Source organism: Gavia stellata, chromosome 14, assembly GCF_030936135.1.
Source record: "Gavia stellata isolate bGavSte3 chromosome 14, bGavSte3.hap2, whole genome shotgun sequence".
In the NCBI taxonomy this organism is placed as follows: Eukaryota; Metazoa; Chordata; class Aves; order Gaviiformes; family Gaviidae; genus Gavia; species Gavia stellata.
The window spans coordinates 7,634,667-7,695,614 of record NC_082607.1 but is presented as its reverse complement, the minus strand read 5'-3'; the positions used below and the strand labels follow the sequence as shown (position 1 = coordinate 7,695,614).

The 60,948-nt window shown below is 49.0% G+C and overlaps 1 protein-coding gene across 1 annotated transcript; it reads right to left on the bottom strand.

Moving 5' to 3' along the window:
* Positions 1 to 3,017: 3,017 nt before the first annotated feature.
* Positions 3,018 to 59,188, bottom strand: ATP11C (ATPase phospholipid transporting 11C). Its single transcript, XM_059824610.1, has 29 exons — positions 59,162 to 59,188; positions 40,004 to 40,123; positions 38,063 to 38,152; positions 33,902 to 33,982; positions 32,772 to 32,879; positions 32,024 to 32,152; positions 29,367 to 29,470; positions 28,620 to 28,670; positions 27,436 to 27,500; positions 26,758 to 26,839; positions 26,231 to 26,381; positions 25,387 to 25,584; positions 24,283 to 24,444; positions 23,917 to 24,074; positions 22,937 to 23,008; positions 21,925 to 21,998; positions 21,100 to 21,203; positions 20,320 to 20,501; positions 19,476 to 19,739; positions 18,954 to 19,128; positions 18,181 to 18,283; positions 16,890 to 17,035; positions 16,451 to 16,510; positions 15,253 to 15,380; positions 12,570 to 12,705; positions 10,660 to 10,725; positions 9,693 to 9,796; positions 8,127 to 8,280; positions 3,018 to 3,487 (listed from the first exon to the last, which is right to left on the bottom strand). The coding sequence occupies exons 1-29, from the start codon at positions 59,186 to 59,188 to the stop codon at positions 3,371 to 3,373; spliced, it is 3,411 nt and encodes a 1,136-aa protein (XP_059680593.1). The 3' UTR covers positions 3,018 to 3,370.
* Positions 59,189 to 60,948: the final 1,760 nt, after the last annotated feature.

The following is a 60,948-nucleotide window of genomic DNA, read 5'->3' as shown; positions in this document are numbered from 1 at the left end:
ATAAAAGGTAACATTCACATTCAATTTCCTTTATATAAAGCAACATAAATGTATAAAATTGCATTTAAGTGAAAAAAAAGTAAGGTTGCAGTCCTTTTTTTTTTTTTGCAAGAAGCTGAAAATGTATCTTCTCATTGCCTGTATATAATTTACACCTTCTATACACTACATGGTTTTTAAAAAAAATCCATAGCTGGGAAACTGGATAAATGGTGCAGTATTAGGTAACTGTTTCAACTGTTTCAACTGTGTGTATACAAATTCAATTTTAAGCTTTTACACAATTCCAAGTAGTTTATAATAATCTCATAACGATCAGGATTAGTTTTTGCAAAGTAGCTTTGACTACACCAAGTTCTGCCATTATCACGTAAGAGTTTTAGAGGGAATCTTAATTACTTTTCTCATCTTTCAGTGTCACTAGCCAGTGATTAAACTTCAGCGAATTATTATGAAAAAACCCCAGCCTTTTTTCCTTCAAGTTTTTCCACCGATAAGCCTGTACTGACCTTTCAGCTCACTAATGAGCACTGTCACAGCGCAACGTGTGTTTCGGTACATGGACACCAATCACAGCACCGCTGTCGGATTACTGCCGCTTCAGCATCCTGCTGCCTTACACATTAGTTAGTCACCACTTTTTCTTCCCTACTCTAACCCCAAAAGGGGTCTCCCGTTCCCCCCCGATTTCACAAGTCATCCACAGCAATAGGAATTTCGCTTCTGCCGTTGCTGAATGATGAGGATCAGCTCTTCCGCTGAGCCGGGGCAGCCCGGCTCTCCTGGCATCCCCAGCACTACACCCGTGCGCTAGCCGAAGATCCAAGCCCAAGAAAACCTGCGTTTTCCCAAAAGAGCTGCTGTTCAAGACATTTCACATTAATTCCAAACCACCTCAGGTTTGGACGCAGCGCTATTGCAATGGCTTGCTCCACCCTGAGACAGGACACTTGGAAATGGGAAGAGAAAGATTTGGTTCTCAGAAGGCTCCATCTTAAAACAGGCTGCAGAAATTAGCCCGTTTAATTGGCTTTATTCAGACAGTTCACACATCGCACACAGATGGCAAGCTTCGCTCTGTTCCCGCTAACGGCACCAGCAAAACCTCCAGCTGAATTTTACGGGAACAGACTTTGACCCTAGGAATAGAGTACGACACGAAACAAACCGAGAAGCAAGGTGTCAGGCTTGGGACCATTCGGGCTTGGAATGGTTTTGAATCACAGGAATTAGGCATTTCAGTGCCCGCATTTTAAAGGTTATGTAAACACAAGTCAGCAACTGTAGATTTAAGGAGAAAGGTTAGATTTGGCATATAGAGTGTATCTTCATTGTATTCACCGCGTACTTGATCTGTAGGCACCGCATTTTAGCAAAAAAAGTTGAGAAGGGGGCAAGGTCTGCAAGTTGAATTCTAGGTCTGTGAAATGAGCTAGGAAAAGGAATAAAAGAAGAAGGAAAAAAAAAAGCTTTGCCCACGGGACACATGCTGGAAGTGCAGCTCCTTACTTGCATGCAGCAAGGAGTCGAGCCGCGGTCGCGAACACGGTGCTAAGGAACACCACTTGCGTTGAGGCCAGTGCAGCGTGTATAATACAGTGGTCCTGTCCATACGTCCCCTCCCATGCTGGCTGATGTAAGAGCAGCCACCGGCCATAGGGACCGTGCACACCCCTTTCCCACTCAGGTAAGGCCCGCTGCAACGTCCTTGTGATGCACGCCAGAATTTGCATGCAGCTGATCCGCGTTCTGCTTCCACCAGAGTCGAGGACGGACCTCAGGGATGGCAGCCAGAGAGCAAGACTCGATTCTTCCGAAAATTAATAGTCTGCGGTTCAGCGAAATTTGATGAATGGAATGTTCCATCTAGTCCCAAATTGTTTCTTTGCATGGAAGTGACACAAAGCCTGAGAGAGCGGGAGCCAAACCCAGTCACAGCGTAGAGCTTGTTACTTCCGAAAGGGACTCGGATGCTTCTCACAGCAGTTCCTCTGCATCGCTCTGCGGAGCGCCAGGGCCGGGGCCGTCGGCACGAGGGGGGACCCTCACACCAAGTGGCGGTGGCACAAAGGGTACTCCGTCACCACTTATGACTCAATGTAACAAAAAAGCTGCTTTTTCCACATATGAAGTAGCAGAGAATTAAAAAAAAAAAAAAATAATTAAAAAAATCGAGCGTCGGGCATCTCACCTCTGCTGCGCACAACCTAGACAGAAAAGTTCCCACGACCATGGTACAGGTAGATTTCAAAGGAACATGCCAATTTAAAAACCAAATAAAGTGTAAAATGAAATCAGGTTCATGTATTCATTTTATTTTTAAACCGGCTTCTTTTTTCTTAGTGCAAATAACTCAAGATGCAGTTTTAGATGCCTGCAGGTTTACAGGCACGCCCTGTGTCCCTGGGAACATCCAAGGACCGCACGGTCACTCAGGCCTTTAAAGTGTTCGAAGCAACTGCGCAGCGCAGTAACGCAAGCACAACCACAGCAGCCGGGGCAAAACGGCTGAAAGTCTGGCACAGCCCAACTTTTGAGATTCTTTCCTCCCCACGAAAGCTTCCTTCCACCACGAACAGCCACAAGAAGAGGAAAAACGACCTTTTCTTCACCCTCCATCAGGAATAAACCCATCAGCAAACTGGCTGCGGGAGGATGCTCAGGCGCTTCCCAGCGCCGCAGGTCACCGCACGGACACCGCCGCTGCATATGGACCGCAGACCGCTTCCAGCCATACCCAGAGGATGGAGATGTGCCTGAACCCTTTGCACCATCGGCGAAGACTTCTCCTGAATTTTCAAGTATTTCTGCCGCGTGCATCTGGCAACCCACGGCTGGGAAGGGGCAGCCCCCCCCGCCGAGGGGTCGCAGCCCCAGCACCAGGCGAGATGCTCGCAGGGCTGCATCCAGCTTCTGCGTGAGAGGAGCAGGCTTGTCCCCCGGCGCCTTCGGGGAGCCGGAGGGGGCTGTTACTGGGTTTAAAGTCTGCGCTGCTACTTTGGTCAGGCAGAGCAAGAGACTTCAGCAGCTCTCTGCTGCTCTGGGACAGATCTGCAGCGGGCAGAGGAAGCCCCCGTGTGAAATGGGGCTGGCATTGCTCTCGCACTTTGATTCATGCTGTTTTGTTTTGGGTTAATTTCTAAGGATGCTTTCTCAGCCTCCAATGACATAGAATTTGGCAGAATTTTCTTTTTCGGGGGGTGGGGAAGCCACAAGCCCAAAGACAGTCGGGTACCGTGGGGCCAGTGCCCTGGCTCCTGCTTTATCAGCGTGGCTGCTTACTGTACTTGGTAATATTAAGAGAACTATCAGGTTAAAACCATGTTTTTTTCCTACAGCATGACAATATGCAGTGTTTGAATGGAGCACTTTAAAGTATCCTGAGAGGACATCTTTCTGCCAGATTAGTAACAGCATCTTCAGTCTTCACATAACCATTCTCTATACGTTTGTATGAGACTAACATAGGCAGATCAAAGGGGCCAGTCTGCAAAAATCAGAAGGAAAACGCACGTGTATTGCAATTGTTACATTCCCGAACTCATAAACCTTTTGCTGTGTTATTTTTAGAAAAAAAATACTTAAAATTTTATAGGAGAAGAAGAATGATTAGACCATAATAAAAGTGCCAGCTTTCATTCACAACCAAATAACAGGATGGTAAATCAATTTGCGCAATCTGCAAAACGCCGTATGAAGTCTGAAAGTGGCATCTGCCTCGCTGCCCAGTGCGGCTCCCAGTCCAGCTGCCTCCCACACCAGTCTGCACCAGTATACGGTAGTGGAGAGCACCACCTAACGACTGCGGGGAAGGAACGGCCGCTCGGCTCGTCAGCAATGCCCGGGCACGCAGAAACCCGGATTTATGCCAGATACATTTGGAGCTCTGGCAAGCCTGGCTGCTGGACCTGCCTTTCCAATTAAACCGATCTCTTTAGAAGCAGGTGTGGGTCTGCAGAAAATTTACAGTTTTATGTATGCAGCAGACACCACACAGCTATGTGACATCTCAGCTAAAAGCGGAATTGTGAATTCAGTTGGGCACTTTTACTTTTTTATTCTGCTATAGGCTTACTGTGATGTTTAAAATCAAGTAAACTTGTACTAGGATGCTCTCTGTGTGTGTATACACATACAGACACGGAGACATGCCTGCTGTACTGTATGTTGACATACACAGACAAGTACATATGTTTAGTTTCAATCTATGCAGATAAATTAAAATGTACTTATTTCTATCTGACAGAACAGCATGCACCCTAGAGAAAGGGATTTTGGTAGAGTTCAGATGCAATACTGGAATCATTTTAATAGCTGAGATTTGAATACTTCACTGTAAATACATCAGTTTGAGCTTTTATAACCACTGTTAGCACAATTCACTGATTGTACTCTCAGACTAAGTTGTCTGTTTAATATTAAAGCATCAGTTACATTGAAAGATTTGTTTACATGCTGTGAAATATTTCAGTTTGAGCTGCAAAATATTTCGGTTTCAGAAGATCCGTGCGCATATGGGATTCTGAAAAGGCTGGATAGGACAATGTCCCCAAATTAAAATGCATCCCAAGCATTGCATCTCCATTCCACAAGGACAGGCGCCCCACACCGATAGTCAAGAGGATTACAAGAACCATGGTTTAATTGATTTGAGGAGTTACATTTGGTTAATCGATGCCTTTTAAAAACCATCCCAACTCCTTTGGACAGGGTACCTGTTACAACACATTAGACTCATCTGAGAATGTTCTTAAAAGAAGTGGTCTGACAGAAGGTCTGGCCGACAGTGAATCAGGTACCTTCCTGCTGCTCTGCAACAGCGAGGCAAAAAAGACTTACAGCACAGGCGACGCTCGTCCCTGCCTAACGGTCGAGCAATAAAAAGACACACATCTTCTACAGCTAAGTCACATCGTAAGGGACGCAGCAATACACGCTCCCTAAATACCACGGCGGTTAACACTGCCTGGGTTTTGCAGCGCAAGAGGCACGGAGGGTATTCAGAAACTAGCCCTGCTTGCTGAAACAGTTAACTTCAGGCTTGCAGGTTTATGCTCCAGGTGCTTTCCAGGGAGGAAGAAACCATCCTTGATCACCACCTAACCGGTGTCTTTAAAATAGCGAGCAACCCGGGAGATCTGCAGTGAAACCAAAGGCTAGGGACGTGTATTCAAGGCACTTCGCTGTGGGGCAGCCCCACCATCCCCGTGGTCAGCAAGGCCGAGACTATCCCTCCCCGTGGTCAGCAAGACCGAGACTATCCCTCGTCGCGAGGGTTGAGTGCAGCGGCTTATTCGCTTGTACAAAGAACAACGGTAGCACTAACAAGTGGGATGGACTGGGCAAGACGGGCACTTGGGGAGCTCCTCCTAGATCAAACAAGCCTGAGCTGTTGGCCAAGTCATCATGAGAATGATCAAAATTGAGTCCACTTTGTCCCACGCTTTAGAGAAGTCAGTATCTAGCCCACAAACACACAAAACTACAGTGGGGAAGGAGAGCGTAACGGGCATTGGCCGCGTCCACCTCGCTCGGACAGCCCAAGCACGACCAGCTCGCCCACCTGAGGTGCGGCAGGAGACCAAAGGGAAAGAGAAAGACAAAATATTTAAGTAAAAGATTTAAATTAAAGCAAAAGGGGCAGGGGGAAAAGCAGGGTTTTGCTGGGTGAGCAAATCGAAACATGGGTTTTCAGGAGTTAGGCGTTAGAAGGAGGAAAAAAGCAGTAGAGCAAGCAACACATAGTGAGTCAGAAAGGAAATCACCTTATTCACTCCAAGAAAAGCTGTGATTGCTGGAAGTTTGAGAAAGCATGAAGATAGTGGATGTTCCTGAGGAAGGAAGGCGCTTCGTTACCTAGTTCACAACAGCACAAAAGACAGAAAATTGCAGTACAAGAAAGAGAAAAGCAGAAACCAAGGAAAACACAAATGCGCCTTGCAGTTAAAAAAAAAAAAAAACCCAAAACATTTCTACACAGAAAATTGAATAAAGACTGAGCAGAGCCAATGCGTTGTATTATAGGGAACTCGGGGTGAAACCCGGTCCCGTTGAGGTCAAGGGCAAATGCCCATCGACCTGGCCTCAGTCCATCCTCCCCTTCCAGAGGGACCCTCAGCTGTCAAGTTGGGGGTTCAGGCACCTAAATAACATCCCTAATCTTGTTTTTCACTTAATGCTCCCCTTGGGAAACTGATGTTTATTTTTTTCCAATATTAAGGTCAGGATCCTCAAAAGGGTCTTGTTTTGAAATCATCTACCTGGCCTTAGCTACCTTGAAAAATTAGGTGACTGACTTCAGTGTCTGACTGCTGACACAGTCATCCAGAGCTGGTATCTGCTTCAGGCGTTTTAGAAAGCTCTTACTCAAAATGTACATTTAAATATGGCTCAGCCCGTGCTTAGTTAGGTATGCACATACAGAAAGACTTTTTCAGTCGATGATTACTTTGCTTTGTTAAACGATTTCACAAGAGCCTTATTTTAAAGGTGCATAAAGCACTCTTGAAAGCAAGTATTGCATGAGGGAACGGATCTTCTGGCCATCAGCTGAAGGCAAAAATGGGTCCACTCTCAGGTGAGTTGAGCTGGGGCTTGGTCACCCCCAGGTCACTCTTCCAGGACAGTGACCTATGTCCGCAGCTGAGAGCGACTCGCTCCCAGCCTATTCAATATGGGTGTCAAGCTAGAAACTATTAAATCATACTTAATTGGAAGAAATTACATGAAGCCTCAAAGAATTCAACCATACTACTTTTACCATCTCTATTGCTTTCAAGTTTAATGGTTTTGGGGATTTTTTGTCTTGCATGTTTTACTTCACTGATACTGTGCCAAACTTGTCCTTCAAATGTTATGGGAGAGGAAAACCTTTACTACTTCATTGGATATATATTTTTATTTAAATCGAGACAATCATAATTTTTAAATAAACCGAAGACAAGTTAACCCAGCTGAGAAAAGCGCACCGAAACCTCATGGGATATAAAAGCTTCAAAAGCAGAGAAGCCTGAACCTCAGTATTCGGAAGGTCAGCCCATGGTTTCCCGGGACACGGTCAGGCCAGCTGGGCACCGCTCTGCCGGAACCACGGTGCTGGTCCGCGGCACGGCTGGCGGGCAGAAGCCACCTCTGTGCGCTGCCACCTATGCACATGGCCAAATCCTGCAGCTGTGCCGCCGGGGAGAGCGATGGCCAAACGCACACTGCCAGCATCTGCTGGGTGGCGGTGGCGGGGTGACGCCGCGCCGGTAGCGCTGGCGCCTGTCCCTTTGGCTGTGCCCTACCGCTGCCTAAGGAGGTGCAAACCCGATGGCAAGAGGCCAGGGCTGGGCAATACGCCGCGTACTGACCCGAGGCAGGACTTGCTGATGTTGCAGGGGGAAAGAGAGGGGCTGCAGGAGGGAGGGGAGGCGCAGGCAGAGGCATGGCCGGGGTGAGCAGGGGCTGCCGGGGGGACGGTGCTGTGGGGATGTTCGGCACCTCCGGGCAAGCAGAGAGCAAGGGGCGGGGGGTGTCTCAGCATGGTGCGGGTCGTGAGGCCGGCAGTGCTGGCATTCACCATTTGCCGGAGTGATGGAGAAAACTTTTAGGAGATGGCTTACGCTTCTAAAACAAGCCCTCCTCCTCAGCAGCGGAGGAAAGCTGTTAAGAAACCAGAGCGCTTTCAAGGAGAGCTAGACACTGCTGGCTAATGCCATGGTACGAGCCCTTATCAAGTGGGGTGGACAGATGTGACAAGACCTGACCCTGTTCCCCCTGCACCGGTACCTGAGGACATACCCGAGGGGAAGATCATGGGTGTGTTCTTTGACATAAAAACAAGTAGCTTTTTTGTTAGGACACAATATGGTGGGTTTGATGATCAGTTCAGGTTGGAAAGAGATGGCCAGTTTCCATCCGGTGAAAGCAACTAAGGAAAGACCTGGATTGAGTCTCCCCTTGCTACAGATTAGGCAGTATTTTTAGATGAGCTTCTTGAAACTTCTGGTACGTGAAAGAGCAAGGCGAGACTCTAGAAAGCCTTCCTCGAGATGCAAGTGGTACACGGTACTGTTACGGGTTCATCTGGTGTTTAAGAGAGGTCTTCCTAAAAATACTGTGTGATATATCATCTTGTTCCTTACCTGATGATTCTTCTCTTTTATATTTTTTAAAACTATTAGAAGAATTTCTGGGAAAAGGCTGATAAAGATCAGGAGAATTATTGCCAGCCACGTGGAAACAGAAGTCAGCATATGGGCAAATACAAAATACATTCTTTGCTGCTTCAAGAAAGGCCTGAAAAAGAAAGGATACAAATAAATCCTGGTTAACACAAATTCCCCAAGAAGGTCAGCATCAAAGGCAGATTCAGATCAAACTATTAGCAGTAACACCTCCCTTTCAGATGGAGATGGATACAGCCTGCGCAGAAACACACTGTCCATCCTTCTCCCAACACATCTCCTGCCTTCAGCTGCGCTACTTCTGGAGGACTGTCCTGTCACCTTACACGATGTATCTTCCCTCTTCCACATCTGTTTCGTTTCAGGGTGGGGAGGGGTTTGAATTTTGCTACTATCACCAGTTTTGCTGCTATCACTGAAAGGTAAGTTATTCACCTTATCAAAAACCAGATAATTTTATTTCAACTTTGGACTTTGCTATAGCTTCTGGTTTGCTTTTGATGGTGGAAAACCAGAGTCTCTCGGTCCCAATAGGTTATTTGCCTCTTCCTCCCTCCCTTGATGATGGAGGAGGAGCGACAGATGCTTGTGAAAAATGCCTCATAAACAACTGATGACCAGGATCCCAAAGCAGTTGTTGCTCAAAAATATTGAGCTATGCAAGTTAAACACACCAGTAGAAAACTCACACATTTTAGCACACAGATCCAGCTAGATCGCACATCTGAATCTGTTGGTTAGGAACGATGAAGAGTCAAACAAAGCCCATGACCCCCAATTAAAATATTTAAATCCGTTCCATATCTTTATTAGCAGGCTGCTGAGTCAAGGATCTAGCCAATAATCCATGGCACTAGCCCATGGGAAAGCAAAGGTGTAAAATGGGAGATGCTGTCTACTGTGAACGTCAACATGAACGTTGACTCCAGCATGGGAAATAGAAAAATAGTAATATTTGTAATGTACTATTGCTTGCCTGCTTTTGCAACAAAGTAAGTCTAAAATCCTGTTTGCACTCAAACCAATGAGAATTTCTTCTCCTATTTGGATCCAGGATTTCAGCAGCAGGATCTGTGTCTTCTCCTGCTTATTTCTCCCTCTTAAGCTGCCCCAGAGTGCCGGGTCCTCTTGCTCTGCACCTGCCTCATCTTTTCTTTCCTTCTATATCACTCGGTTTCTTCCCACCATTGATTTTTCCCTTCTTTCCCATCCACATGCACAAACAGATCCTGAAATATTTACCCCAGAACCTCCCAATGAAGACAAGGGCCTCAGCCCCAGAAACAGCCCGTGGGCAGAAAAGCAAACCACCTCTTGCCAAAGCCGAGCACCTGGATGGCGACCAGGGCGTTATCTGCTTTCAAGCTATCCCTTTGGTAGAGAAAGGAGCATGGTTGCACACACCCTGCCCCCCGTAAATCTCTGGATAGCCCAACCGAGGGGATTCTGTAGCCACATCCCCCGCAAAGCCAGTACTGGGCATTCCCCTAAGAAAGCACCATGGAAAGAAGAAAAGGTACTTGCCAAATGACTCCTCCCCAAAAGAACGAGAAAAACACATAGAAGGCAAGGGAGCCCCAAATCACAAAGTGGTTCATCCATGTCCAGAATCGGGTATCTAATGCTAGCTGTGTGAATTAAAAAAAAAAAAAAGAGACAGAACAGGCATTAGATGCAGAGTGTATTTGATTGCATTTATACAAAGTTCCAGGCTGCTTTCACAGGAAGGTTGAAGGTTCTCCAAACGGTTACCTCTCTGCATATGCGCACCAGGGAAAATATTTTCAGTAGCTACAGATTGGCACAACGTCAACAGGGAAACAGCGACTTTCTAATTGTAACTGATAGTTTTTAATAGAATAAATTGATGCAACCTCTGATGCTACAAGAAAGAAACATCTAAAGGTCACGGGGACTCTAATTGCCTCCTGCCACCACCTGCTGTCCTGAACCGAACATAAAAAGACCTTTTGTAAGGTCTTGCGCAAACTGTTCATTCTGGAAAGCTCCATGAAACAAAGCAGATTTGCTATTATTATTTGTCAGACGTGCTTCTGTGATCCCTCTGGTGCTTAGCGGTGTCTGAAACAAGGTGGACAAACGCAAGTTGTCTTATTGTTTCTCTCTGCTTGCTGGAACTCAACGCCAAAGGGTGAAAGTATGGGATAAAGTCAACCGTAATCAACTGGAGTCCTCAGAAGAGGGCAAAAAATAGGAAAATGGTTTAACCAAAACATAAACACTTATAGAGCAGCACAGTCCAGAAATACAGACCACAGACTACACAAAGGACAGTGCTCAAGAAGCTACTCAGCAAGTTCTGCCTGCATGGAAGAAGAGATTTAAGTGTAGGGGGGACATATTCATAGAAACTTCATCTTCAACACATTTACCGCACAGACTTACCCACGATCTCACCCCACAGCACAGACGCATGCATTGGAAAACGACTGCAAAAATAAGTGCCTGAATAAGTAAGGAAGATCCTAACCTTCAGAGTGACGGTGAACACCAGCACGGTGAAAACTATCGTCCCAAAGGTCCAATTCCCAAAAACCTGAAAAACACATTACATTGCCACAGGCATCTTGGTCCATCTCCTTGGAGAGGCACAGAAACGACGATGAGGACAGGGGTGCAAGCAGGGACTGGAAGGGAAGGAATGGGATGGAGCGACTGCTACGGGGGACTGATGCTCGGAGAGGCACCGGGTGCCCCGCACGACTCGCCACCCGCTACGCTACCCTGTGCCATGCAGTGCCACACGGACGGGTGACCCAGAGTTGGGATGGTGACAGGTACAACCTCCTACTAACAGCAATGTCGATCGAGGATACAAGTCATTGGACCACCTGTATTGCATGGTTTCTTGGTAATTTACTCAGTTTCTGCTTTCTTGCAACACTTCTGCTCATCGTCTCGTTTTAGTCCCATTTGCAGAATGCACCAATGGGTGTTTTTCCATCTGGTTTGGTTTGCAGATACTAGTGACTACGCACGACAAAGAAAAGCAGATACTGTATATAAATCCAAATGATGGCAATGAATGGGAGGGATGCTTACCAAAGGCTGTCAAGATCTGAATGCATACATTAAAACAGAAAGTGAAATGTAAAAGTTTTCAAAAAATGCAAAAAAATTAAAGTCAGTAGGAGCGAAAAAGGAGTCAATCAAACATACATGGATATTATGAACAATTGCTGGTAGCAGTTCTTACAGGCATAAAGTGTTTACAAAACAGGACGTAACCACAGATCTTATTTTAGTGCCACATAGACTTGACCTCTCAAGGCATTTGCAGAACATATCAGTGCTTTATGTTTCATTCAAATACAACCAGAATGGCTATAAATCTAGAAAAGCACTGAATCTACAATACAGGGGCTTGACTACTTACACCTGGCGCCATAAATGTCGGCATTGATGCAACATATGCATATACATACACAAATTTCATCAGCTTTTCTCCAAGTGTTAGCTGCTAAAAAAAGCTAAGGTATTTTCAAGGGTCACAAGTGATGGTGTAAAGAAGTTTTCCATCAGCTGATATCTGTGTTGTGTACCCCCTTGGGGAAAGGGTCCTGAGACAGCCCAGGCCACCACAGCTGGCAGCCACACAGAGCTAATACTTTGCTCTGTACTCAGTTAATCAGCAAAAAGAAAAAGAAGGGGGGAAAAACAAAAAAAGCAATCTTCTTTTTTCCCCCCGTCTGTGCAAGTTAGCCCGGAGCAGCTCCCACACCTCGCTCACGTGGCAATGCAAGCGCTTGTCCCAACACCAGAGGCACGAGCAAGCAGACAGCAGGGAGAAGAACAGCCTGCTCGTTCTGACAGCGGTGCTAACTTATGCTGGCTTCGAAGCGGTAGCAAAACCCCAGCACCAGCCTTCCCCCACTGCGAAGGGAGGAGGGCGGCTGCAATCACACCCTGGAGCAGGCGCAGCACACAAGCAGCCCTGTACCATGTCTGCGCTGACAAGCGGCATCTTATCGAGGCGGGTTAATTCAGTTGCTCGTCACCAGCCAAACACGTGCCAAATTTCACGCGGCACGCTGGTGGGAAGGACGGCCACTGCTCCTGCCCTGGGCCAACGCCTGGGACCATGCAGAAAAGTGGAAGAGCGCTGTGCAAAGCTTGCTGGGTTGGAATAAAGCTGTGTGTAAGGCTAGTTATTTTACCTAGTGAGTATAACCAGCTCAGCCCTGTTTCCATGGCAATCTGGAAAACGTTTCATTTCAAGCATTTGCTGCAAAATCACACCATAAGCAAGGCTACACCGTCGGACAAGACTCAAGACACACCGCACAGATTAAGCGTGTAGATATTCCCTGCCAGGCATATAAAAGAGGCAGGGCACAAAAGAAACGCTCATCTTTCTCTTCCTTTTTTTGGTGGTGTTACCTTTCCGTTATCTTCCAACGATGAATTTTGAAAAAGAAAATAAACCCCAAAGAAAAACACGAGTCCTTCAAAGGCGCCCAGAAAGGTCCAGTACAGGAACGGCCTCCACTGCAGCATTGCATTATCTGAAACCTTCCTGCCAAGAGACGGAGTAACAAGAATCACCATCACATTTAGGATGTGCTGCAAAGCCCCTTGCAGCCAGGTGATCAGCGGGCTTTGGAGCAAGCCCTCGCTGTAGGAGACAAGGAGGTAAAATACGTATCTGCCAGCATACAGGACGTAAACATTTGCCATATGCAGCTGCTGGTCATGAGAAATCCTAAGAGGTTCAGCATATTAATTTGTTTCGTCCTTCTCCTCTAGGTAACTTGGATTAAAATCCAAGCCAGCCCAAAGCAAACAGCTGTGACGCTGTCCTGAGCCTCTCCCGCAGCCCCTGCGCTGCCCTCGCTATCTGACATGAACTGCTGAATCTTAAAACCAGGACAATGCTAAAGAGCAGTCGTATGGGACGCAGCGGATCCGTGGTGTGCTTCCCCCTTTTTGCTGAATGCACAAACTCCCTCTTTGAACAAAGCTCTGCAAGTCCCATTCCTGGAAGAGGTGTTTTTCTGCACAGGCTGAAAATAACCTCCTAAATCGTATGGTGGGTGTTTTTAACACGGGGGTTGTAGCAGGAGGCTCTTGGCTGAATATAGGATGAGATCTGGCACGGAGGCAGTGGCAGCAAACGGATGCGCTATGGGCAGAGCTCTGCATGGGCTGCAGGCAAAGCCTGGGGAGAGGAGAGCAGCCATCAGGGCAGCAAAACAAAGTTTCCTGCGTCGTTACCCTTTCAGATGACCTTTAAAATTTTAAGATTTATGAGGGATGAAAGCATGTTTATGGCAAAACCAAAAATCCCCATTCTTTTCTCATTTTTCTTCCTAGCTGTTAAAGCAATACATCCATTTTCAAGAAGAAGTACCTTGCAAACCGGTGTGGTTCTGGGCTCCTACAACTGCAGTTTCTAAACCAAAACCCTACCGATTCCTATGCACGATGTTGCAGTGACAACGCTCTAACGTACTGCAATTTGGGTATGAGCAAGGAGCATGGATAAACCAGACTGTAAGTGGGTTTTCTTGCAAGGAGAGAAAATACAACCAACTTCCTCATTGCAAGCTCTGTTTTGCATACACATTTATGTCCTGCAGCATTCATCGTAAACAGGCTTTTTACAGCGCCTCAGACTACAGATCTGCACTGCAGCAGGTCAGCACTTCATACAGCAGCGGCGCAGCAGTCGTTCTGCATTCAGCAGCACATGCACAGTCATGAATATTCAAAGTAAAGCTATCTGCCTGCACAATTAATCTCTTTTCCCTCAATGGACAGACCCCAGAGATCAGAGAGCCCACCAGGCGAACGCACAGGGGCCTGCTGTTATTGGGCTATGCCACAAAATATTCAATTACCAATTTATTTAACAGTATGTGCAGTGGCATCTTGCCATACGAGTGGAGGAACACGGAGATCTAATCAATCATGGATCTGAGTACTTATTTCAAAAGCACCCAAGCCCCCTTCCTAGCCCTACCGCCCTTATTGCGTTTGCTGATTTTTCTATACCTAAAGCAACTTGCACGCAGTATCTTTAGGTACCTGCTAATCCCCTTTGCTGCCCCTGCAAAGGCATCACTCTCGGCTGGAGCACGGTTTGCCGCACACAGCTCCTCAATGGCTGCGTTGTATGAAGGCGACAGGGCTTGCGCAGGGCACTGGCCAGAGCAGCCCCGACCCGGTCTCTCTCCACAGCGGTGGGCTCGGCGCTGAGCTTACTGCCAGGCAAGGGAATTAGCAACAGCGATGCACGAACAGGGGCTTCCCCAAAAAAGCGTCTTCCTTAGTCCTTGCTGAAGGGCTGCGCCCAGGTACGTGCGCACGGGCAGGGGCGGCGGGAAGGTGGGAAGCATCTCTGTTTCCGTGGGAGGTTGAAGCCCCCCTCAGTTGCAACCAAAAAAAGAGAGAAAGCAACCAGCAAAGCAGAGAAAGGCATTCTCTTAAACTGGGCTTGCCATGGGCAACGTGGCAGAAAACTCGGAGCGCATGGATCGAAGAGCAGAGCTCCCCAGTAACAGGCTCTGATATGGAGATTTGACCTGCGGAGGGGAAGCCTGGGGGAGGATATTCATTTAGACCAGCTGAGAAACTACCTGCCTGCGCTGGGCTTCAGGAACATTCGTCTTTCCGAAAATGAATGGATCTTTTTTTTTTTTTTTCCTCCTGAAAGCTAGATCTCCCCTCCATCCATTACACGCTCTTTCATGTGCTTGGCTCATGCTGCCTAGCTCAAAGCTAACATGAATGAATGGTCTGGCCACACTCGCAGCTTGAATTTTCTTATGATGAAGAATTCCACCTACGGTTTATTTTTCTATAAAGACACAGCAGTGCGATTTGCTAGACCAGATACTGTTAGAGAGCATAAATAAGTAGAAATAGGCAGTAAATAGGGCATTGCTCAGCCCTAATGCAGCAGCAGCAGAGCCGGCCGGGACAGAAACAGCCTTTTCTGCTGTTCACGGTGACCCCATCACTGACACGGGACAGAGACACCTGCTTACACTGCTGCACCAACAAAACTTAAACCACGGATAACCAAGTTGTGCGGAGGCTTAACCAGTCCAGTGCTACTTACATATACAGCTGAGGATCTGAGGTCAGCGTGTCGATGTTGATATGCTGCTCCAGGAGGCTGTATGCCAGGATAGGTAGTGATGTGAAGCAGATGTTGTACATGGTAAGATAAGCAGCATCGTACAGTGGCTTAAAAGAGGAAGAAAGGGTAAAATGAGACAGAAATTCCACTTTAAAAGTCTCCCCACAAAGAGATTAAAAGTTTCCAGCGCCTGCCTCCGTATATACCCTACAGATTCATCCCTTTGTCATAGCCACACAGTTTCGTTTGACAGGGGGTCACGCTCCGTGCGATGCCGGGGGGCCAAGGCACCTGCAGGCTGCGTGGCTGGGACCCCGCTCCCATCGCTGAGAAGTTTTGTAACTGGCTAGTCTCATCTCCAGCTCATTCTCCAGGAAAACATGGTTAAACAGCCCTTATCACAGCTTTTCTGTAGCTGCTCTTGCACTGCTGTTTCTATTAACATACTTGATGTCACCTGTGACTCTAAAGGCTAGACTGTTTCAGAGGAACTATGGCTGCTTCTTTTTTTTTTTTTAAATAAAAAAAACCCACACAAGCGGCTCTGCCGAGACAAGTAGAGAATTATCTCCTATCGCTTACTCTTCCTTACCGTTACTTTTGAGCCCAAATAGACACAAAAGCCCCTAAGCTGACACAAAAGCCAAAGTTCTTGTCTTCAAGCACGTGAGCCCACCCACCACACGGATCTGTCCGCCTGATGCTCACTTGGACTAAGCAAGTCTCTGATGACACTCATCACGTGTCTTTTTTTAAAGGCTGTCATAAAAGAACGAACTGTTCTTCCTTTTGAGAGACACCTTTAATACAGGGAAATGCAGCAGAGGAGAAAAGATCAGGAAGTCTTTGAAAACTTTTTCTATTAAGAGAAGTAGAAGTAGCAAAATCAGGTGCTGACAAACCAGCTAAACCCCTCTCTCGTTGTTTTAGGAAGGTGTTCATCTGTGTTTATGGGTGGTGGATGGGAAAAGAAAGAAAGCAGATTTCTTTCTTTTCAGTTATGGGTCTCAAAAACATTATGCTGCGGATAGGGTGCTGAGCAACAAAGTCAGTTCCTTCTGTCCTCTAAAGTGAGGTGAGGAAGGGACAGGATGCCAAAAGCCAGGTCACTGCTAGGAAGCCTCACTGTGCCTCTTGCTTTTTATCCTGGCTTTATAGACTTGTTACTGGAAGTTACCTGCTGTGAGAATCCACAGAAGAACTGGTATAAAAACTGCGGTAAAATGAAGCAAAGGTTCTAAGGAAAAAAAGACAAACGGTTAGCAGGGAAGTGCTTGACTTCTCAATCTAAATCCAAATAATTTTTCCTATCATCAGACATTAGTGTCTGATATTACAGTATCAGACAAGTTAGGGCGCTGTTTTCTACCAAGCGCAAAACTAATCCAATGAGCAGTTAGTATCTGCAGAAGACACTGGAAGAAAGTCACGCTCCCACTCCCCTGTAAGCACTGCTTTCAATTGACAGGCACATGGCAGAGACACAGCCTGTTCTAGGGAAGGAAAACAGAGCTACAGAATAACCTATACGTTTTTTTTCCCTGTGTACTATTTTTTTCTATTGTCAAAGAAACCCATAGTATAAACAAAGAAATACACTGCACACGCATCCTTACCTTATAGAAGAAATACTGTACAAGGTGTGCTATTCTCACGTAATATAAATGCCCATGTGCTAGTAGCAATTTTCTTAAATGTTTAAACTTTGGCACAGCGTAGTCGCTGTTTCTGGAAGCCTGCCGTCCTTCTTTGCCTTTTATACCTGGAGACAGAAGTGTGGCAAGGGGTTAATCCCTAAGGGACTGGAATCCGGACCGATGCTATGGCAAGGGGTTAATCCCTAAGGGACTGGCATCTGGACCGATGCTACCCACTAGGTTTGTTCACATCACTCAGTGTCTCAAGGCATGACAAAGGCCATATTTCCCTCTTGAGTGCCCCAGGAGGGCAAAAAACTAACGTGCTGCAAGACTCGGCGTGATTTTGGCTCCACAACACTCAGACCTGCCTCTGGAGTTTTTAAGCTATATTTAGGTCGCTGTCTGAGTTCCTATGTACGAGAGTGTGGTGAAGAGTATCTAAGCAAACCTGATGAAAGATAAGGAATTGGTTTTCCCACGGGCTTGCCCGCATCTCACACAGCCTAGTTATTTCATTGCAGACGCTCAGCCTCCTGAGACATCCCCGCAGAGCTGAGCTCAAGAAAGACAGTTTTGTTCACTCAAAAGCCACATCCAAACAAACTGCCCTGGGACCCCATTCATTAGAGGGCACCGTGGCATTTCCAACAGCCCCAAATAAAGAGGCTGGCTTTTCTCTTCCATCAACCCTTCTTTAGCGGTATTAAAATAATCTCCAGTATTTCCTGTATCTCTGACACCAATCTGCAGAAAGGGGGATAGTTTCCAGTCCGATGTCAGTCGTATGGACAGGGCAGACACAACATAACTGAGCATCATCCCCTGGGAAACATGCGCAGGTCCCCAGTGTTGAGTTACTAGCAGCTGTGATCAGATAGCCCTAATAAAGTCTGATATTTTCATTGCACTGCCTTTGCAACAACTGCCAGTAATCACTCATCAGTGTGCTACTTGTGCCTTTTTTTTTTTCCGACCAGCAAGCAATCTTTGCCACCTTAAATTTGGCCATAGGGCTTTTGAACACAATCTGCAGTTTATCACTGATAAAGAGAGCGGTACTATCAAAGGTGAGCAGTATATGATGACCCCAAGCATTTATCTGGAGTCAAACCCTGGCTCCAAAGAAAGCAACAGCGGACTTTCCGCATTTTTCAGTGGGATCAGTTTAGCCGTGCGCGATGAGAAATACTGACTGCGCCTTGACAGTGAGCGCCAGCAACAGCAGACAGGTCGTAGGTGTCAGATGGGCGTTATCAGGGGGTCTTACCTATTCCAACGTGCGCTTCCAAGATCATACTAACATCATTCGCACCATCCCCGATGGAGAGTGTTATGGGGCTCCCTTTTGTGTTCTTCACCATTCGCACAATCTAAAAGATTTAAAAAAGGGACAGCAGCAGAAACCAAGAATTCAGTAAAAATCTGCCCCACTTGCAAGAGCCCCCCCAGGACAAGTAGCCGGGATTTTACAGTAGCAAAATAACACCTGGAGAGTTCAGATCAATAAAACCCTTTGTTATTTCCTTCGCCGTCACCAACCAGAGCAAAAGCCAAGATCCAACCGCACCGGGCTGAAGGACAGTATTTCAAAACACCCTATATCAAAACGCCCTTCCCTTCTGCCAAACCCCGCTCTCCCAAAGGCAGGACCCCTCAGGCATTTCGGGGGGCAGAAAACCCTCCCAGAAACCCTCCCACGGGGCAGAAACACGCCGCTTATCAGCCTTGTGATACCATCAGCTGGCGTGAGGAAGTCACGGACTCCACTTGACAAATTGGAAAGGAAGAAAGAACAAATGGGGGTTTTGTTTATTTCTAATTGGCTTGGGCTTGTGGCTTCCTGAAGGCATATTAAACAAAGTTTTTACATTCATATTTGAAAGACTGGTGTGTTTCCATCACACTCTGAAGCTCAGACGAGGCTTACACACAGCCTGGAGAAGCCCTAGCTGATTAAGACGATCAGGTCAAGTCCCAGCTGATGGATTTAAGTGCATCACATCATCTAATGACAAGCTTCAGTTGGTTAAAAGTAAATACCTGTGCTTTCTGCAAGGGAGCCATCCGGCAGCAGAGCACTGCGGTACACTTCAAGCAGATTTGTAGAAATATATTTTTGTAATTACTAGAACTGGAGTCCTGAGAAGGGTTGAGTATCAGAGACAGCGTCGAGCCATCTATAATCAGGCCGTATTCTTGACTCAATGTCCAGCTTCTGTAACGCAACGAGGAACACGTTTGAAATAAAATCACATTTTAAGAAGTCAATCTAGCCGCTTGTATCATCTTAGTGCAAAAGAAATTGCTTTTGTATTAATCATCTTCTCGTCCCTTTTTGGGGGCTTAGCAATCTTAAAAAGCTTGGGTTTAATGTGCGCTCTTCACTAAGGGAACTGTGTAATTAAGTTCAAAACCAGCTAATACTAGAGATGACGAGCAAAGCGGAGGAGCCAGCCGCAGCGTGTGCAAGCAGCGAGATCCCAGGGCCACAACATGGTCCTGTTTCTCCATGAAGTTTGTGTCTGCATCCCAAGTGCACGTGGGCTGGGTCCTCTTGCTTACCTCTTCAGGCCTCCCCGGTTTTTGGGAACATCCTGAATCAGCTTTTTATGGTACTCCATCAGCAGCTCATGGAGCCGATCCTCCTTTCTTTCGCTCTCCCCCACCGTTTTCGCCGTCAGCTCCAGCAGCTCGGTGCTGGTCTGGAAGAGCCTGCAGGCGTAGCAGGTGGATTTGGCAGTTTCCATCTTATCTCCCGTCAGCACCCAAACCTTCATGCCGGCTGCGTGCAGAGCTTCGATCGTCTCTGCCGACTGCTCCTGCAGCCTGCAAGCAGAAGCAAAACATCACTCCTCAGGTTGGTCCACACTTAATCCATATAACCCTTATTTTGCAGGTAGGAAATAGCAGCTCAAGAGATGTTAATTGATTTTCCCCGTGCTGGAGAGATCACTGCCACTGGAATAAGGATTAGAAGTCAGCAATTCCAAATTCTTATTTGCAGCCAAAAAAAAAATAAAATCACTGCGTTATACATATATATACACTGCATATATGCGAGACCTAAGAGTCAAGAGTAAGAGATTAATTTACACATGCAGTTACTATAACTGCACATGAAAATGAATTTGTTTTGATGTGCAAATTAATGCTACGTGCTTAATTCACCCTCTAGAAGCGCGAGTACTTCTGTAGTTTCATTAATAAATCCTAATTCCTACTACACCAGCCGATTTTAGCAACTAGGGCACTGTGTAATGGGTTGTGCCATGGAGTAGTTAATTGCCCTGGACACTTCCAGCATCTGCCTGGCTGCTCGGTTCCACCACGGTAAGTTCTACCACGATGCAACATCAGGGAGAAACTGCAGGTACCGCTGCGTCGGTGGTGGTGGTCACCTCTTTACCTGTCTTCTACGGCAGTAGCCCCAATCAAGTGCATGTCTGCTTCTGTGTCTTCAAAAACCTTCGCCATTTTTTCCTCCCTGTCCTGCAGAGCCATCTTAGCTTCATTAAGCTGTCTGTCAATTTTGTCGTACTCCTTCTGAGTTAGTTCTTTGAATGCCACGCAAAGCGTTCGGTAGCCATCCTGGTAGGGGGAGGGAAAGAAAAAATAAAGTGGACAAGTGCCCTAAAACCAGATTTTCTACAGCTCCTCGCTTTAGGGTTAGCGCTTTTCTCCACCATCAGTACTGACCCTGACGGCAATGACAATTTGTAGGCTTGAGTCAAAAGACCAATTTCTCTGCGTTTATACAATAACTTCTTCCCACCAGAGTAACCGTGGTTATGCTCATTACGTGCATGGGATATGGCAGACAGAAACTAAGGGTGAAGGACCAGAGCCGAGAATGTGTATCCAGCCGGGACAGCAGGGACCGGGCGTCCCCACGACAGGGACCAGGCATTTCTCCCACCGGAGAAAACAGCCTGCTATTGTTACTTCTATTTTTAACCTGCCTGGGAGATGCTCGGACACAAGCGTGATGGAGACCATATAAGTATATCAAAAGTCAAATAAACATTGGAAGCCAAAGAAGCAGAAAAGGAAAGAAGCCTGGCTTCAAAACAATGTGAAGTGACACTCAGATTTTCAACACTTCCCTCCAAAGCAAGGTCACATCCCTATTTTTGGAATAAGGCTTTTCTGACCCCAGGAGCCAGCCAAATTCCATCCGCGTGCTCACCATAGCGTTGCGGTCCACATGGACTTTCGTTTGTTGGATTTCTTCTTGCTGCACCCTTGGGAAAATAGAGGAGTCTGCTCCTTTACAGAAGAGAAGCAACTTTCCTAAAAGCAAATTATAAATAGTTTACAGCTTTCACAAGCCATAGAAAGACTTAACAGATTCAATGGCCAGCAAACGATGCAGAGGGAGAAAATCTGGCAGGACTCAAGAAGGAACTGCTAGAAGCCCGGCTGCCTACCAAAAGTGGCCTCGCGCTAACCTGGGCAAAACCTCGTTTGACCTCAGCTGGGGTATGGGGTGTCCCTACCTGCCTCTGAGCAAGCTGTCCGCAACAGGCTGGACAAAGCAGTTCGTTTTTTCCTATTTAGAAATCCTGGCAACCTTTTGGAGGAGAGTAAAACCAGCATCCCGCACTTTACGGGACTGATATTTGAGAAGGATGGTGACCTCTGAATTTCTGTCTGCTATCCCCATGAAAACCCATCCCGCTCAGGGGAAGGTCTCAGATCTCCCTCTGTAGTGGTACCTCCAGGCTGCAACAGGGCAAGCAGGGAGCTCTCCGTGGGTCACTGTCTCCATCCCTGTCCCCTCCTCTTATGTGCTACTGGCCCCAAACCGCTTCGATGGAGAAAATTAACTCTATCTCAGCCAGACCCAGTACAGAATTTAATTAGACCAGATTAGAAAACCTAACAGCTTAGCCTCTCGGGGTTACAGCGCATGGCATTATGCACACTCAGTACAGGAATAAAGAGGATGTGGTTTATATTTGTGTACATGTGCACACATGTATGGGAGTCCAGAAATGCGTTTTAACTGTACCCGTGGTGGTTCTCACAATGACACTCATACGACGACGGACAGGATCAAAGTTCAACACATGGAGAAGTTGGTACCTTAAAAAAAAAAAAAAAAAATAGGGCTTAGACTTAGTAAAAGAAAAATAACTATTTAAGACAGAAAATCACTAACAATGAGCTGCAGAAATCAATACACCCTACAAGCGGCAGCACCCACTGCACAATGTACTTTTTACACGCACAAGAAAATGGGAGTAAAAAAAACCTCCAGTGCTGCTTTGAGCATGGGGCTGAGGGTGTGGGTGCATGCACGAGACCTCCCACCAGACAGCAAAGCTTTGGGTTACAGCTTGTGACTGTGCTCCCCTCCCTTGCCCACGGGTGCACCGACCCCCGGGCTGGGCAGCGGCTCGGCAGGCAGCGGGGCACCACGTGCCGCCGGCAGCAACGTCGGCTCTGGCATTTAAATAAGAAGTTTCCCCACAAGCGGAGTAAGAAGTGAAACTTGCTCGTGAAGGCAAGTTCTCGGGGAGCGCTGGGATTAGATCAGTGATTCTCAGATGTCCCATGAGCTGTTAGCACAGTGTAAAATCTAATTATTTTCAGCCTGGGAGGGGAAAAAAGTTCCAGGGAAGGGAGCCATATCGCACAGTTTAGGCTTAGAGTATCCCACTACGAGGCCCAGCCACCGTCCATAAGGTCAGCAACCACCCCGTGAATCCCGGGAGCCATCTGCACAGCCAGGCATGGATGAAGGATACATGCAAGGGACCGCGTGCGCTCAAGGGACCTGAATTTAGACGTCACTAAAACCACCAGCAGATTTTTGCAAGCAAGCCTTCCAGCCTGCACCTTGCTGTGCCACGCTTGGTAAAAAGGGCAGGAGTTTTCAGGCAGGTCAGCCCGGTCCGACAGCCCTCGCGGAACGGCTTTGACCTTGCCGGGTTGGCCACGTTGACCAAACTCAATTAAGCTGGGCAGGAGCCGGCGCAGCACTAAGGGCCCCGTTCCTCGGCAGCCCCCGCAGCACTTACATTTCAGTTTCGTTCTTTTGGTTTCGTATTTTCATGAAATCGTTTTCAAGTCCTAGAAAAGTGAAACCATACCTGTCAATAAACAAAAGGACAGAACAACATTGAAAACACCCATTGGCACACATCATACATTAACAACGTTCTCGTTTCACCTTCTGTACTGCAGAGGAGAGCAAAGAAGTTAGCAAGCCCGAGCTAAAAAGCTTGGCTGGATGCTTGCTTGCTCCACGCAGAGCCTGCTATGATGTTCTGGCACTGCTCCCATGACCTGGAGAGCTGGGCACCGCAGCGCACAGATGCTGAGAGCCTCTGGACACGGTCCCCTGGGTCTCCGGCAGATTTACAAGCCATGAATAAGTATAGACAGCTTCAGCAGCTCAATAGCATAGAGTCATAGAATGGTTTGGGTTGGAGGGGATCTTAAAAGATCATCTAGTCCAACCTCCACGCCATCGGCAGGGATACGTTCCACTAGATGAGATTGCTCAAAGCCCCGTCCAGCCTGGCCCTGAGCATCTTCAGCAGGATTCAAGTGTGGGTTTGATAAAAGTAACCCAACCTATTATTTTGCCACTGCATTCCAAGGAAGAGATTTGGCTGCAATACGCACACAGTAACTGGTCTCCATTCCTTGGGGATTAAAACGCATGGCCATGGGGGCTCCAGGAAAGGAGCCTCTGCCCCAGCCGGGCACTGCAGCGCCCTGGGGTTGCTCTCAGCAGTGAATGCAAACGACAGCCTCCTGAGAAGCTGCTCAGGGAAGACCCTTTGCAGAGCATCCCCTTTTACAGAGAGCTCATTTAAACCCACAGGCTCATGTGGCTTCACAGGGCTGGGGGACAGGCCCAGCACTGGTATCACAACGTGCTTCTTCACCTGCAGTCTTCACCAGGGAAAGGGGTCTCCCACCTTCAGATAACCCTCACCTCCCTCCCACCAGGAGAGAGAGAATTAAAATCCCAACATCTTCGTATTCTTACTTTTCCGCGCCTTTCACCAAAGCAATTTCGTCTGGGGAAGAGGAGATATAGGTGTATTTGCGTCCTGGATGTCCTATCAGCCCATCCACCTGGTCTGCTTCATTGATCTGAACGGTGTGGCACAGGCAAAGGGCTCGCAGGAACAGCTCCTCACGGCTCTAGGCAGGAACGAGGGAGGGCTCGTTACCAGCTTAATGCCGTGCACCGAGCCCACCACCGAGCCCACCTCGCAGCACTTGGTTGTGATTTTTGCATATGCATATTTTAAAACAAAAAACCCAACACCCGCTCCCAGCTTCTGCTGTATTTACCCAGCCAGGAGCTGACCACAAAACCCTAACACTCATCCACACGCAGATTTCTCACCTTCTCTGCTTTGCCATAATATTTTAGGGGTCCGTCGGTCTGAGAGAAGCCGTCCACCTCTGAAATGCAGTCTTTGTACTTGTGTCCGTCTATGCAGCACTCGATGAACTCCATGCTGTTCTCTGTCAGGGTCCCGGTTTTGTCCGTGAAGACATACTCCACCTAGAAGCAAGCAGGCAGGCTGCCTCGCTGCACCCCCAGCCCCATGCACCGGGGAAGGAGCCCCTCAAAACCGAAAAGGCTGAGGTATTGTAGTGCATCTGTGGCAATGCTGATGAGTTCTTTGCTGCTATCCTAACCTGGACCCCCAAAAAGACGCAGGTGCCCCACAGGAGTTACACCACTGTGTACTTTTACTACTTTGCTCCTCAGAGCAGCTCCTTTGTTCTTCAGTGGTTTTGCACGGGTGGCAGGAGGCAGCTCCTGAAGACTTAAAATCTGTTTCCAGGCTCTTCGTTCTCCCGTATTCCTCTTTATTGGGTCCCTTGCTATAGGTCCTAATGCTTATATAGCTGCTGCTGCAGCTCTGCTGCTGCCTCCTTTGGGGGACCTTCAGTTTGGTGCTGTATTTAAATTAGATAATTGCTACTCCAAATTGATTTTTTTTTTTTTTCCAAGCAAAATAAAAAGCAGGAGGTACTATTCATACCCCACACCCTGTCTCTCCTGGCGCAGATAAGAAAGGGAAGCCTGAGCTGTCTAGTTGCCCCAGCAAAGCCAGCAGCAGCGTGGCTGCATGTGCACTGCGTGCCCGGAGAGATGACTGGGCAGACATTTTCATTACTCCTCAAAGAGACAGAGAATTTTTTAATTTTTAATTGAAGCAGCGAAAGCAAACCACCCTGACATGCAGAGCGCTGTGCCTGATATTCCCCAATATGGAAACAATTGGCATGACCCAATTCCTGCTCTTCCACGCACTATTTATAACCTCAACTGTTCCACAGAGTGAGTAGAATCACATTAAATGGAAAGTGCCACCAGACCGGCTGAAGCTCTGCCCTGAGGGGACCGCGAGGGCCTGCCACAACAAGGGTTCCTATCAGGGAGGACGTTTTGGTCCACGTTTTCATCCGAGCAGATGCAAACAGAGCGTGTTCTGACCTGCCCGAGCTCTTCATTCAGGTCCGAAGTGTTCACCAGTGCCCCCTCTTTTATTTCTTCGTCGTACATCTCCTTGTCCCAAGAGATGAAGAAAGAACCCAAGAACTTCTGCATCTCTACTGTAACGTACATGGAGACCGGGATAATAAAATTGAAGAGGACCATAAATGACAAGAAATCCGTGAACATCCGCAAGACCTGCAATGGAAAGAGGAGAAGATGATGCAGTCTGTGCCCGTCAGGCGTCACTCAGGGGCAGTTCACAGCAACACCTCTGGGGTTTTAGACAGCTTTTTTTCTGAGGTTAAATAGAAAAAAACAATCTGAAAATGAATACAGCTAAGATACAGGGCCAAATTCCATTTTCCCTTGATGCAGAAGATCTCACTGTCTTCTGCAGATCTACAAGGCTCTAATACAGGAGTACATCTCACGGCTTCATAGTGACCAAAATGATGTTTTATTCAAGTATATTCTTCTTAAGAATATACTGCTACAGGCTCATTCTGATCTCAACTAACCAGAAACAAGAAGCCATTTAAGTTTACCTACTAAAAGCTGAAAGATAGATCAAGTTCAGATAAGGATCCGGGTTAAATCGGCTGCTGCATTTATATAACACATAATATTTATTTATGCTTTGCCCCACTCCACGCAAGCGTCGCCGTGCACAAGCACGAGAGAGGCAGGAAAGAAACGCAAACAGCAGGAGAGCCCGAAGGAAACGACAGCACTTCCAGCGAGCAAACAGGACTCGCAGGGCTGGCAGAAGACATTATCCGATTAAATAAAACTGTCAGAATAAATAAAGCTGGAGGAGACACTGAAATACAAATCCACTTACCTTGAACGTCTCTCTCTCTTTTTTAGTCTTTTCGTTGTACCAAGGCTCATCATTAAATGGATTACTCTGCCAGACATATTTCAGAGTCGTGCACACAGTGGCCTTGCTCAATAGGATGCACAAATACACTATCAAGAAAGCGTTGATAGATCTGAAAAATAGGTTTCTTGTTTAAATTCTTGCAGCTATTTTTATATAGAAAAATCATGCAAATAAGCAGGAACAAGACTTCCTTACTTTTAAGAAGGGAATTACAGAACAAGTGCTTTTGACAGTGCTGATATTCAGGGTCAGTTCATATATTTTAACATTTCTTAATTTTGTTTTTAAAGAAAAAAAGCTACTAAATGATGCAGCTTCTTGAAAGATATGCTTAATCAAATATACAGATTTTCTATGCAATCAGAGAGCATCTGAAACAAAAGGCAGCAGATTAGGGGATTATTTCTGTAGAAGTCATCCATTAAAAAGAAAAAACAAACCCCACAACAGCTTTTAATGATTTTTTGCTGACTATAAATACTCACTTTTCTACAGCAGACCGTTTCTGAGATTTCCCTTGGTAGTTCAAAGCCATTTTCGTTTCCATTCCAGTATAGACTGCAACTCCTACAGGGTATTAAAGCAGGGCTCATAAGGGACTCGCAGCCCCGGAGGGTCCCAGCTTGCACTTAGCCATAAGGGGCATCGGTGTTTACAAGAAACTCGAATCCCAGTTGAAGAAAGAGGCATTACCCAAGGACTGTTCAGCTACAGAAACCTCCGAGGCTGCTAAGTAGTGTAACTGCATATATCCCAGAGCACTGAGCAGGAGCCTATGGATCACGTACAGTCAGAAAATACATCAGTCTTCCCTAACAGCCCTCACCCTCAATCACTAGTGGCTGGGACCGTGATCCTAGCACGCATTTTCAGCAAAGGATTTAGGAACAACTCCCTGCTCTTTGTATCTCGAGCAAAAAGAAAAGCTTGCTCAGGTGTATTAACACAACCTGCACAGCTTGGCAGCACTGCAGATACAACCAGTATCTCCTAATTTCACCCTGTCAACCTTGCAATCAGCTTGCATACTGAAAGCAAATGTAAAGCTCTGGCAGACAGGCAGTGGAGAAGTATCATCCCCCTCCAGATTTAGTGATGAGCATCTACATTTGTCATTATTTATCAGAACTATTTAAATAAATCAATAAATATAAACTGTTCACCATAAATCTTCTTGGTATTTTTGAGGGTAGCACCTTTCAGCAACAGGTTTTCAGGACCCAAAGACCTAAACGTAAAAGAAGTTACAACATTACATCACTCAAAGAACATTCAAACTGCTTTATAATTTAGACCCAGAGGCAGATTATAAAGTTAAACAGGTCTCCTTTAGATCTGATTACTTGATTTGTATGTTAAATTGGGCATTGCTTGAGTTTGTTTTTCTCCTTACATACTTGTATTTCCATTTCATCTTACGCAGACTATTTTTGGTGCTCAAAGTTCCAAATTTAATAGGGGATTATCAGTAAGGCTTTTGAGGAATAAGTGCAAAATATTCAGATCTAATATGTTCTAGTACTTACATAAAGCCCTGATTTTAAAAGCATTGAAAATCTGTCCATTCCAGCACAGTCGATCAATGACACCATCAAAGCCGAAGGCTTATTTTGCTCCCATTCATGTTTTAATTTCTCTTCAAAAACCCCACCCATGACCCTCCATTGCTTCTATGGTGCAGGTAGATCCACCACAGCACGAAACACAGCCGGCAACACTCCGGTGACAGCCGTCTGGTTTTGATGACTTATAAATGTTATTTGCTTATTTTTTCCCTGAAACACTCTGATGTTTAAATTTCTGCTTTCCTTTGAATAACCATATTTTGCAATTGCCTGGTAAATTTGTTTGTCCCCATCAGCAGGGGAGGATGTGTGGATGTGGCATTGTGGGATGTGGCTTGATGGGCATGGTGCTGTGTGGTATGGGTGGGTTTTTTGGTGTGGGTTGTGGTGTGCTTTGTGGTTTGTGGGTGGTTTTGGTTTTTTGTGGGTGTGTGTGGGTGGGTTTTTTTGGGTTTGTTTTTTTTGTTTGTTTGTTTATTTTTGGTTTTTTTTTTATGGTTGGACTTGATGATCTTACAGGTTCTTTCCAACCTTAGTGATTCTGTGACATTACCGGGTGGTCCTGCACTGCTTCCCCATAAGGGGCTCAAACAAATCACAGGATGGCAGAAGGCAGTAAGCAGAGAGGTTAACTGCAGTCCTCCCTTAAGAATGAAATATTTGGAACGGTTAAAGAAAACCAACCATTCCCTAATGATGGCAGCACAAGTTCAGATCCTTGAAATTGGATGTAGATGCCCGACCTCTTTGAGGAGGGCCAGCAAGGCGGCTGCAAGACCAACCTGGCTACGGGCTCTTGGTTGCTTCCGTAGATGATAATTCTTCCAACAAATCTGCAATAAAAATGAAAGAAACTTGTGTTACAAACACATTAACCTTATACAGAGCTGCTACAGACATACTAAAAAAGTCATTGACAGGAGACGGAAACAAACAGATCAACGAGTGCATTTGAGAGTTTAGCGCTTCAGAGGGGTTGCTGCGCTCAGGACCGATGGAAACCACACGCTGCCTGCGGCCGGGGGTGCCCCCAGCTGCCACCCAGCAGGGGAGCAGCAGTACCTGGCCGTGCCCACACACCCCAGCCCATCCCCGCTGCAGAGTGCGACACACCCCGGCAAACCTCCTTCGAGGGATTTAACCACAACGACAGCTTACTCCTGGAAGTCATTCAGCCCAACGCGTTTTACTTAGAAGGTAGAGTGGCCTAAGAATAGGCACAGCGACTATTACTACAGCTGAGCTGACAAAAAATAGCTCATTACACCACAACAAGCGTTTCACCAGGGAGGTTTTGCTGCAAAGAAACTGGGCCCTGAAGAAGTCCAGCGTTGACTTTGCCATCCTTATACGGAAGACGACCGGCAAGCTTATCGCTGCCTCAAGAAACCTTTCGGTCTCTGATGAAAACGCCCTTCGCTTTGCTGAACTGTAACTTGTTAGATCCCTTAACCAACGGTGCTCAGGTGTCTGCAGGGAGATGACACCCGGCAGCAGCAGGGCAGGATGGGCGGGAGGAGCAGACTCACTTGTAGAGGTCGGGCTGTGGCTGTTCACACTCGATCGTGGCGGTAAGGGCATCGATGGCTTCATCCGTACAGAGCACGGTGGTATCCCGCACCGCGTAGTGAGTCTGGGCAGAGAAGCAGAAGCAGCGTCACCACGAGCCCCCAGAAACACAGCCCATGTTTTACCCCATTACTTAAAACACCACCACACAAAGGCTCATCAGCCCCGGCAGCTCACCCGAGCCTGCGCCCCGCTCCCAACGACACGGCTGAAGCACCTCTCAGCAAAAGACTGAGGTCAATAAGCTTAAGAAAAACCGTAGCGGGAAGGAGCTGCTGGGTATCTGCTCAGTAAGGTGCGCTCCAAAAGCGGAGCATCTTCATTTTTTCCCCACAGACTTGCTGCTGCCCTGGCTGGGGTGGGGGGGAGGCTGCAGGTACCCCCAGGGCAAAGGGGCTCCCAGGGACCACCCTCCCGCCCCCCCCGAAGGTAGTTAGATGCCAGCTCCAGCGCCCAGGGATCAGGCAGAGCCCAGGGATCAGGCAGAGCCCAGGGATCAGGCAGAGCGCTGGCAGACTCCAAGCTATTTTTAGCAGCTGCTGCTGCAAAAGGTTCATCTCTCACAATTAACTGGAAAGCCCACGAAGGATCCGCTCGCTGCCTTCCAGGCTCTATTTATAGGAGCTACTCAGAGCTCCAAGTCACGGCGGGCTGCACGGCAGGCTGCCTTAATCCATCTTCATAAACAAATTCATTAAAAAGCTTCCCCCACTCCTTACGTTTGTGTTTCCCTCCTTGCGCATCCTGGGAGGAACCGTTACGTTACACACGCTGTAGTCACGACATTATAAATACCCACCTTCGTGCCGATTTGGTAACCTGCCCGGCTTTTCGTACAGAAAGCAGACGCACAAGCACAGACGCATCTCTGGTATAAATCACAGCCTTTGTGAAACACAACTCAAAATTACTCCTGCAGTGCCTGGTACCAAACCCAACCCTTGTGCAGGGTTTTGCATCCACTGCTGCTGTCACCATGGACACTGTGCAATTACTGAGTGATACTTCAAAGCTGCCTCCTAATCAATTCCACGATCTTTATATCCTCGGTCCCTTAGCATATTTGGAAAACACAGGTTCTTTCAGATAACGTATGACCAAAGGTTCATGCTTCAAAGGCAAAGCCCTGACAAAATCCCTTTTATAGCTCTGCTCCAGTTTCAGTTGACCAGGCACCTTTCCCGTACCTCGACCTGACGCGCCCCAAATACCAGAACCCCCCCCCAGGCAGGCAGCAGGTATCGGTGCAGATGAGGTTTTGTGTGTACCTGAGTGTGCCTCCCTCACCCTCCTTTTGCAGCAAACCCTCGTTCCCAATGTTAGACCTATTTCCCCAAACAGCACTTGCTTCCCCTTCAAACTCATCTTCATCTCGTCAAGAAACAGGAGACAGCTCCCAGTCACCTCCAGGAATCCACAAACCAGGGAAAAAAACCCACCACAGCACTCAATATAGAAATTCAGCATTGTACTTGCAGACTCAAAAGTTAGTAAGAGCCAAGATTCTGCAAAAGTTATGTGAACTCATGCATATAATACACCTGACACAAATAAGCAATTGCCTATTTAACACGGTCATCTATTTTTAGCCTCAAGCCACTTCAAAGCTCCACTCCTCTTCACTAGTGGAACCAGTACAGTGCACCAGCACTGCACCAGCTCCTACGCAAGATTTCCAGTGCTGATTAACAGCTGCCCATAAAGAGACGAGCCACAGGCCCCATACAATACATATCAGGTCGACTATGGTATTCCCACTGACATTAGAGTGTGCCAGAATGAATCACGTCGCTTTAAAGTATCTTCCAGTCTTACTACTGCAGTAGCTAGTATCTGTATAAATATTTATCAAACACAAGTGCAACCAAATGTTCATGTCTTCTGAGGTATATAAGGTTTTTTTGTTGTTGCTGCTTTTTTCCCTAGTTTAGAGAGGGGCGGGATCAAGAAAGAAAGAAAATAAATTGAAGAGGAGATTCATCCCGAGCAAGACTAGTATTAAATTTCACTGCTTGATTCAGGGAAAGGGAGAGGTAAAAAACTCAGAAGTGATGTTTTTCTCACGCTGGTGAAAAATTCCCCAAATGAATCTAGACATACTGCCTCAAAAAGTCCCTGATCCCGCTGGAAAAGCTCGGTTAAGTAACAGACGCATGGGCAGGTACTGGAAAGGGAGCTGAAGCAGCTGCAGGCACTGCTTTACCGACGCACCAGACCTCAGGAGACACAGGAGCCGGGAAGCACTAACACGCTTCCCATGACGGGCAATAAGGCAGTGAAGCCGTATCGATAAACATCGATACAATTCGGGGCAGCGCCAGCAGAAATGGCTGTTAGAGACAAAACGGAAAACAAACAATCCCCGGGGGCCTTTGGTGCTGACGCACTGGGAGCAGATGGAGGGAAGAGCTGTTAAACGCAGCCACGCAGCCATGGGGATGGGCTCTGCGGATGGAGGGAAGAGCTGTTAAACGCACGCACAGGGATGGGCTCTGCGGGAGCATCCTCCAGTTAAGCACACACCCCCCAACGCAAGCGCCGGCTTCAAGGGCAGCTCCAGACACTCGAGCACCCCCAAGCACTGGCTCCCAAATGCCGCCCCGTCCATCCCCGTCACCTTGAAATTGGACTCGCCATCGAGACTTGCTGTAGTGACATAACAGGTCCCGTCAATGCTGCTCGAGGCCAAAAATATCAAGTCACAGGGGAAGGTCTCATCTGCTTTCACTTCTACTATGTCTCCAACCTGGAAGCAAGGAAACATTTACATGAAAAGCCCTCTCGGTTGTTATTAGACACTTATGGATTTAGCTTCTCTCAAAGCCTAAGAGAAATCACCTTGGCTAAAAGGGAAATCAGGGTTCAAGAGGAGCACGGGTCCCCAAGCATCCCTCCACAGCCCGACGGGTCGATCCAGCCCAGCACCAACTCAGGGCACCCACGTGGTGCAGCTAGTATTTATTTCTCTGCTACATCTCAACGGAGCAAAAGACTCTGTACTTGTCTGAAGCGCGGTGTGATAAATTAACGTCAAAGCTAGTGTACTTTCCTGGTGTCCTTGGGAGAGTTGGAAATAGAAGAGGACTGCCTGTCCCGGAGAAGTGCAAAACGCTGATAGATCTGTCACTTGTCAGCCCCGGTACAGCTTTTGCAAGACAGCTTTTCAAAAGCAATCAAACAAAGGCAGCTTCTCTCCTTCACCAGGAACGGCTCTCCAAGCACCGTGTCTGAAAGCGAGCATGCCGGGGCGGCTCTAACCACAGTACATCCCTCTCCTCCTCCCCTACCCTCGCCGCCTCACCACGCATCTTCGTGTTCCATCGGCTTCAAGGATAACTACACGCGAGTTCTCTGTTAACAGTTACCTTGATTTTTTCACTCTCTTTCTGCACTTGCTTTGCATTTTCGACAATGAAGACATTGCTTTTGTTCACTTCGTTGTCAGCTCTGTGCCTCAGCCAGTCCTCGTATCCCTAGGCACACAAAGACAGGCAACACAAACTCGTAACGAAGCAAGTAAACTAATGGAAGAGGATGAGTGGGGACGGAGAGAGAGGGAGAGATTAAAAAAAAAAAAAAGAATAAATCAAGCAGTCCTCAGACCTCCTTCATGCCTGACAAAACATCAACCACAGCAGCTCAGACTGAATCAATTTATTTTAAAAACTTCATCTGCATATTTGACAGATTCAGAACGGATTCGAATAACACACAAAAATAATCTATATGCAGCGCATGCAACGAGCAGCTAAATTACTGTAACACGTTTCTATTATTCTCAGTGTTGGCAAGAACAGGCTGATAATATGAATAATACACTTAGCACCCTGCGACTCTTTCCTATGGTAACGCAGGACAAGACTCTTCCTCTTCAGTCTTCTCTGAAAGGATAAAACATTCAGATTTGAAGCAGATGGATTTTACTCTAGCTCTCCCTTTCTGGCCCCTGCAGAAGAAACTTCTTTTATTATTCAATCCTTCTGTAGAGGAAATTTTAAAGAGCACATGTGCATATGATAGGAGGAAAAAGGTCTTTTAACACTGTGAGAAGATGAGGACTACATATTTTCAGGACTAGCTGGGTGGTTGAACAGAACCTGTCCTTTCCATTTACCAACACGGGAGCAGAGCGCGGGCTATATTTGGAGCACGTCTCTGCATTCCGCAAAGACTCAGAGAGCATTTCTAAAAAGAGAAGAAAAATTCAAGTAAAGCCAGAACTACAGCTGTAACCTTTACCGACCCTCACGGCTTGCTTACAACAGTACATATAGAGATGCTTTACGTTGCCAAAACAACAGAGAGACCAACAACCACGCTCAAGACGCAGCCTCTCTTGAAAAGCACCAGTATACGTGTCTGACCTTCTGAGAAGGGTTCACCAAACCTACCAGCCCATTTTGGTGACTTCTGAGTATAGTCAAATACACATTCATCATTTTCCCTATCACGTGTCCCAAAGAGCATCTTCCTCTCCCCACATTGACACTTGTACCTGTTTGATAGCTGTGACGGTGATGACAAAGAAGAGTGGGAGGCCGCTGGTCACCGGGCTGGTCGGGGTGTCCACAATCACCTGCAGAGAGAAAAAACGTACTGCTGACAACTGGTTTTCAGGCAGCAGAAGAAACAAAAACTCTGGTAACAGGGGAGAAAGAGCGCTCAGCCCGCTGAGGGTAAGTCACAGCCCAGCAGAGGAGGGAGGGAAGGAAGGGGCACACGAGAAGGACGGGCACGGACGTCCCCAGCAGTGCTCTCCAACGTCTCGACGAGACTACAATCCCTCTTCCTGAAGACTGTGGTATGTCCTCAGGTGGGAAAAACCCTATCAGAAGCAGCCTAAAACCTAAATTTGATCTTGCTCTAGTGGGAAACAAAAGCCTGGATGAATGGGCTGCTGGGGATGGGCTACATAAACGCAACTACTCCAAGTGCTGATGCCAACAAGCCTCCTCCCACCACGGGGTGTGCTGGAGAGGACCGAGGCAGGGAAGGAGGACGGGGCAGAGGCAGCAGCAATGCATGAAGTGAAAAACACCCTCGTTTCTCACTGAGCCACAGGAGGGCTGTTCCTCCTCTTTGGCAGTGAAGACGGGGCACATCTGAACCCTAAAACACAGCTAGTTGCGAGAGGGAAGACAGTACCAGTCATCTTAAACCATTGACACTCAGAGGTTAAAAATAACATGCATCAGCCCAGGTTACCTACGAAATACATTGCAGAATGGAACATGAGGATTTAAGTAAAATAGAAATCCACACTTCGTCTTTAAGCTCTCAAATTTGGAGTTCAGAGCACGATTTAAGGCACAGCGACCGCACGAGGGCCTTGGGGTGGATAGCTGGATCCTTCCCAAGCTCGGTGCAGCGCTCGAGCCAGCGCCGCGGCAAAGACCAAGCCCCTTCATCGTTAATTAAACCTTTGGGCTGTGGGAAACCGCTCCTTCTTCTGACTGCATCCTGACTTGGCCCAAAGGGGAAGAACGGCAGAACAGGTTAATAACTGGGAGGGAATAACGTAAGAGGAGGACAAGCTGCGCCCTCGCCCCACCTTCCAAACCAGGGCACAGAAAATTGGCTGGTTTTCCTGCCATCCCTTGAGGGGACGGGAGCACGAAAGGCAGATGCGGAGGGCTGTGACGAAAGGGACGGGGAAGCTCAGCAGAAAGGCTTTGTGTCCCCACAAAGGGACTTTGTCTCCCTCCGCTTGTTTGCGCTTCCCTGGCACGCTCACAAACAGCAGCATCGGTGTATTTATTGTTTTAGGCTGCCCGCAAAAAGCTGTGTTAAGGACTGGACTGCTCTTATCAACCTGGAGGAAGCTACGTGGAAATTTTTAACTCTACGAAACGCTGTATGCTGCAATATTACCCTGCACTACCGGACCCAAAGAGAGAAGATATTGAAGTGGAAGAGATAGTCCACAAGAAGCAGGCGGGTAAGTGCTGTATGACTTAAAGAGCGAGAGGTAAACCAAGATAAACACAATATATATTTCCAGGAACACAAAGCCCTGGCTCACTCAAGTGGATGTAAAATGTTTACAGACAGAAAGTCTGGTAGAAACCAGACTTTGGAGGAACAACCTCGAGCAAGGATGGTGCCAAGTATCACTCGGACACATCGCACACAGCATGCGTGATGGACACTCACCGGGGTGGCATCATTGAAGTTTAGGCCAGTCAGCCAAAAGTCATCTTGCAAAAATTGGACAGATTTTGGGAATACAAGAGGAACTTTGGCTTTTAGCTGAAAAGGGTAAGGGAGAGGACCTCCTGCTGCCCAGTGGGAGAGTGTTCTGCACTGGACAAGATGCAGTCGTATGTGTTTGTTTAAGCAAATGATAGAATTCCTGTCCACACAAATGCTGTATTATAGATGTATGAACACGAATATTAGACGAAGTCCCCAGAGTAACTCATTTATGTATTTGGAGATTGCACTCCCTGCACATCCCATGCTGGATACTGCTCTTCCCCTTTGCGGCTGGTGGAAAGCTGAGGGACACACAAGCAGTGAGCCACAACATCAAAGGCAGACTCCTTTGAAGCTATTTTTGAGATGTTTTAGGACTTCAACAGCTTAATTTGGACCCACTTAAAAGTGTCAAAATCCTCCTGTTACTTAACAGTTTCTTCTGAACTCACTGTTTAAGAGACTGAAGACCACAGTTCAGAAGTCATCTCCATCAATCAAAAGGGCCATTTTTCATTCCTGGCACCTCCTAAATTAGCTTACTGCCATCAGCTTGGTCTGCCTACAAACATACTGGGACTACGCTTACTCCAGGCTAGCCGTTTCCACCAGGAGTTTACTTGCAGTTTCCTTTGAGCATTGCAATAGATGAACCGAAAGAAACAGCTATTTGTATCCCTGTTAGTGCACTAATAGGTGGTTTATGTTTAATGCGTGTACTTTCTCTCTAAAACAAGAGCTGAATTTGGAGGCTCAGAGTAACAGACGCTTTGATAAAGGGTTTCAGCAGCAGGCAGAGCAGATGCACCAGGCAATTCCCCGAGCACCGTGGTACTTCACTCCTCATGCAGCACGTAGGGCAATTCCATCAATTTAAAGCAATTTAAAGATAAGCACCAACATTTAAGCTATAGATGCCATATATCAAGGTATAACCCTTGGTATTCTAAATGAATGGAGTGGCCCTGAGTGCTTTGCTAAGGCAAGTGACGTCTCCAGAACAACGAGCACCCGGGGGCAGTCGGTTACTCTATATGGCAGTAAGTGTATCAGCGCTGTCAGGTTGGCTTTTGTTCGGTTGGGTTTGGTTTTTCTCTAATAGAGCATGAGGGCTGTATCCTTGTTTTAGAGGTAATCACAGAATAAAGACAAGGAGCAATAGCCAGGCTCTCCTCTCACCTGCGTACACCTGTGTCTAAAATGGGTAAGCAGCTAAACTGCAACCGGTTTTGTAAGTATAATCAAGAACATCCCATGTTCTTCATGGCCAAAGGGTCAATAGATGAAGTGTAATACCGCATCACTAAATGGCCAGCTACACAAAAAGGACATCCCGACTCCAGGGCATCGCTTCAGTTCAAGGCAAATTACAAATTCAGTCTGACAAAATGGAGCAACGCCGGCGAAATCAAGAGATGGAGGCGAGCCAGCTGATGCCACCAGGGTAAATTGGCCTTTCATATAACACTGCCGGGAGGAGCCATCCACGGCCGTTATCTTGGGATCCCCCGTTTCCGTGGCAGCCACCGAAATGACTATAAGCTCTAACTCTTTACTGTAAGGATAAAACATTTTAGGCGCTGGTCTTTTGAACATGCAGCCTAGAAGAGAGTGATACCCCAGACCTGAACCACCAAAACCCCGGAGATGTCATCTAAAAGCAGGCTGTTTGCAGTAGCTGCACGGTGCCGTTTAGTTTGCTGGGGTAGAGTTTTTGATGCCTACTTTCAGTCCCGGAGCAGGCTGTCTGCTGAGCCCCAAGCCTGAGTACAGGATTTCAAAGGTGAGTAAACGCACTGCAGTGATTTTCCCAAACTGCCTTCCTCCCAACGCGCCTGGACAGCCCGCTTCTCTTCTTGGCTGACAGAACAGAAAATGACTATTCAGGTTTGCTCGGGATTTGCCCCTTAACCTAAGCCACAAAGCAGAGCAGAAAATTTGTCCATGTATAAAATTTGCTATTTTGTCTGTGTAGAGCAGCTTCCTGAAGCTTCACGTTCTCAAAGCTCATGCTATGCCTTTTCTGAATTTTCCTGAGCACAGCCTCTCTCTCCTCCTTACCTTGAAACTCACTGTAACTGAGATATAGAAATATCGTATAATATAACTTGGGAAAACACATAGTTATGCAGCAGAAGTAATAAAGATGATAAAAAAAATAGATCTTAGTTCTGCATCTTCAAATGTATTTTCACAGGTTGACTGATCTTAACGGTTAAAGAGTTAAGATGGTTTTTAAATTGTTTCAACAGTCATTCAAACATCATCTCAGACAGGCCCAACCATTTTCATAGTTATTATACCTTGGATGGTGTGCCAGAATTATAACACAGCTTCCAATTAAAAAAAAAAACCACCCTTATAAGCACCACCAGAGTCAGTTTTGAACCTCAAATCTTGCTCAAGCTGTGCTTACCATCGATGTGTAAATAAAACCCGCCCCGGGCATCAAAGCTCTTACCTGCACGAGGAAGATGATGAGGAAGTAGAAGTTGGCAATTCTTCTAAACTGCTCAAAAAGATTCTTCGGGAGGAAGTTCCAGAGGGTGTACTGCGGGGAGAGAGGGGGGCTCACAAACAGACCAAGGCACGGGGCTGACTGGGGACATGAGCTACGCAATGGGAAGTTATCTGCACAAAACAGGAAAGGAGTTTTCCCTTTAACTGGGCGAGGAGCAGGGCAGCGAGCTCTCTGAGCAGCCCCGGCGGGCTCCAGGCAGAGGTCCAGGTCCCTGCTTTAAACCCGGCAGCGCGACGCAGCTGGATGCCGAGATGCCACTGAGCTCCTGCTTCAGCTTCCAGCTCCGGCTCTCTCTGCTGTTTCATTAAACAGCTGGAAGCGTCTCCCACTTACATGGGGGTTTTGTGTTTGTTTGCTTTAAAGTAGGCAACTAGTTCCCTTTTGTCAACCCAAACCACGCAGCTGGAGATGGTGAAGGGTAGAAGATGATAAAAACAACAGGATCTGTTTCAGCAAACTTCTAGATAGGCATTTGTAGAGACACGATTTCATGAGGAGGCAATGCACAGCACAGAGAGATTTTTTTTTCTCCAAACAAGTTCAAAAAAATCTTGGAGTTGCTCTTCTGTTAAAGAAAAAGCCAGGTTGCCCATACAAATTTGTTATTAGGCTGTGCTTCATTATCATTTTAGAAGGCTGCTGAATCATTTGCTTTGGAAAACATGTGGAATTTAACAACAATATGGAAAATAATGGGTCTAATACCTGATCTTTCAGTCTGCCTCAAATGAATGAGGAATAATAAGCAGCCAAGTCTCAAGACCAATGTCCACTTAATTATAAAAAGAGACTGGTCAGGTAAAATGACTCCATGCCTAGCAAATATAAATGGAAAAAAAGAGCAAGGACATAACATTCAAAAATAAATCAGGGAAGAATTAAAATTAGTGCTAAACCAAACCATTTTGTCAGAGAGGGAACTGAAACAGGGGAAGGTGCCCTCTCTGAAGGACCCTCTTGCGTGCCAGGGAAATGTCAACAGGAATGCTACAGGAGTTAAATATGGTTAGAATTAAAACTTTTCCCCAATATAAACTCAGACAGCTCAGAGACATAAAAACAAGTAAGATCCAAGCTGTATAAAAAAGAGAGGGGGAAACCCCCTTACAGCTCCAGTACATTAAAACTGAAACCAAACTGTATGCTGAGCATCACGAATCCTAAGCAACGTAATATGTATCCAGCTGTGTTGACAATATGGGATGCCACTTGTTTGATATTTTACTCCAATTGGCTTCAAATCTTTTGAAATAGCTTCACGAATGTCACGGAAAAAAGCTAAGCAGAAGGCAGACGGGTGTCATCACAGTTTCCCACCATAAACAAAAGCTGCATTAATACCGTATGAATGTTTCCCCTTTCATCCAAAGGGATAAACAGAGCATGGTTATTTTTGTCCTATCTCAAGAGAGAAAAAACCCACGGAACAAAATTTAAAAATTCAAAAAAAAGTAAGGGAATCGTATTTTTGTGTCCATTTATAAAATAATCCCCACTCCCTTTTGCAAAGCTGAGTTGCTGGTGTCTCGTGCTGGATTACACTTAACCCGTCCTTTCTTCATGATTTAAAAACAGAAAACATTTAAAAAAAAAAGCCTCACCCCAAAAAACCCACAAAACCAGTGTATCCATGTGCTTTGCTCTCTTCCAGCCTAAAAGAAAGGAACTTGTATGCACCCTTGTTGGGATTGACAGGAAGAAAAAAAAGACTAAGAGACTGGAGCTGTGGTGTGAGGTATGTACCAAGCTGCTCCACCTGCAAAGGGACCTTCGCATCCATCCTTGAGGAATTCAGAGTTTCTCAATTTCAAAACCAACCATCAGATAAAACCAGGGCGAATACAACAGCAGGGAATATCCGCAGGAGCGGAGCAAGCTCACCTTGGAGGAGACGATCCTGTTGTCGCAGAACTTCTGGGCCACGTACGCATCTGTTTCTGAAACCGGACGGTGGCCGACCACCACGGTGCGCGTACCGACCCGCTTCTCTTCCCCGGCACACTGTCAGGGCAACCAGGAAAGGGAAAAATTAGCTTTTACCTCAAAAGCAGTGGAATATTTGTATTAATAGCTTCCAGCTTCTGAATGCACCGTGCTGTTCGTTGGAAATAAGGCAGCTGAAACCTCAAAAATTCACTTCTCTACCCCAGCAAAAGCATGGAGAACAAAGAGGCACACATAAGATCATTTAGCAAAACCAAGGCAATGCCGAGCCTGCAACCCGGGGTCCCCAGGGCTGCTCAGCCACCGACCCCCCAGGACCACAGCCCGTCCTGCACCGCGCCAGGACGGGTCACCGCTCACGTCCACCGCGCTCCTGCCCTACGCAGGACGGCTGCTGCCTGTACTTGCAGCCTGTGCCCATCTGCCAGGCAATTTCTCCTGCCCAGGCAATCTCCTTCTTGAAGGAGAATATATCTTTATCAAGCACTTCAGGTCATTAGCAATATAATTCATCTTCTACACATCTCTTCTAGTCCCAACCTGGAGAGTCCTTCAGCCTTGGGTTCCTACAGAGGCTCCAGGCTTTACCCCAGGACCCCACAGAGGACGATGGAAACTGCACCCTCCTTTACACTTGCTCTCCTGTCAAACCCTCTAGTCCACCCGAAATGTCTCACCACCACACTGGTGCACGCAGACTTGGGATTTAGCTTTAAAAAAAAAAAAAAGTATACATCTGCTATTTTAAAATCTCCGATAAACCCAGAAATAATGAAGCAGACATCACAAACTCCTCAAAAAGACACGCAGGGTGCTGGGGACACCAGCTTGTCTTGCTGGGGGTTTATCTGAAAGCAGAATGAGATGTCACAAGTGAATGAGAACCCGGTGTCACAGGGGCTTGACGACAGCCAAGGGAAGGATGAGGGGAACTGCAGCAGAATAAACTCAACCAGAGGGGAAGCAGAGCGGCTCCGCGGGAGGAGAGCATCCCTTGCATGAAGCCATGAGAGACACTTGCAACATGGGGCTCTAGCAGAGACCCAGCCGTGGCCGTAGCCCTCGCAGGCTTCCCAGGGGAGGTCACGGCACCCGGCAAATTAAAGGTAGATCCTCCCAATCCAATGGGGAGCTTGTTAAAATAACACAAAGTAAACAAGGTATCTGAATATACCGAAAGTAACAGTGCTCTTCTAATTAAATGTAACTCTTAAATATCGAATTTCCAACTTTCTATAACTTCATTTAAAAACACTTGCAAACTGGTGACAAGGCAGAGGCAACGCAGGTCCCTGCCGGTGCCTGCAGCCCCGGGGAAGGCTCTCCGGTGGCCCGGGCATCACCGTGGGCTCCGATTCCATCAGCTTCCAGCTCTCCGGGCTGCCCAGCACCGGCAAGGCCCTCGACGGATCAGAAAAGTCTATTTTCAAAAGAAGCAAAACTGTGCAATAGTTTAAAAATTGGCTTTTCATTCTGTCCAGGTTCCACCTTGCATATAACAACGCATCCCTACCACAGATGCTCGCAGTCAAGGGAGGAGACACGGATGGCACAAGGAAGCGTTTTGCAAGGTCAAACTTAAAATTATGAAGTGAATTTAAAATGCCCACTAAGAGGAGATGGAGTGGGGGAAAAAAGGGTCGTCTTAGGCCAAGCTAAGGTTTTCTTAAAGTTAAGGTTTTGGATTTTAAAACATGAGCAGGGAAGACTTGTCACTGTTTATGGTTCAAGGGCATTAGCAGGTGACAGGGCTGCTACAACACCAGCAGATGCTGTTCATACTCCACTTAGTCTTATTAATCCTCAACCCCAGAGCTTGTTTGCTTTGAAACCCCACCAGGCAGGTGCCAAAAATGCCAAATCCCCATCCTGTGTCAGCTGCCCGGCAGGGGCTCAGCCCGCCGCAGGCGGATGCTCCTGCCGTGCCCGGGGTCCAGCTCAGCGTCCCGGCTGTCCGAAGGGCCCGTCGCAGGCAGCTTGTCCAGCTGCAGGCAAAACCCAGCTTGAAAAAAAGGTCCTCTGAAAACAACCACGCTAAGACAGCAAGGCCCAGGATTAACCGCTGCTTGGGAAAAAAAAAAAAAAAAACAAACAAAAAATTAAAACAAAAATCTAAGCCAGCCCTATTCACGTACCTGGAGCAGCGGCAATTGAATGGATCCTGCTGCACCAGGAGCAGGGTCTGCCCAAAGGAAGTGGCTGCTCTTCCTTCCCTCTGCTCCCCACCCGTGCCTGCAGCACCTTTCATTAAAGAAGTGGTTTTACACCACGCCTAAACCCGGTTTGCTGTGCTGACCGCTCTCGCTACAGATCTCCTCAAACCTCCAGCGGCTGACGCTTGGAGCCGCAGAAGAAAGTCTCTTGCAGCCCTGCACCACGTCCCCGCACCGCCCGGATGCGGAGCCAGCTGCAGCCACCAGCCCCCCCGGCAGCTGCTCCCACCTCCAGCGGGCACAACCGGCTCCCCAACACGGATCGGGCAGGCGCATGCGCCCAGCTAGGGAATGCCACCACCCCGGCACGGGCGGACCACCCTCCCAGCCTCATCATCACCGCCCGCAGCAGCGAACAGCACATCTTCTAAAGGAGAAACTAGACCCAAAATGTTCCCTGATGTATCTGCTGCCTTATGGAGGTGGCAGCCGCGGGTCTCACCAACCTGCACCCCAGGAGCAAGAGGCAGAGCCATCCACGCGCACCACGGCAGCGCCGGGGAGCGGAGACAGACTGTCCCCAAGCCTGAAGTCCCCATGGAGTCCCCGGGCAGGAGCTGGAGCCGGGCGTGCCTGGCGAGCATCCCTCCCGTGCCGGGAGGAAACGAGAGCTTCCCCTGCCCGCGCTGCCGGCAGAGCGGTGGGAAGGAGCCGAGGTGAGGGTTTGCCGAACACACATATTGGCACAGACGCAACAAACCTCTGGTTAAAACACTCCTGGAAAAACATCCACAAGTATTTACTCTGCAAGACTATCCATAGTTAGCCGTGGAAAGCATGGAGCATGTGAAGCGCCAGAACAGAAGAGAACCCAAATCCCAAGTGTGGTGTGTTAGCTGACCAAGCCCCACCGAGTTATCACTGCCAACTCCTAGGTGGGCTTTCACCCCTCAACTCCCCTTCTGCTATTTATTTGAAGCATCTCCTACAAAAGGCGATGGCAACCCCCTCCACGGCACATCAGAGCCCGTGGCGGCAGAGGGAGAAGTCCTTGCTACGTGGTCTCACCAGACTCCCACCACTCCCGGCGTTTCATTTCCCCTTCCCTCGACCACCCCATGGTGTCATGCCATCACGCAGCCACGCGAGCAGCTGGAAGGCTTCATGCCACATCTCTCCATTTTTTTCACCTCCCAGAAAGTGAGCGCACACCACAACAACGCCTGCGGCGAGAGGCGTTGGCTCAGCTCGGCAATTAAAAGCTCCTATTTTGACAAGCCCACCTCGAACGGCTAATAGATTGCTAAGTCTTAATAACAGCTCTCAACAGAGACTTAAGAGGAGATTTAGGGAGTAACTGCCAGGCTTTCGGGAAAATTATAAAATATGCAGATTAGCAGGGAAAGGATTTAGAGGACTTTTCCCAACTGCCTTTCATCAAAAATTTTAATTCTGATGGCAAAATAAAAAGCAAGTATTACTTGGATATAATTCAAATGGCTGCCTCATTGCCTGGTGGGCTTTTATAAAGCCCGTGCTATGGGCGCAGGCATCAGCTGGTGCAAGCAAAAGCAAGAGTTTCTTCTGTTGTTCAGAGCCGGGCATGCCAAAAGGATTATTTAAGAAAATAAACAACTGCATCCTCCCCGTACGCACTTTATCACCTCCCTCTGCCCGAGGCGTAATGTTTGCAGGGGTGCTGGGAGAACCAGAGCTGTCGTAGGGATTAGCGGTGCCAGACTGCCCACGCCCTGGGAGCCACGTGGTGGGAAGCCGGCAGCGGCTGCACGCCTCCCACCAAGCCGTGAGGATGCTGGTAGGTGACCCCAGTCCCATCTCTGCCGTACCACATCTCAACAACCCAGAAGAGCTCCCAGCACCTAGCAGAGACAAAGCAGCACCCCGGGAAATCGAGAGGAGGGAGAGAAGGAGGTATTTTTGAGAAGAGTCAGTATTCTGTTTGCATCACTTGAAAACCAGCCCCAAAGATCGCAGAATGACAGGGGTTGGAAGGGACCTCTGGAGATCATCTAGTCCAACCCCCCTGCCAGAGCAGGGTCACCCAGAGCAGTTGCGCAGGAATGCATCCAGGTGAGTTTTGAATATCTCCAGAGAAAAAGACTCCACAACCTCTCTGGGCAGCCTGTTCCAGTGCTCTGCCACCCTCAAAGCAAAGTTGTTCCTCCTCATGTTGAGATGGAACTCCTATGACCAAGTTTGTGCCCATTACCTCTCATCCTGTCACTGGGCACCACTGAAAAAAGACTGGCTCCATCCTCCTGGCACCCACCCCTGAAGTATTTATAAGCATTATAAATACATAAAGATGCGGGTCTCTCCCGCAACGTTTCAAGCTTCAGGTCAAGGCTCCTGCTCCATTCCCCCCAGCGTCTAACCAAGCCCATCAGCGAGTCAACCTCTCAGCAGGGCATCCAAACCAGATTTCTCCTGACGGAGCTCCGCTGGAAGACGCCAGCCAGAGCGTCAAACACAAATCACGGGAGATAAAGATGAGGCTAGCAAAGCTGTTTTGCCAGGAACATCTTTCCCAGTTGGCAGCTCGCTATCTGTCTTCGCTTCCCACCTCAGGCAGGCCCAGGTAATAAATAATAAATAACCGCATCGTCGCCACCGATGCGAGCACGCACGCTCTGCTGCACGCACGGCAGGGCAAAGTGCTGCTGCTGCGGTACGGCCTTCCTCATGCCGTGGAGAAATTCAGATACAGAACATACTTCTGTTAAGTATTTTGCTGTAACCCAACCTTCCCGTACATTCAACTTTGTGTAAAGCCCACTTATTGCCAGAAGCAGCAGTTCCATAAAGAAGGCATTAGGGATAATGGTTATTTTCTGACGTTGTCCAAATTTAAAAAGCCCAACTACACGCATCAATATGCCCATGGACGGTCAGCTGAGGCTTGGCATTTTGCTATAAACTTGTCTTTGAGGAGTTAGGAACAGGTACGATTTGAAGGCATCAGACCAGGGCTAAAAAAGTCCAAGGATACAACTAATGACCCAACACCATTTATGACTTGAAGCCGTTGGAGCATTACCTAGAGACAGCGGAATTACATTTGCAGCCCACAGCACTCCCCAAATTCTTCGCCCGAGTTTGGGCAAGCCTCCCTTCGTGCCTCTTTCCCTCTCCATCTGTGTCCTTCTCCCACGAAGACGTCCTGCCCCAGCACGGCAGCTCCCGCCTGCCTCCCGGAGAGGCTCCTCTTCACCCGCCCTCCCAAATTTCTGTGAATCCATCACAGCACCATGTACAGGACCCGGATGGCACTTGATAAAAGTTGCAAACCTAGGTAAAAATTAGCAAGCCTGGGTAAAAATTAATGGAGGTAGACCGAGTTCAACAGGAGAGGTGAACCTGTGCTCTGCAGCCGCCGTCGACAGCGAGCTGCTCTCGGTGGGCTATTTCTAGGGCAGCTGCAAAACGCAGTGTTTAATTATATCCCCCATATGGAAAACAAGTGTCTGTGCTACCTGCTGGCCCCGTTTCCAGAAAAAAATAGTGGCGGAAAAAAAAACCACCACCATTTGATTTACTATAGTTTCAGAAAGCACCTAAACCAGAACTAATCAAAAGAAACTCCTTTCATGTTTGCTGAAGATATCTTCAAGCCACAAAGTAAACGCAAATAACTCATAGAAAAAAGCTCTAATAAAAACCACAGGCATTTAAAAAAGTCATCTGCTAAAACCAGAGATAATTATACGGCACAAGTACAAAGCTCAAACATTCGAATGAAATCACAGCTTATATTAAATATATGCAAAAGAAAGATTAAATCACATTACTTGGCTTAGATCTCCTGAACAGTTTAAAGTCTAATCACTCCCGTATTGTTCCATTTATCACAGAAGTAGTAGAGAAAACGACCTGATTTACAAAAAAAAGCCAGCAAAAACAACACCACCTCCCAAAACAGCCTGTTCTAGCTCCCATTTCATTTAGCCCCAGAAGAACCAAGAAAAACACATCCACAATTTTAAAAAGCCTCTGTAAATTTACCATAACCTCCCCAAACCTTCCAGCAGTCTCGGAAAGTCGCTCAGCACACCGACCTCCTTGCCCAACAGATATATTTTTAATTGAAATTTTTCTTGCCAATTTTTCTATTACTCTTTGTCCTTAGTCATTTCTATGCAAGTACAGGCGATGCCTTGAGAAAACCCTTAATAATTTAGCAGCTCGGACTATGCTTACCCACACAGACCACATTTTTAGGCAGATCTCCTGATTTATAGAGAGAACTCCAGCGATCGGGATCAACCCCACTGCTCTCCCCTACGCCTGCGGGAAAGGGTCGATAACATGCACAGTCCTCGGGGGGGAAAAACCAACATTGCATCTAAAATACAAAGAGCCCATAGGTCCAAGAGAAAGGGCTGAAGGTGAGCACCGAGCTCGTTTCCCACTGGAGGGGACTTCTGCGGCTCATCCCTAAGCGGAAGAGGGAAGGTGGGAAAGCAAAAGGTTGAAATTTAAACCAGTATCGCTTCTCCTACGTTGAGGCTGAAGCTCCTACTGATACTTCAACCAGAGAGAAAACAGAACCACCAAGGACTGACTGCCAGGGGCAAGCCGGCTCCAGCCGAGGCGAGGGGGGCAGCCGGGGGTAACCACGCGAGCCCCCGGATCAAGGAGAACAACAAGCAAGAGCAAAAGAGGAGCCAGGGGCAAAGGACAAATACATTTTTTTTTAAACCATAGTCAACACACAACGGGGCTCAACACCCCGCCCTCGTCCCTGGTCCCCGCTGGGGATGACAAAGCGGTGGATGATGTGCTCTAGCAGAGTCGTTGACCCAGATCGCACCATCCTTAATGCAAGTCGAGGTGCATCCAGTCACACGAGGAGCCCTGGCCAGAGCCCGTCCCCATGTCCCAAGGACGTACTGCCTCACCATATGGGCTTGAAGGAAGGTCACCTTCACCAAGGACGACGGGCTGGAGAACAGCAGAGCCCAACCAGGCGGAGTTTCCTGGAAAAGCTGACTTAGCCAATAAAGCCGCCGATAAAAGCAGAGAGAGACACGGCGGGGCGGGCAGAACAGAGGAAAGGGCTACTTGAAAGATGTAAGAAGGGTGGAGAGAGGAAATACAAGTGGTTTTTTCCCCGGATAATAAACTTACAGGAGGGCCCAGCCCTCTCCCGGACTCAGGGAGCGCCGTGCACAGGGGTGACAGCCGAAAAGAGCTTTTTTGGTGTGGGGCTTGGTTGGGTTGGTTGCATTTTTCTTTTTCCATCTGGAGGCAAATCATGCAGTACTGCATCTTCCCAGCAAATGTGCCACGTTGTCTCTAATCACAGCCTCAGTTCAGCAGCGCTTTGCAAGAAGTCAGGTTCACGTATGATGAGGAAAGCCAAACCCAGTCCGAAGCCAGCAGGTATCGACTGGGATAGCGTTACTTCAGTGCTGTTGTTTTGTGGAAAATCTGTTGCTCCTGTTCAAACATAACCACCGACCTTTGGAAGTTTTCAGGATCTCAACTCTTTTTTCCCCTGCCCTGTTGGCAGCCAGGGTTATGAAACCATCGCTCATCTTGAAATACAGGCAGCATATTTTTATTTTTGGCAGTCCAAAAGAAAAGTTCGACCAGCATGCTGCCGGCATATCAAATTCAGGCTCATAGGAACACTTCAGATTGGAGAACAGAAAAAGGACTTTGAATAAGAGCCCAAATGTTTTGCAGAGGTCACAAAGCAAACACGAGGTCTTCCTGCCTTCAAACCTCTTCCTCCCTCCTTTCCCCGGCTCAAGCTGTGCACATATGTCTGCTCATCAGCAGCTATTTTAGCAGGGCAGCAAGCTCTTCAGAGCAGTGATTTGCCCTGGCAAAAATTAAAGGAAGAGCAAGCTAGAAAAAAACCTCCAAGTTTGCAATTGTCAATGCTTGCATCAGGCAGCAAAGCTATAATTTCTTGGTTTTCCTGTTGCTCTCCGGTCCTCTGAAAGCCTGAGGTCTTCAGTTACGGAAACAAAAAAACCCAACCCTAAATACTATGTTATGCATCCCAGCTCGGCCAGACTTACTCTGACCTCTGCCACCTACAAACATTTCACCCCTTTTTAAGTTTTCCCAGCGTTTCGGAGCCAGCCAGCAAACAGCCCATTTCCCAGAGCAGCTTCCTCCTTTTCCCCCGGGGAAGCGAGCCCATCCGGCTGCCCACTCGCCGAGGGCAGAGGCTGCAGAGCCCGCTGCCAGCGTGTACATCACTGCTGCAACCCAGAAGCAAGGGCTGGTACCCAGGCCCACCCAGCATCCCCCAGGTCAAGCTTTCCCCCAGCGAGGCTGTCGTATTTCCCACGCAACAGCCACCGGGAGGGATGGGAGGGCAGGTCCAGGCTGCAGGCGGTGGCCAAGCCCCACAGCGGCATCACGGGGTGCCCGAGCCCTGCATCAGCATCACGGGGTGCCCTCAGCCCCTGCGGTGGGTACCCGAGGTCCAACATCCCAGCCCCGCCACGCTGCTCACTCATGCTGGTTCAGGTTAAGTTTTTCCGCTCTAAAAAAGTAAAAGCTGTGGTTTTTTAAGCCTCCCCTTGCTGTACTGCAGAGAAACGTTTCCACAGAAGTAGCCAGAGATAAAAGGGAGAAGAGAGGGAGAAATCACCTACTTTACCCCTTGCTCCACAGCCAAAACCAGCTCCACACACCCCAGACCCCATCTGGAGTATTTTTATCTCCAGATACTATAGTAACCAACAGATTTATCCTTGGGGCTGCAGGCACAGTTACAGTAGGATACTGATCAGTGCAATCCACACAGTCAGGAGAGAAACCCTCACCATGTGGCCTAGAATTGTTTATCTTCAGGAAATCCTTTTGGCTCATGTTCCTGCCGGGCTGGGTAACGTAACTGCAGAGCAGCCCCAGCAAAGCACACACTGCCCGGGGCTGACCGAGCACCGCGCTGAGCAACGCCAGCGGCACAGCAGCCAGGTTTTGCACCGGGAGGGAAATCCACAGGGACCCGGAGATGAGGTCTGAGCTGGCCCCGGGATGCCGGGCTTGGTGCACGAGGGGTTTCGGTGCGGTCCATCCCAGCACCATCAGCTGCAGAAGCGAGCCCATCCTGTGCAGAACAGGCCAGCATCCCGGGAAATGACTCACGGCATCCCCATCCCATTCCACCAGCCGCTTTCCCTAGACGGGCACCGGGATAAGGGTGTTCCTGCTCTCATGGTTATTAAGACAAGCGCCTTCACCCAAGGTTTCCTCTCTCTGCGCATCTTATCTTCCCGCCCTGCGCTTACCGGAATGGTACTTGTCAAGTGGAAAATCCAACTTCCATCCATTCAACTGCACTGGAAGAAACGGCCCCACGGAAATTATGTACTCCACAATATTAATTTGGCCGACACAAGGACGACAGCCCTCTGGGCATCGCAGCTAATTTTACTGCGTTCCCTCCCTGAGCAAACATTTATAAGAAAAGGTGAGCTGGAAGGGAGGGGATGGGGCGGGGGTGGAACAGGAAAACCTTCCCCAATTCAGAGTGAACAAAACCGGCATGCAAAACACCACCCTGCGAGCCAAAATAAAAAAAAAACAATAAATCAATATTGCATTTTAAGCTTGGCTTTGCAGCCCCTGTAAGAGCAGGGCTGCTGCTGAACAGGCCCCCCCAGCACAGCCCGAGCCCCCCCAGCCCCGAGCGGTACTCAGGACCTCACATCGCCCCTGGTCCCGAGAGGGGACAACCGGTTGGCTTTGTGCGAACGCTGGGGAGGAATTACACAGAAATGATAATAAAAGATGGCAGGGCTGCTCACAAAGTGTTTTTTTTTTCCCCTACATTTAATTTCCCAGCAGTGAGATTTTTTATTTTTTTTTTCCTCTTAAGCCAACTGAGACTCCGACGACGGAGCACAGCGTCGCTGCAGTCTAGCGGTACTTAATTTTTATTAGTGCTGAAAAGATCTTGGATCGCAATACCAAAGAGATGCTTCAGACTGTCTAGTCTTGCCTGTTGCGCATCTTACTCGGCTTTTCTAGATCCTGTGCTGTACAAGAAATCTAGGATCCCCCTGTTTTGCAGATCAGTGCATCTGCCACAATATTGCAAACAAATTACAGCTACCAAGTGAGCGTTGCCTCTGTTTTCCACTTTAACAGTCTTACAAAATCTTAGCAAAGTGTACAGCATACTTTAAGATAGGCCAGACGTAAAGACTGCTTGCTGACCCTTTGAAAATACACAGCTAGAAATTACCAAGCCCTCCGCATACCACCCTACGAAAGCAAAGCTGGGGCCAGACCAAGGACCCTTTCGCTTATGGATCCCGCAAAACTCAGCTGAAATCAGAGACCAAAAAGCCCGCAGCGAAGCGTTACTCATCCAAGGCCACAAAGGAGGTTAAGAGGAATCTTCTTCAAGTCGTGAACAAAAATAACAAGCCCGATTTGCTCCCAAAATACCCGGCTACGATAGCCTCGCAGGTGCTTACCCCTCCTTCCTGCTGCTGGAGGAAAACAAAAAGCCCTTTGCAAACAGCCGGATCAAAAATAAGTGCATTAAGCTTTCATTAAGGCGAATAGAACAAACGTCTCTGAACTACAAACGCTATCAATTATGGCTGGATGTCAAGAGCGGGCATGCTTTTAGACTAAATTGGCTTCAGTTGGAATTTCATCTCAGACAAAATGACTAAAGTTTGGGGAAAAAAAGACTGAAGTCAGCAAGATACAACAGGTCCCCGAAAGAGAGATGGACTAAAAAAGATTTTTACCGATTATTGCTTCCGAGCAGCGCCTGTGGCAGAGAGCATCCCTATGAGAGCACGAAAAATGACAGAGGGGAGGGCAAGCACAAGCCAGGACTGCTCCCCTTCCACCAGCGAGCCGGCAGCTCCCTGGATTTTGGCTAAGCCCAAGAAAGAGCCCATAAGCAAAAATAAATATATATTTTTAATGCATCTATATATATTGCATACATGTATATTTAATGCATATATATTGCATACATGTATATTTAATGCATATATATATATGTAAGTCACCGCAGCCTCCGGGCAGAACAGGCTTTTCCTGACCCAGCAGCTGTCCTGCTGCCAGGCAGGAGTCGGGCGAGGGCAGGGGCCGGAGAAGACCTTTTAAAACAAGAAAGTTTCATCGTTTCCCCCAGGCTACAAGTTAATAGACTAAGCTTTAAAACTTACTGCCCATCCCCTGCGGCGTACAGGCAGCACCCGCATCGCTCTCCTACCATGAAAGGACGACAGCGATCCACATAACGGCTCCACGCACAAGTCTTGGAGTCAAGTTCATTGCAAAAAGCAAAATACTAACTGCCCAAATCAGATGTTAAGCAATCCAGGCAAACACCAGTGAACAATCTGCTGGTCAGACGTCGGATAATTCAAAGCAATGCAGCAAACTGCAGTGCAATGGTTACACCGAACGCAGCCGGGGCTGCCTTGCGGTCGTAGAGTCAGCCTGCGGAAAGGGCACGGGGAGTCAAGAGAGAGCAAAACTACAGGAGAGAGATTATTATATAATAATTTAATAATAATGATAATAGAAATGGCTTACAATCATCAGCAACATGAGCAGGAGTGTCCTTATTACCCATTTCCAACGAGTAGGACACGCTTTCCGACTGGCACGGTGTCCCTAAAGGCAAGACGTGGTCTGGGCACACTTCACCGACGCGTCCTTCGTACAGCGCTCGCTGCTAAACAGCGGCCCAGCAGCGTGAGGCTCCTGAGGGGCAGCGGTTGGTCACCAGCGGGCAGCAAACAGCCACAGCCCGGCACCCCGAGCTGCCGGGGATCAGCCCTGCCTGCAGCCCGGCATCTGCACGGTCCCCACAAGTTGGAGAAAGATGAAAATCTTTCGCTAAAGGTAAGGGAATAAGGGAAAACACTGAACCTCAGGATCACCTGGCAATTAAAATAGGGGAAAAAAAATAAAGATACTGTCTCCTTGGAAGAGACGAGGGAGATGGGGCAGGGCTCTCCCGGCTCCCGTGCGGCGGTGCGCATCACGTGCAGAGCTCAAAGCCCAGGTCTGGACACGGGTCTGCTGGCTGGGGAGGGCACAGGCAGGTGAAGTCCTGTGTATAGCACTGGCAAAACCGGCTCAGCGAAATCCAGCCCATCCTTCCCAACAGCAGACCTTAGCAAACACATAAATATTTCAGAGATGAGCAACGAGAAGCAGATTTCAGCCTACACCCATGGGTAAGGTATTTTTTGAGATCGCCTCGGGATAGCCTGTCCCAGCACAGGGCTCCCCACTGTAACCTTACCCGCTCCCCCGGGCAGGGCTCGGCAGGGGACCCGGGGGACACTTTTGGGCAGAAGGCCACCAAAGCAACTGGCACAGGCAAACCTCCGCGCTGCCCTCCGGCCTCAGCACCCGCTTCCTACACACAACCGAATACAGGAAACTCCCTTGAAAAATCCCCCGAGGGCAAATGGGTTAAGAGCACACTCGGACACCCCAGTGTCCAAGTTTCTTGGAAAATTCGCACTTCCCAGACCCCGGCAGCCGGGCTGAGCAGCTCAGTGACTCCCTTACCCCCGCCACTGCGATGCCAGCTCCCCCAGCGGGCAGGTCTCGGCTGCAGGTATCACAAGAGGTGTCCCCCCACTTGGCCACCCCTGTTTCCTCAGCAAGGACAGCGGGTTACAGTCCCCTTGGGGACGCAGAGCCCCACACCCCCAGGAATTATCAGCCAAAGGCTGTTTTTCCCGTTGCACGCCGCTGCAGGTAAGAGATGCAAGCGTGGGTACCGCGGGAGGAAGATGCTCACAGGGCCCCAACCTGCGTTGCTAAAAACACGGTCACTGGCAGAACAACAACAACGCATTTTGGTGTGAAGATTTCTTTTGGCTGAGAGACTCCGGTAATGCTCTCCCCCAGCTTTGCTTTTAACTAACATTTCAAAAAAAATCTCTCCACTAGAGAAGACATTAATGGTTACAGCCAGAAAGCAGCGGTTTTAATCGGAAAGGAAGTGCATAAACCAAAGGCAACAGGATGGAATTAAAGGCAAGGCTGAAAAGCCTGCTATTAATAGACAGCCTGTTTGCTTTTACAGTTTTTATTGTTAAAAGCAAATTGCCATGCCTTCAGCTGCAACTCAGTCAGTTCAGCTCCGAACCTTCCCCACACAGCCCAGACAATCATTATTATTCTTAGCAAAATACCAACTGGAGACAAAAAAACGGTTTTGAGTGAAGAATAAAATACCGCCTCCGGATGCGTATTATTCTCCGCAGAGAAGTTTCGGCACACCACGGGTTTAACTGGCAGCACCATTTATCATTAACGTTTGACCGGTGCTTTCCAGTCCATCCTCACAGTGATTTCTAACCTCTCCAAACTTTAACTGCATGCGTGAACGGTTCCCTGCAGCTGCTTGTCCGAGGTTGGCTTTTTTTGTTTGATTTTTATTTATTTTTAGCCAAATCGTTGAGCTATTTCTGGGGATACGGCTATGCTTAGGAGACTGCTTTGCAATGTTAAAGAGAAATAGTTACAGGAATTTGAGAAACTCCTCTGTCCCCATTTTCCAGGGAATTTGAGAAATTCCTGTGTCCCCATTTTCTAGGGTAGGGGCATCAAAAAGGGATTTCAGCCCCGGGAAAGAGCCTTTTGCAGCTTCACGTTCCCAATTTGAGCCTCCACTGTCTTCTCTGTGGTCAGGCATGGGCTGCCCTGTGGCTGCTAGAGGGGAACCAGCCCTGAGCGCATGAAATGCCGTTATCACATTAAATACATGTTACAAAATAAATTCCGGCAACGTTCATGAAAAATTAAAGTCGCCTCATTAAAATCCATGCTCTTTTGAAGCACGGGATTTCTCCAAGCAGAACTGCCACCCAGTGTGACGGAGACACCCCAGCCCCAACCTTTGCTACTTGCAGGTTTTTGTCACATTAACGAAAGCAAAACGCTTCTTGCAGAGGTCGGCAGTCAGGTACAAGGTATTTGACATGCAGCCTTGCTCTCAAGTGTTAGCGTGGCTGAATTGGGAAAAAAAAAAAAGCAATTCTCAAGGCTTCCAACTTCTACCCATGCTCTTCTTTCTTATTAGAATAGGAACTGCAATCACACGCTGCAATGTTTGGTTCACACTCCCTTAAAAAAAAAAAAAAAAAAGCAAGCGTGAAAGAAAATCGCAGATGTGCTCCGTGTCCCAAAATAGACTTTATTACACATTTGCTGCAAAAACTAAAGACGGGAGTGTAAATCAGCATCCTCCACCCCAGACTCAGACATCTCCCACAAGACGGACTCCAGCATCGCCCCCCCGAGCCGGGCAGGGTCCGGGCGGGCAGCAGCCGGCGGTGGTCAGCCCCCACGCTGCCCGGTGTGCCCCAGGGGCTCTCCCCACCTACTCCCCATTGCCAACCACAGGCACAGGGCATTTATTTCCCTTCTAAAAAGTGACTTTGGGCCATTGCCCATTTTCTGCCATTTGAATAGGTCTCAATGGGGGTACTTTCCTGCCGAGCACCAGGTAGGACCTGCCCGGCTCCTTCCCAGGCTGGAATCATCTCCCCAACCTCCGGCACACGCCTCTTGAGTCAACACATGCCTTCTCCGAGGCCTTCCTCCCGCCTCCCCTCTCCCCAGGGCTTCGGGGACAGGAGGGGACAAACTGCCACGCTCTGGTCCTCCATCCCGACCCAGACCCCCCCTCCTCGGCAGCACCAGCCTTGCCCCCCGAGGTGTGCGGGGTTGGGGGGGCACCCAGGGTTGGGTGACCTTCAAAACGTCCAACGGGGCTTTGCAAAACTACAGCAGAGCTCAAACGGAGCCCTGAACCTCACACCCGTGTGCCCACGAGCCCCCACCGCAGGGACAGGATCCGTCCCCCTCGCCACTTTGGGAAGGGTAAGGATTTGGAAAGGAACTTTGTGACACTTGCAAGCGCTTTAATGGGGGAAACCCTTCCCTGCTGCCCGCAGCACACCAGCGGCACGCGGGCGCAGCCGGGGGATGCAAAGCAAGGGGCAAAGCAGTGCCCGGGGAGCCTGGCTGGAGCAGCCCCCGCCGGGGTGACACACCACAGGTGACATTAAAGCCTGGCCTCGCAGCGCCTGTCCCCTGCAACCCTGCCTCGTGGCGGTTTGCACGCCATTTTTTGTTTTTAATTAGATAAAATGAGCCCCAGATGGAAAAGCTCCCTGTGAAAGCAGCACCAAGCACGTAAATTAAGAGTAACGGTCGGCTACAAAGGCAGCCCCTCGGTTTTAGGGCTGCACAATGCAAACCCCCTTTGCTTCCCTTACCGTCCCTCCGCTGTGGAGCTGGCAAGCCCAAGGCATTCCAGCGGGGACACCACGGGACACCGGGGGAGCTGACAAGTCCCAGGAGAGGAGGGCGGGAGACCCCACACACCCCACAACCAACCCAGGGTTACCCCCATCGCCGCGGCCGCACCGCGGAGACGGATGGAGACCCCCAGGAGAAGACCAGCGATGGAACATGGTTACCAGCCTAGAGCAAGGCAAAGGCACCGAGTCACGACACAGGTCCAGCCCAGGCACAAGCACTGCACGCCCGTCTAAGAGGCAACTTCTTTCCCCCAACATCCAGCAAACGTTCTGGAGAGGCAGCAGCTCAGGACCAGCCCGGCACTTGCTAAACACCAGGGATTTACCAGGGCACTGGCTGCAAAGAGGATCAGGCCCCAAGGTATTTAATTAAAAGGGAATAACACGACTAAGGTCCTGTTGTTAGACACTGCATAAACACACAAAACTAAGAATTTCGCTCCCAATTAGGGACTGTGTTATTTTCTCACCCTGGATTTTACACAAGAAGAGGAAAATACCAGAGCGAGGACCTGCACTAACCGCAGAGGCAAGAGACCCAGGTGGCAACACCACGATGGGCGAGTGCCAGCCCACGGGCTCAGCGGCACCAGGCACCCTGAGGAGAGGGGGAGCACCCTGGGGTGCTCTCCCTCCAGCCTGCCTGCCCCGTGAGCAGGGCGACTGCTCCCAGGGCTCGCTTCCAGATCAGCCTTAAATAAAAGCAAATGGAGGGGGGTGGAACTGAAAACAATGGGGGCATCGGTAAGTTTTCTTCCTGCATTTCTTACTTAGTTCTTACAAGAGCCCGGATCTGCGCCAGCCCCGCGGCATCGGCAGAGCTGCGGTGCGTAGCTGTGGCCCGGAGGTACGGCTGCCTGCGCGCTTCGGAAGAATCCAGGGAAAGTAATTAAGGAAAAAAAAGCACGTTGTCTTTGATGCACGACACAGGGACCAGTAATTCCGACGCCCAGGCGTCTGCCAAGCGAGTTTGGAAGTGGGCAGCGCTCGCCCGGCTCCTGCAAGGAGCCCACCATGAGGAGACGGACCCAGACCCTCCCCTGGTCACCAACAGACTTCCCCAGTCTACTCCTGCAGCCGCCCCAACAACAGCCGTACAAGCAGCACGAGACTAAAAATAAGACTCCAATGCCAGAATCCATTTCCAAAAGAGAATTAAAGTTATATTTCAAGTTGACACTATCTCCTGAAAGTGGATTAAACGTGGCAATTCAATCCTGTCTCCCCGCAGCGATCCCAGCCCGACCCCCCTTTCAGCAGGGATGATTTCAGCGGTGTAAATTGAAGTTCAGAACGCGATTTGTTTCTGCAGAAAGCATCAGCCTGTACCCCAGGGCAGCAAAGCAGACCCACATACACCACTCTGCCCCTCTTGCTCTTTTTACCATCCTGTTTCGTACCCTATCCAGGATAAAAAAGTTTATGGGAGGGAGAAACGGAGCCACATAAGTCATCTTGATAGGGCAAGGCACATTCATCGTGCCTTAGCTGTGAAATATATCTGAAAACAGGATTTTTAATATCCATTGGTATTTATGAGCCTCTTGCAGAGACCATGCGGTGGAGAGGTGACAACATTTGTCTGAATAGCCCTGTGGGATCCTGGTGCCAGATAATCTGCAGCCTTTAATAACTGCAGTGAATTTCCTGCAATGCCACTGCCACAAGACGAGCGCCACTTGAAGCCCCGGGCCACCCGTACGGGACCAAGGGCAAGACGGCACCTTGGGAATACCTCCGTGGAGGTCGGCGTGGGCTGTCCTCCCACGGAGCAGGAGGGGGGACCGACCCAAACCTCCTGGGAGACCCTGCAGGGCTGGGGACGGGGCAGAGCCGCAGCAGCACGGCAGGCGGCGGGAGCCGCTATCTGCGCAAGGCTGGAGGGCCCATGCCACCTGCACCAGCCTGATAACAAACTGCTCAAAAGCCGTTTACAAAGCCAGTAGGTGGGGGAAAAAAAAAAAAAAAGTATAAAACCCCTCAACAACGCTGCAGACACCCTGGTGCGCTGTCCTGATCCCTGAGCAGAGTCGTTCCTCTAACCAGAAAACTACCGCTAACCCTCCAAACACACGCTGCAACAGTTCACCCCTGAACAAAGCTGTTAGAAATACCTGACTTCAGCGTTCAGGACCGTTTCTTCCCCGCTCCGGCGGACATCACACCCAGGCAATGGTGCATGTCCCCTCCCCATGCCGAGGGACTGCGGGAGGTGGCACGAGGGACTGCGGGAGGTGGCATGGAGCCGGTGCAGGACCCCTGGGCAGTGCAGGGGTCACGCTTCACGTGAGGATGATGATGGAGCCGCAGCCCAACCAGGCACCTCTGTGGGATCCCACGGCCGTGGCCACCTCTGCGCTTCCCTCGGTACCTGCTCGTGGGAGGCGGCCACCTAAAAATGCTTCAAGCTGAACTCAGTGGAGATGCTTCATACCCCAAATACCTCCTGATAAGCCTTAGAAAAAAGCCTCCTGCGAGGGCGGGGTAGGAAGCACGTAACACAAGGCAGAGCTAACTTCAAAGTCATCCAAGTCAGAAACTCAGGGCACTGAGATTAGATCTGATACATTTGTCCCCGGGGCTGCAAAACAATAGTTGCAGTAGGTGTGTTCTCTACAAGGCTAACCCAAAGCCTGCAACAGAAATACAACCTACAAACGGGAAAATTAACCGCTTTTCCCATCCCCAGAACTGCTGCAGAGCTACCTCCAGACTTAAAAGGGAGATTAGAGTCCCTTGGGCTGAAAGCCTGGAAATCGGGCACAAATAGCTCGCTCCAAACCAAAAGTGAATATGAAAATACATCTCCCGGCGGCGGTTCTGGCCTTGCGGGCAGCTGCAGGCAGAGCCCATTATTCCGGCAGGTAACTGGGGGTGTGACACGCCTCAGGAAACAGCTCCTGAACCTCCAAGGGTGTATCCGCTGTCCTGATAACACATGCCTGCTGTTCAAACTCGAGGAACTTTGCTAACAGGGCGCTGTGAATGACACTGCTAAATCAACAGAAGCTCCTGAAATGATGTTAAAAAGCTGGTTTTACCACACTTGCTGGGGAAGAGGAAAAAATGAGTAATTAGAGAGTTCAGGCCAAGCAATGAGGTCACGGTGCAATCTCCATGTAGCTCATGTGGCACCGGGAGGGTTTTTAAGGTATTTGGGGACGCGGAGCGAGTGGAAAAGCGGCGGGCAGCACCCTGACAACCACCCTGCATCCCACCCGGCCTATCGCCGCGAACCACGCGATTTTGGGTGCGTGCTTCCAGGGACAGAGAAGTCCCCCGCCTCCAGGTTTTGAGGGGCGGGGAAGGGCGGGGGGGGAAGACTTGGGCTCTCACAGCCAAAGCAACTTCTTGCGAAGAGCCGCAGCGCGGGCAGGGCCCTCCCCGGGAGGTTTCGCAAGGGCGGGAGCCGCCGCTGCGCCTCGCTGGCGGGAGCGGGCCGGGAGCGCCGCGGGTGCGACCCCCGCCGCCGAGCCGCCGTGCGCGGGGATGCGCCCGTCCGCGCCCCCCCCCCCCCCCGCACCCCCGCGGGCGACACCCCCGCCGAAAAACCAACCCAGTAAAAGGGGAAAAATAATAATAATAACAACGGACTTCTCCCCGCCCGGCCGCCCCCCCGGCCCCGCACTCACCAGGCGGCTGAGGCTGCGGCGGAGCATCGCGGCGGCGCCCGGCCCCGCCGCCCTCACCGCCGCATCGCCCGGCGCGGCTCGGCACGCCTCGGCTCGGCTCCTAGGCTGCCCGCGGGCCGCGCCGCCGGCCGCGCACCATGCCCGCCGCGGGGCCCCGCCGCCCGGCCCGGCCCAGCCCGGCTCGGCTCGGCTCGGCTCGGCTCGGCCCGGCCGCGCTCGCTGGCGGCACTTCCCCCGCGCCCCCGCTTTTGTCCCGCCGCCGCCCGGGAGGCGGGCGCCGCCGGCCCCGGAGCAGGCTGGGAGCTGTAGTGCCGGGACGGGGCCGGCGGGGGGAGCCCCCCCCGGGGCGGGCCCGCGGGGACCGGGAGGGCGGCGGGTGCTGCCGGCTCTCGCCGGGGGAAGAGCCGCCCCGGGGGCAAACCCTGCGGGGCCGGGAGCGCTGAGCGCGCTGGGGCGGAGAGCGGCCCGGGGGCTGGCCCGGTGCGCGCTCCGGCGGCGGAGGGGAACGGCAGCGGCTTGAGAGAGGCACCATCCCCGCAGCCTTTGGGTCAGACCCCTCCGCCCCCCTCCCAAGCCCTCGCTGGAGGCACGGCCGTGGTTAGGCAGTGGGTACAATGTTAGAGTTAAGGCAGGACCCCTCCCTGCCCCGTCCCAGCCCGCCTAATAATCCTCCCCCACAAGAGCCCGCTCACTGCCCTGATGCTCAAGCAAATACCATAAACACAGCTTGGAGCACTGGCCCCAGGTTGTGACCGACCATGGAAGGTACTTACAGTCCCCCGGTGGTTTTCTCTACTGGGTTTGCATGGCAAGGTTTTGGTAGCAGGGGGGGGGCTACAGGGGTGGCTTCTGTGAGAAGGTGCTAGAAGCTTCCCCGATGTCTGATGGCTCCAAGACAGACCCGCTGCTGGCCAAGGCCGAGCCCGTCAGTGACAGCGGAAGTGCCTCTGGGATAACAGATTTGAGAATGGGGAAAAACAGCTGCACAACAGCAGCCGGAGAAGAGAGGAGTGAGAATATGTGAGAGGAACAGCTCAGCAGACGCCGAGGTCAGGGAAGAAGGAGGGGGAGGCAGTGCTCCTATAGAGCCAATGCCAGCTGGATCCAAGACTGACCTGCTGCTGGCCAAGGCCGAGCCCATCAGCGACAGAGGTAGCACCTCTGGGATAACATAGTTAAGAAGGGGGAAAAAACAACTGCGCAACAGCAGCCGGAGAAGAGAGGAGTAAGAATATGTGAGAGGAACAGCTCTGCAGACACCAAGGTCAGTGAAGAAGGAGGGGAGGAGGTGCTCCAGTGTCGGAGCAGAGATTCTCCTGCAGCCCCTGGAGAAGACCATGGCGAGGCAGGCTGTCCCCCCGCAACCACAGAGGTCCACAGTGGAGCAGATACCCACCTGCAGCCCATGGAGGACCCCACGCCGGAGCAGAAGAGTATGAGGAATCCTCACCACAAGGAGGAAGGAGCAGCAGAAACAACATGTGATGAACCGATCCACAACCCCCATTCCCCAAGGGGGGAAAGGTGTTTTTAAGATTTGATTTTTATTTCTCATTATCCTACTCTGATTTGATTGGTAATAAATTAAACTAATTTCCCCCAGTCAAGTCTGTTTTGCCCATGATGGTAATTGGTGAGGGATCCCCCCCGTCCTTATCTTGACTTTCATTATTTTCTCTCCCCCTCTCCAGCTGAGGAGCGGGAGTGATAGAGCAGCTTTGGTGGGCACCTAGCATCCAGCCAGGGTCAACCCACCGCATTTTCCCACTGCAAACTCTTCCCGGGAG

Bases quoted from the DNA above. Each gene is read 5' to 3' on its own strand.
- ATP11C (XM_059824610.1), bottom strand. From the start codon at position 59,188: ATGCTCCGCCGCAGCCTCAGCCGCCTG. The intron at 24,445-25,386 runs GTCAGAACACGC...GCTTGCTTCTAG, and splicing joins TGAATGAAGAGCTCGGGCAG to GTGGAGTATGTCTTCACGGA. The intron at 23,009-23,916 runs GTAAGAATACGA...GTTTATTGACAG, and splicing joins TTGGTGAAAGGCGCGGAAAA to GTATGGTTTCACTTTTCTAG.